Source organism: Puma concolor, chromosome B4 (assembly GCF_028749965.1).
Source record: "Puma concolor isolate L17-30 chromosome B4, mPumCon1.1.hap2, whole genome shotgun sequence".
Classification (NCBI taxonomy): Eukaryota; Metazoa; Chordata; class Mammalia; order Carnivora; family Felidae; genus Puma; species Puma concolor.
This window is the reverse complement of record NC_141673.1, coordinates 128307754-128379842: the sequence shown is the minus strand read 5'-3', so window position 1 is coordinate 128379842 and position 72089 is coordinate 128307754. Positions and strand designations below refer to the sequence as shown.

General features: G+C 37.5%; 1 protein-coding gene across 1 annotated transcript; it reads left to right on the top strand.

Annotated features, from left to right (window-relative positions):
- Positions 1-50184: 50184 nt before the first annotated feature.
- On the top strand, positions 50185-50381 carry LOC147579498 (thymosin beta-4-like). The gene has a single exon (XM_086715146.1). The coding sequence runs from the start codon at positions 50185-50187 to the stop codon at positions 50359-50361; it is 177 nt and encodes a 58-aa protein (XP_086571272.1). The 3' UTR covers positions 50362-50381.
- The last annotated feature ends 21708 nt before the right edge of the window (positions 50382-72089 follow it).

Sequence of the window (72089 nt, the reverse complement as noted above, 5' to 3'; positions counted from 1 at the left end):
TTATTTTACCAAACGGGAACATTCCTCTTAGAGTAGTTTTTAAAGGCAGGAGGGCAGAAGATTGCTAATAGCTGACTCAAGCATTATTGGCAATTGTTGAGGTTTTACGTCTCCAAGATGCAGAGACTTCCGCTTTTGAGCTGTTTGTGGCATTGCTTTTGGGGCAAACTATGTTGCATGGAGTCTGGGCATTTGAGAACTGGTATGTCATTTCACCACTTTAATGAGGGGCAAGAATTGTTCAATATAGATCATTATTTAAGCAGCATTCTCATTTTAATCAATTTATAAATTATGTACACGAATTTATATTCCTATAGAAGAATAGCATGTAGAGATTTGTTTTGTTGGTATGAAATCCTAGGGAATGGTGTGCTGCAGTAACATACCTGAAACCATTTTATGAGTTCCTATCCACCTGCTCCAGGAAGAAGCAATAGTTTTCATAATTAGACTTACAATCTTTGCTTCTCAAACCAGAAGTGCACTATTTTGCGGAGTGGGTTCATCAGTGGAAGGTACGTAACATCCATCTTGCAACTAACTTTAGTTAGAACCTTTAATTAATGGCCAAAGAATCTGCTTTACCTTTTAAAAGGATAGAATCTAATTGTGATTCAAATTAAACAGTCTAATGAAAGTGACCACAAAGCAATTGATCAAAACTAATGGGTGAGTAGTTTTGCCTTCATTAAATAAACCTCTTGTTTATTTAGCATAAATGCCTTAAGATACTTAACTCAGGTTATCGATCTATCAGAACCTCTAAAGGAACAATAGCCATTATTGTTGGGGCTATTTCTAAAAAAGAGAATTGAGCTAAAAAAAACTTTAAGGTCCATCTTCTCACTTTTCTATTCCACAAACGTTTATAACATTTCTTAAGTATAATATATGTTGGGGATAAAAATGAATAATGCAGCCCAGCACAATAGAAGGCAGAACAGTAAAAAGAACGGTGAATTTTGCCATCTTGAAATGATCATTTTCAATGGATCCTATTCTTCATGCTTTTCTTCCAAAATGTCCTTTCTAAATAATAACTTAATAAAAACTTCTCTTTTTTTTTGTATTATGGATGGTGTGTTGACTCTCATTATTATTGAAGCTGTAGATTATAATAAGCAGTATTATTTAGCTTACCCTAGTATTTAGCTCAAATAATGAGGAGGTTCATGGTAACTGGGATTTGAATCGGTGGGATAATTTTCAGTAGGCTCCCTCTCTCACTCATATATATAAGTTTATATATAACTTCTATATAAGTTTATATATAACTCATATATAAGTTTATATTCTCCATCTCATTTTCTCACTCCTCAACACAGGAATTGTAAGCAGCTAAAGTTATATGTAGTTATAGGCAGAGCCATTCAAAATTCACCCAAGCTTCAGTTCACAATTTGTTTGGGGGACTAAACAACAGATTAGACTCTTGAAAGACTCTTGAACACATTCTATGGAAATATGGGCGACTACCGAGAATATTTTTTTAATGACAATATATTTCTCTTCTTACTTTGCTTATCCCCTCTCCCAAAGTATCTAAACCGTCTCCTGGTAGAACAGATAAATTACCATATAAAAAAGCTGTATTTTATTTTAAGATAGAATTCAACATCTCCATGTCTTTCAATTGTAAGAAATATAAGATTATATAGATTATATCTGGGAGAAAAAATACTAACCAAAAATACAAGGGATAAAGTATAAAATTAAAAATGACAGACTGCTTACCACAAAACAAACCTTCAGAGAAAGAATTTATACTAGTTCTGGGTATTTTTTAATGAAAGAGATGGTTGGTCTTTTAAAATATTATTCGAACAAATCCTTATTTCAAAGTGTTTGCTTTTATGTTTACCTTTTTTCCTGAAAAATTATGAAAAATTCTATAAATTCTTAAATACAATTTTTTTTAAGTTTGTTTATTTATATTTGAGAGGGAGAGAGCACAAGCGGAGGAGGAGCAGAGAGGGAGAGACAGACAGACAGACAGACAGACACAGAATCCAAAGAAGGCTTCAGGCTCTGACCTGTCAGCACAGAGCCCAACGCAGAACTCAAACCCACCAACAGTGAGATCGTGACCTGAGCTGAAGTCTGACACTTAACCGACTGAGCTACCCAGGCACCCCTCTGTAAATTCTTTATAGAAGAAACAAAAATCTACTGAAAATATGGTAATTTGCTTTCCTTATTTATGTTTACCATAAGTACTTTTCTTAGTCTTTCCTTTAATATGTTTTCCTATGTCAAAGAGAAAGCAAAAATTTACAATAGACTTCCACAACCATAAATTGTTGCTCGATTATTCTCAATAAGTCCCAAGCCACCCTATATGTCAGGCATTGTTGTAGACAGTTGGGATTTGTGAGTGAGCAAGACAAGAATCCCTAACCTGTGGAGCTTGTGTTCCAGAAGGACAAAACAGATCATCCACAATATATGTGATAAGCTAATAACTTAGACCGAATGTTAGTAATTTTATGTATGTGTGTTTGTATGTATGTTTCAACACTAATGTTTTTTTTTAACTTACTTTTTCTTTCCAACTTTTTATTTAAATTCCAGTTAACGTACAGTGTAATATTGGTTTCAGGAGAATTCAGTGATTCATCACTTACATACAACACCTAGTGCTCATCCCAACAAGTGCCCTCCTTAATACTCATCACTTATTTAACCCAACCCTTCTCCACCTCCCCTCTAGTAACCCTGTTTGTCCTCTATAGTTACGAGTCTGTTTCCTGGTTTGCCTTTCTTTTTGTCTTCCATTACACTCTGTTCACATATTTTGTTTCTTAAACTCTACATATGAGTGAAGCTATATGGTATTTGTCTTTCTCTGACTAATTTATTTGGCCTAGCATAATACTCTCTATCCCTTCCATTTCATCGCAGATGGCAAGATTTCATTCTTTCTGAAGGATCAGTAATATATAACAGAATACACACACACACACACACACACACACACCCCACATCTTCTTTATCCATTCATCAGTTGATGGACATTTGGGCTCTTTCCATACTTTTTTTGTTTATTGTTGATAATGCTGCTATAGACATCAGGGTGCATGTGCCCCTTCAAATCAGTATTTCTGTATCCTTCAGGTAAATCCCTAGTGGTGCAATTGCTGGATCATAGGACAGTTCTATTTTTAACTTTTAGAGGAACCTGTACACTGTTTTCTGGAGTGGCTGCACCAGTTTGCATTCTCACCAACAGGGAAAGAGTGTTCTCCTTTCTTTGCATCCTTGCCGGCACCTGTTGTTTCCTGTGTTGTTAATTCTGACTGGTGTGAGGTGACACCTCACTGTGGTTTTGATTTGTATTTCTCTGACGGTGAGTGATGGTGCATGTCTCTTCATGTGTCCGTTGGCCTTGTGTATATCCTCTTTGGAAAAATGTCTATTCATGTCTCCTGCCCATTTTTTAACTGGATTATTTGATTTTGAGGCATTGAGTTTTATAAGTTCCTTATATATTTTGGAAATGAACCCTTTATCAGATAGGTTATTTGCAAATATCTTCTCCCATTCTATAGCAATGTGATAGGCCATGGGGGCAAAAAAGTTGAAGAGGTTTCAGGAAAGTCAAGAGTATGGAAAGGCAGGGTGAGTAGTGAATGTAAACTGGGGAATCCAAGTAGGCCCTATTGCAAGGGTGCTATTTGGGCAAAGACTTGAGGTCAGTGAGGGTCTAACCTGTGCAGCAGTCTGAAAGAAAAACTTGGCAGGTGAAGGGGCAGTGACTGCAAAGGTTCTTACTCAAAGGTGAGGTTTCCAAGGAACATGAAAGAGTCCAGGGTACCTGAAGCAGAGCAAACAAGAAGAATCCCAGGAGCAGAGCTGAGAGAGGCTGTGCACCAGGGGTGCTCAAAACTTTAGTGTGCATAACAATTACCACAGAGCCTGTTCAAGATCCCTAGGACTCCCTCCCAGAGGTTCCTATTGAGAAGGTCAGGCCTAGGGCTCTGAATTTTAACCAGCACAACTCACTCAACACTGAGGATTTGGATATCAGTGCTACTCAGTAAGTACTCTGAGAAGTACTTAAGGGCCATTGTAAAAACATTGGCTTTTATTAGGAGTAAAATCAGATTTATTGCATGGTTTTGAGCAGACAAGTGTCAGAGCCTGACTTAAATTTTAAACCAGTCATTTTGGTTGCTGTGTTGAGAGTAAGAAATAGAACAACGAAAAGATCCAATAGCAAATAAGCCACTTAAGAGCAATCCAGGTGAGAGATAATGGTGGTGTGGATGAGAATGACAGTAGAGGGGATGGTGAAAGTGCATTCTGGGTAATTTTCAAAGTAAAGCCAAAACATTTGGTAACAATTTGTACGTGGATAGTGGAAGCAGAACAGGCATCAAAAATGATCCCAAGTCTTTTGCTTTGTACAAGTCAAAGTTCGTCGATGTCAGTGGGAATGCAAACTGGTGCAGCCACTCTGGAAGACAGCATGGAGGTTCCTCAAAAAATTAAAAATAGAACTACCCTACGACTCAGCAATAGCACTGCTAGGAATTTATCCAAAGGATACAGGAGTGCTGATTCATTAGGGGCACATGTACCCCAATGTTTATAGCAGCACTTTCAACAACAGCCAAATTATGGAAAGAGCCTAAATGTCCATCATCTGATGAATGGATAAAGAAGATGTGGTTTATGTATACAAGGGAATACTACCTGGAAATGAGAAAGAATGAAATCCTTCCATTTGCAACAGTGTGGATGGAACTGGAGGGTATTATGCTTAGTAAAATAAGTCAGCCAGAGAAAGACAGATATCATCTGTTTTCACCCATGTGTGGAACTTGAGAAACTTAAGAGAAGACCATGGGGGAAGGGAAGGGGAAGACAGTTTCAAACAGAGAGGCAGGCAAACCATAAGAGACTCTAAATAACAGAGAACAAACTGAGGGTTGATGGGGGGGGCAGGGTAGAGGGGAAAATGGGTGATGGGCATTGAGGAGGACACTTGTTGGGATGAGCACTGGGTGTTGTATGTAAGCGATGAACCATGGGAGTCTACCCCAAAAACCCAGAGCACATCATATACACTGTATGTTAGCTGACTTGACAATAAATTATATTATTAAAAAAAAAGGCTGTAAACAGAAAAAAAAAAGATCCCAATTTTTTGCTCTGTACAAGTCAAAGTTTGTAATCAACAGAGATGTGAAAAGCCAAAAGAAAAGAAAATTTGAATGATAAGACCAGGGGTTCCATTTTGGAAATATAAACCTTGAGATGTCTATAGAACATTTAAGTGGGGAGTCAAGCTGACAGTTAGAAACACATCTGAAGTTTGTAAGAGAGGTCTGAATTTAAAAATACACTTTTGGGAGTCATTACTATGCAGATGAATGAGCTGAAACAAGGAAATAAATGGAGAGGAAGCCCCAAAACTAGTCTTGGGGCTCCTCCACATCTGTCAGAAAGGGAAGACTGGAAGGAAGGGAAGAAAGTTAAGAGAACCATAAGAGTACTCTAGGAGTCAAGCAAGAAAAGTTCATCAGGGAAAAGGGGTTCTCCCAAACACAGTGGGAGTCTAGGCTCTGAACTGGCATCGGTCCAGTTTTCAGTTTCCTCCTTTAAACCAGAGGAAGTAGACCAGACCTTATTTGCAAATTATTATGCATATCTGTTCTCACTTCTCTGCGGAATATGTGAAGGACTGACACAAGGCATTTTTCTAAGACAGAACTAAGACAGCAAAGTGGTGAGCCCTACTCATAAAAGCTAAAAGGTGACTGAAAACCCACAGACTCCTGTGACAAGAGATGAGGAGCAGAGACATAAACCTCTGAGGTCCAAAGGAGACATTTGGGTGAGACTCTTTGGGAAATTAGGACATTCAAAAACAGCCATATATATGGGCGAATTTAGAAAGCTATGCACAGCCCCGGCAGAACCCACACCAAACACATTATAATGAAACTTTCAAAAGTCAACGAGGATGAGAATTTTGAAAGTAGCCAGAAGCAATTCATCATGTACAAGGGATCCTCAGTAAGGTGATCAGCTGCGTTTCTCATTAGAAACCTTGGAGACGAGGTGGTCAGATAACATATGTAAGGTGGTGAATGAAAGAAAAAAATCCTATCATATGAGAATCTTATATCCATTAAAACTTTCCTTAGAAATGAAGGAGAGAGTACTAAGATCTCAGATAAACAAAAAATGAAAGAGTTACTTCTCACTAACCTTGACCTACAAGATAGGTTAACAGAGTATCTTCAGGTTGAAATAAATGGATCCTGCACTATAACTTACAGCCATATAAAGAAACAAAAACAAATGCAAATATGAAAGCAGTATTATTTTAATTTTGGTTTGTAATTACACTTTTTATTTTTGACACTATTTAAAAAAACACAAAAATAATGATAAATATGTGTTATTGGGTATAGTATAAAAAGATGTAATTTGTGAAACAACATAAAAGAGGATACAGCTATATAGCTTTTTTGTTTGTTATTATGTGATTGAAGTTAAGTTGGTATCCTTTCAAAATAGATTGTTATTAACTTTACGAGGTCATATGTAAATCTCATGGCAACCTCAGAGAAAATAGCTGTAGAATATATACAAAAAGAAATGAGAAGGGAATTAAAACGAGTCACTATAAAAAATCAAGTAGGCACCAGCCCTCTAGAGTCTCCAGTCTCCAGGGTAAGGTTCCCCTCCCCCACCATTCCTGCCGTGGGTTCTCCAGGTGTCCACAGTCCCCTCTGATCCACCTCCTGTCTTTCCCCATCCTCCACACCTGGCACTGGTCTTACACCCCACTTCCTGCCTTAGCCCTTCACCCTCCACGGCAAGGTGTCTTGGCCGCAGGTGCCAAGAATGACAGTGGAGGAAAACTTTGGGAGAAAGGCGGTTGGTGTCCAATAGCAGCAACAGGTCTGGGGTCGTGCCCGGGAAGCTTCCATCACAGGCAACAGTGTCCATACTTGCAACGCGTCGGTAGTCATGGTTGGTGTTGGCCTCAAGGCAGTGGCACTGTGGCCACCCTGTCATTCCCCCCTCCTCCCCACCCCCCATCCAGATACCCTTTCAGTCAAAGGTTTAAAGACCCTTGGGGGTGCCTGTCAGTCTCCAGTGGGGGTGGTTGGGCCATTGTGGAGACAGGAGACCAACCCCCAGGCCCTAGGTGTTGGCTAGGAACATGGTTCTTTGGTTCTTGGGGACCTCCAGAGGGTGCTACCTGGAGGGGAAAAAATCAACTAAATACAGAAGGCAGTAAGAGAGAAAACAAAGAACAAAAACTATAAGGCATATCAAATATTTAAATGGCAAAAATAAATCTCTCCTTGTTAGTAATCAATTTAAATGTAAATGGATTAAACTTAACAAAAAAAGACAAAGACAGGCAGAATAGACTTAAAAAAAACATGATCTAACTATAGTTTCTTAGTTTCTCTATCCCAAATCTTACCTTCCTTCATTCTGAGTATGGGTTGTATGGTTTATAGTGGTATATCAAAAGCTAAGGTCACTGGTAACCATCCAGCAGTTTAGAAGTCACACAATAGTGCTCTGAAGAGTAGCCTCAAACAATTACCACACAACATCCTTTCAGTTTCCTTTCTAAAGCATATACTTTAGTCAACCAAAACACAGGACAAACCCCACTGCAACAATTTAATAAAATTATAAGAGCAAAAAGTTATATTTTCAAAATACCGAAACCTAAAGGCAAATAGTTTGAAAGTGAATGTAACGAAAAATATATTCCATGTAAATAGTGACAAAAAGAATGGACTTTAAGTAACAATTTCTTACAAGAGAAAAACAAGGACATTATATATTGCTACAAAGTCACCTCATAATGAAAATGTAATAATCATAAACATTACATGCACCAATAAAACAGTAACCCCCAAAATACATAAAGAAAACACTGATATAATTTTAGGAAGAAATATACAGCTCTGCAATAATTGGAGACTTCAATACTCCACTTCCAATAATGGATATAAAAACCAGACAAGATTAATAAGGAGCTAGGGGACTTGAACAATACTACAAGCCAGCTGGACCTAAGTGATATTCACAGAATATTCTACCCACCAACAGCTGAATACACATTTTTCTCAAGTGCACATGGAGCATTCTCCATGAGAGACCATATGGTAGATCACAGAAAAGCCTTAATAAATTGTTAAAAATTGATGTTATACAAAGTATATTTTCAGATTAAAAAATAAAACTGAAAGTCAAAAACAGAGGGAAACTGGAGAATTCACAAACAGGTGGAAATCTACCAACACACTTTTAAGCAACAAATGAGTCAAGAAGAAATCACAGGAGAAACAGAATGACGTCTGGAAACAAACAAAACACAATATATCAACATTTGTGTAATGCAGCCAGTTGTAAGAGTAAAATTTTTTAATGTAAATGCATCCATTAAAAAAGAGGAAGAATCTCAAATCAGTACCCTAACTTTACACCATAACAAATGAGAAAAGGAAGGATAAACTAAACCCAAAGCTAGCACAAGGATGGGAATGCAGATGAAATGGGTAAATTTCTAGAAATATGCGATGTACCAAAACTTACTCCAAAAGAAAGTGAAAACTGGAATAGATCTATAACTAGTAAGAAGATTGTTCCCAACAACAACAAAAAGACCTGGACTATATGGCTTCACTGGTGAATTCAGCAAACATTTAAAGAAGAATTATCACCTATGCTTCTCAAACTCTTTCAAAAAATCAAAAAGGAGGGAGCACTTTCTAACTCATTCTATGAGGCTACCATTGCTACAATACCAAAGCCAAAGACACTGCAAGAAACCTACACACCAATATCCCTCATGATTACTGATACAGAAATCGTCAACAAGATTCTAGTGCAGAATACAGCAGCACGTTAGAAAAAATATATACCATGAACAAGTGGATTTATTATTGGAATGCAAAGATGGTTCAACATATAAAATATGTCATTATAATATAACACATTAATAGAATGAAGTCATAAAACTGCATAAATATCTCAATTTTTAAAACAAAAGCATTTCCAAAATTCTGACATCCTTTCATGATTAAAAATAAAAATAATAAACCAGAAATAGAAACATCCTCAACATAATAAAGGCCATTTTGAAAAATCCACAGCTAACATATTTAATGCTTTCCCTCTAAGATCAGGAACAAGACAAAAATGTCTTTACTTTTTTCTTTTAATGTTTGTTTGCTTATTTTGAGACAGAGTACATGAGAGTGCTGGAGGGGCAGAGAGAGGGAGAGAGAGAGAGAGAGAGAGAGAGAGAATCCCAAGCAAGCTCCATGCTCAGTGCAAAGCCTAACATGGGGCTCAATCTGTGAGATCTTGCCCTAAGCCAAAATCAAGAGTTGGATGCTTAACCCACTGAGCCACTCAGGCGCTCTAAGAATGTCTTTACTTTTGACACATTTATTCAGCATAGTGTGGCTCTGATCAGAGCAATTAGGCAGAAAATAATTAATCAAAAAGAAAAGAAAAAATACATAAAAGTAACCCACATTAGAAAGGAAGAAGTAAAATTACCTCTGTTAATAGATGACATGATCTTATATGTAAAGATTACATATAAGATTGCAGCAAAGTAGAACTCAAACAAATTCAGCAAAGTTGCAGAACAGAAAAACAAAAATCAGTTGTATTTCTATTCACTGGGAATGAACTATCTTAAAATGAAATTAAGAAAACAATTTCGGGAGTTGTAGGGAAGATGGCGGCGTAGGAGGACGCTGGGCTCACCGCGCGTCCTGCTGATCACTTAGATTCCACCTACACCTGCCTAAATAACCCAGAAAACCACCAGAGGATTAGCAGAACGGAGTCGCCAGAGCCAAGCGCAGACGAGAGGCCCACGGAAGAGGGTAGGAAGGGCGGCGAGGCGGTGCGCGCTCCACAGACTGGCGGGAGGGAGCCGGAGCAGAGGGGCGGCTCGCCGGCCAAGCAGAGCCCCCGAATCTGGCTTGCAAAAAGCGGAGGGGCCTGACGGACTGTGTTCCGACAGCAAGCGCGACTTAGCGTCTCAGAGGTCATAAGCTAACAGCTCTGCTCAGAAAGCGGGAAGGCTGGAGGACAAAGGGAAGGAGAGCTGCTGAGCCCCCGGACGACAGAGCTCAGTTTGGTGGGGAACAAAGGCGCTCGCCAGCGCCATCTCCCCCGCCCATCCCCCAGCCAAAATCCCAAAGAGAACCAGTTCCTGCCAGGGAACTTGCTCGCTCCGCGCAAACACCCAACTCTGCGCTTCTGCGGAGCCAAACCTCCGGCAGCGGATCTGACTCCCTCCTGCTGCCACAGGGCCCCTCCTGAAGTGGATCACCTAAGGAGAAGCAAGCTAAGCCTGCCCCTCCTGCCCCTGTGCACCTTGCCTACCCACCCCAGCTAAGACGCCAGATCGCCAGCATCACAAGCCTGGCAATGTGCAAGTAGCCCAGACAGACCACCCCACCCCACAGTGAATCCCACCCCTAGGAGAGGGGAAGAGAAGGCACGCACCAGTCTGACTGTGGCCCCAGCGGTGGGCTGGGGGCAGACATCAGGTCTGACTGCGGCTCCGCCCACCAACTCCAGTTATACACCACAGCACAGGGGAAGTGCCCTGCAGGTCCTCACCACGCCAGGGACTATCCAAAATGACCAAGCGGAAGAATTCCCCTCAGAAGAATCTCCAGGAAATAACAACAGCTAATGAGCTGATCAAAAAGGATTTAAATAATATAACAGAAAATGAATTTAGAATAATAGTCATAAAATTAATCGCTGGGCTTGAAAACAGTATAGCTGACAGCAGAGAATCTCTTGCTACAGAGATCAAGGGACTAAGGAACAGTCACGAGGAGCTGAAAAACGCTTTAAACGAAATGCATAACAAAATGGAAACCACCACGGCTCGGATTGAAGAGGCAGAGGAGAGAATAGGTGAACTAGAAGATAAAGTTATGGAAAAAGAGGAAGCTGAGAAAAAGAGAGATACAAAAATCCAGGAGTATGAGGGGAAAATTAGAGAACTAAGTGATACACTAAAAAGAAATAATATACGCATCATTGGTATCCCAGAGGAGGAAGAGAGAGGGAAAGGTGCTGAAGGGGTACTTGAAGAAATAATAGCTGAGAACTTCCCTGAACTGGGGAAGGAAAAAGGCATTGAAATCCAAGAGGCACAGAGAACTCCCTTCAGACGTAACTTGAATCGATCTTCGGCACGACATATCATAGTGAAACTGGCAAAATACAAGGATAAAGAGAAAATTCTGAAAGCAGCAAGGGGTAAACGTGCCCTCACATATAAAGGGAGACCTATAAGACTCGTGACTGATCTCTCTTTTGAAACATGGCAGGCCAGAAAGAATTGGCACGAGATTTTCAGTGTGCTAGACAGAAAAAATATGCAGCCGAGAATCCTTTATCCAGCAAGTCTGTCATTTAGAATAGAAGGAGAGATAAAGGTCTTCCCAAACAAACAAAAACTGAAGGAATTTGTCACCACTAAACCAGCCCTACAAGAGATCCTAAGGGGGACCCTGTGAGACAAAGTACCAGAGACATCACTACAAGCATAAAACATACAGACATCACAATGACTCTAAACCCATATCTTTCTATAATAACACTGAATGTAAATGGATTAAATGCACCAACCAAAAGACATAGGGTATCAGAATGGATAAAAAAACAAGACCCATCTATTTGCTGTCTACAAGAGACTCATTTTAGACCTGAGGACACCTTTAGATTGAGAGTGAGGGGATGGAGATCTATTTATCATGCTACTGGAAGCCAAAAGAAAGCTGGAGTAGCCATCCTTATATCAGACAAACTAGACTTTAAATTAAAGGCTGTAACAAGAGATGAAGAAGGACATTATATAATAGTGACAGGGTCTATCCATCAGGAAGAGCTAACAATTATAAATGTCTATGCGCCGAATACCGGAGCGCCCAAGTATATAAAACAATTACTCACAAACATAAGCAACCTTATTGATAAGAATGTGGTAATTGCAGGGGACTTTAACACCCCACTTACAGAAATGGATAGATCATCTAGACGCACGGTCAATAAAGAAACAAGGGCCCTGAATGAGACATTGGATCAGATGGACTTGACAGATATATTTAGAACTCTGCATCCCAAAGCAACAGAATATACTTTCTTCTCGAGTGCACATGGAACATTCTCCAAGATAGATCATATACTGGGTCACAAAACAGCCCTTCATAAGTATACAAGAATTGAAATCATACCATGCATACTTTCAGACCACAATGCTATGAAGCTTGAAATCAACCACAGAAAAAAGTCTGGAAAACCTCCAAAAGCATGGAGGTTAAAGAACACCCTACTAACGAATGAGTGGGTCAACCAGGCAATTAGAGAAGAAATTAAAAAATATATGGAAACAAACGAAAATGAAAATACAACAATCCAAACGCTTTGGGACGCAGCAAAGGCAGTCCTGAGAGGAAAATACATTGCAATCCAGGCCTATCTCAAGAAACAAGAAAAATCCCAAATACAAAATCTAACAGCACACCTAAAGGAAATAGAAGCAGAACAGCAAAGGCAGCCTAAACCCGCAGAAGAAGAGAAATAATAAAGATCAGAGCAGAAATAAACAATATAGAATCTAAAAAAACTGTAGAGCAGATCAACGAAACCAAGAGTTGGTTTTTTGAAAAAATAAACAAAATTGACAAACCTCTAGCCAGGCTTCTCAAAAAGAAAAGGGAGATGACCCAAATAGATAAAATCATGAATGAAAATGGAATGATTACAACCAATCCCTCAGAGATACAAACAATTATCAGGGAATACTATGAAAAATTATATGCCAACAAATTGGACAACCTGGAAGAAATGGACAAATTCCTGAACACCCACACTCTTCCAGAACTCAATCAGGAGGAAATAGAAAGCTTGAACAGACCCATAACCAGCGAAGAAATTGAATCGGTTATCAAAAATCTCCCAACAAATAAGAGTCCAGGACCAGATGGCTTCCCAGGGGAGTTCTAGCAGACGTTTAAAGCAGAGATAATACCTATCCTTCTCAAGCTATTCCAAGAAATAGAAAGGGAAGGAAAACTTCCAGACTCATTCTATGAAGCCAGTATTACTTTGATTCCTAAACCAGACAGAGACCCAGTAAAAAAAGAGAACTACAGGCCAATATCCCTGATGAATATGGATGCAAAAATTCTCAATAAGATACTAGCAAATCGAATTCAACGGCATATAAAAAGAATTATTCACCATGATCAAGTGGGATTCATTCCTGGGATGCAGGGCTGGTTCAACATTCGCAAATCAATCAACGTGATACATCACATTAACAAAAAAAAAGAGAAGAACCATATGATCCTGTCAATCGATGCAGAAAAGGCCTTTGATAAAATCCAGCACCCTTTCTTAATAAAAACTCTTGAGAAAGTCGGGATAGAAGGAACTTACTTAAAGATCATAAAAGCCATTTATGAAAAGCCCACAGCTAACATCATCCTCAACGGGGAAAAACTGAGAGCTTTTTCCCTGAGATCAGGAACACGACAGGGATGCCCACTCTCACCACTGTTGTTTAACATAGTGCTGGAAGTTCTAGCATCAGCAATCAGACAACAAAAGGAAATCAAAGGCGTCAAAATTGGCAAAGATGAAGTCAAGCTTTCGCTCTTTGCAGATGACATGATATTATACATGGAAAATCCGATAGACTCCACCAAAAGTCTGCTAGAACTGATACATGAATTCAGCAAAGTTGCAGGATACAAAATCAATGTACAGAAATCAGTTGCATTCTTATACACTAACAATGAAGCAACAGAAAGACAAATCAAGAAACTGATCCCATTCACAATTGCACCAAGAAGCATAAAATACCTAGGAATAAATCTAACCAAAGATGTAAAGGATCTGTATGCTGAAAACTATAGAAAGCTTATGAAGGTAATTGAAGAAGATTTAAAGAAATGGAAAGACATTCCCTGCTCATGGATTGGAAGAATAAATATTATCAAAATGTCAATACTACCCAAAGCTATCTACACATTCAATGCAATCCCAATCAAAATTGCACCAGCATTCTTCTCGAAACTAGAACAAGCAATCCTAAAATTCATATGGAACCACAAAAGGCCCCGAATAGCCAAAGTAATTTTGAAGAAGAAGACCAAAGCAGGAGGCATCACAATCCCAGACTTTAGCCTCTACTACAAAGCTGTCATCATCAAGACAGCATGGTATTGGCACAAAAACAGACACATAGACCAATGGAATAGAATAGAAACCCCAGAACTAGACCCACAAACGTATGGCCAACTCATCTTTGACAAAGCAGGAAAGAACATCCAATGGAAAAAAGACAGTCTCTTTAACAAATGGTGCTGGGAGAACTGGACAGCAACATGCAGAAGGTTGAAACTAGACCACTTTCTCACACCATTCACAAAAATAAACTCCAAATGGATAAAGGACCTGAATGTGAGACAGGAAACCATCAAAACCTTAGAGGAGAAAGCAGGAAAAGACCTCTCTGACCTCAGCCGTAGCAATCTCTTACTCGACACATCCCCAAAGGCAAGGGAATTAAAAGCAAAAGTGAATTCCTGGGACCTTATGAAGATAAAAAGCTTCTGCACAGCAAAGGAAACAACCAACAAAACTAAAAGGCAACCAACGGAATGGGAAAAGATATTTGCCAATGACATATTGGACAAAGGTCTAGTATCCAAAATCTATAAAGAGCTCACCAAACTCCACACCCGAAAAGCAAATAACCCAGTGAAGAAATGGGCAGAAAACATGAATAGACACTTCTCTAAAGAAGACATCCGGATGGCCAACAGGCACATGAAAAGATGTTCAGCGTCGCTCCTTATCAGGGAAATACAAATCAAAACCACACTCAGATATCACCTCACGCCAGTCAGAGTGGCCAAAATGAACAAATCAGGAGACTATAGATGCTGGAGAGGATGTGGAGAAACGGGAACCCTCTTGCACTGTTGGTGGGAATGCAAATTGGTGCAGCCGCTCTGGAAAGCAGTGTGGAGGTTCCTCAGAAAATTAAAAATAGACCTACCCTATGACCCAGCAATAGCACTGCTAGGAATTTATCCAAGGGACACAGGAGTACTGATGCATAGGGGCACTTGTACCCCAATGTTCATAGCAGCACTCTCAACAATAGCCAAATTATGGAAAGAGCCTAAATGTCCATCAACTGATGAATGGATAAAGAAATTGTGGTTTATATACACAATGGAGTACTACGTGGCAATGAGAAAAAATGAAATATGGCCTTTTGTAGCAACGTGGATGGAACTGGAGAGTGTGATGCTAAGTGAAATAAGCCATACAGAGAAAGACAGATACCATATGGTTTCACTCTTATGTGGATCCTGAGAAACTTAAGAGAAACCCATGGGGGAGGGGAACAAAAAAAAAAAAAAGAGGTTAGAGTGGGAGAGAGCCAAAGCATAAGAGACTGTTGAGAACTGAGAACAAACTAAGGGTTGAAGGGGGGTGGGAGGGAGGAGAGGGTGGGTGATGGGTACTGAGGAGGGCACGTTTTGGGATGAGCACTGGGTGTTGTATGGAAACCAATTTGACAATAAATTTCATATATAAATAAAAAAAAATAAAAAAAAATAAAAAAAAAAAAAAAAAGAAAACAATTTCAATTTACCATATCATTAAAAAGAATAACATACTTAGGAATAAATTCATCCAAGAAGGCAAAAAAAAAAAAAAAAACCTGGTACACTAAAAACTACAAAATTCCTGAAATAAACTAAAGAAGATGAAAATGAAATGAGATTTTCTCTGCTCATGGATCAAAAAACACAATGTTTTCAAAAAGTCTTCCTGTTCCTGTTCAACTTGAATTGTTACATTTCCACATTTTCATAATTTTATGAAATGCTGGTCAACATAGGACACAAGACTGAAAGTTTCAGCCAAGGCAGTTTGTCATGTTTATTTTTTATTTATTTATTTATTTTTTTAATTTTTTTTTTCAACGTTTATTTATTTTTGGGACAGAGAGAGACAGAGCATGAATGGGGGAGGGGCAGAGAGAGAGGGAGACACAGAATCGGAAACAGGCTCCAGGCTCTGAGCCATCAGCCCAGAGCCCGAGGCGGGGCTCGAACTCACGGACCGCGAGATCGTGACCTGGCTGAAGTCGGACGCTTAACCGACTGCGCCACCCAGGCGCCCCCAGTTTGTCATGTTTAAAATGTTATTTTTGTTTGGTTTGGGGGGGTCTTTGAGTATAGCTCACATTTCTTTCTAGTGCTATAGAGTAAATTATACAGGAAAAACTACGGTCAAAGGAATAGCAAAATTATCTTGGAAAATAAGAGTGGTGACGTATGTTTTTGGTTCTCACAAATACCATCTTAATAATACAGACTGCTAGATTGAACTGTATTGAATATTTTTCATTAAATGCATTAGGGGAATTTTTACTATTTCCTTTCAAGATGATGATAGTTTTCATTGAAGTTCTTGTTTTGAAATACATACATGTATATTTAATATCCAGTCTAAAGTTCCTGCATTATTGAAAAAAAAATGTCCATGGTTCTAATGCTAGCTCTAATGCTTTTTTAAAAAACTTAATCTTATGTGTAGGTTTTAATTTTGCAAAGCATCATGCAAGATACACAGAGTAAGTTTTTTAAATTTAGGTATACCCATTAGATCCTGTATGCTATTCAGCTTATCGTTATTTGAAAGAGTTTACTGGGAATCCTAAATTGTTCTACAAACTTGAGTGTGAAAAACTAATCGCATAGTCCAAAAGGTATTAGAGAATTTGCCAAAGATTATGAGATTTTTGCACACATTTCTCTTTCCCACTCCAATCTCAGCAAAAAGCAGGAGTTTAATGCACATAAACCACTGCCAAGTGACATTCTGTATCTGCTTTCCCAAGTACATTTCAATCTGCCATATGCCAAAGATATTTCTATGCATTAATCCCAATTATGTGATAATATCTATTTGTAGAGTTCAACAAACAGTTCTGTGGGATGAGTAGCCACATTTTGTAAGCAAATTGGCTGCAGAAACAACTACTCACATGAAAATAGTAACAAAATTAAAGCGTGCAGTAACTTTGTAAGTCAGGGAAACTTTAGCATTTTATTATGAGAATTGTGGCTTTCCCATAATATGGTTTCTATGGTTTTAATTTTCAAGGGTCTACACTTTGGAAGGTCATAAATAACAGTAACAAAAACAGAAGAGCACTGATTCATTCCACGATAGAGGAAAATGAATATCCAACCATGAACTTATCTTTCCTAATGAGGAATTAAGAAGGAACATGTAGATATTTTTAAGGTACATGCAATAAATGCCTTATTTATACATTTTTGAATAAAGCTCAGAGAGACAGTGGAAATCAAAAGGAGATGAATTTTCTTTTTTGCACACAATTTCAGTCCCTAAATTACGAGAAGCAAAAATAAAACCAATGAACCAGCCTTATAAGAAATGAAGTGGGAGTGGGAGGGACAATCCTTTCCTCAGTAAAAATGGTAAAATTTTGAAGAAGCACTAAATTGACATCCTGAGCCTCTTCTGGAAATATACCTGTCACGTTCATTTAATTTTAAGAAATTCCTGAAAGTGATGCTCATTTGTCTGTCTTGTTCTTAAGGTGTGGATCTGTTCTTAAGGTGCAGATAGCAATGAAGGTGCACAATCTTTGAGTAATATGTTTGCAAACTGATTCTTAGTTTCCAATGAAACTAAGGTTATTGTTGTCTTACTCTGCTGGACTACTTACTCTATCACCTCGATACTCAATATTCTCACTCCCATTTATTAAATTTCTTCTTAATTTTTTTCCTTCCTCTCCATAATGTCTCCATAATGTCTGCTCTTTGATATCAGATAATTCTTTTTCTTTCCCATCCAATTAAATTTTTTGCTTCCTTTCCCCCAATATACTTCCTTTTATGATACAGAACTGTCACATTATCCCATAGCATTTTAATGCGTTTGTTCTCTTCTTGTATATTTTTCATGTTTGTTTGCAACAAGAATGGGCATTTTAGCTTTCAATTTTCTAGAGACTGCTTGCCTAAGTAATGTCACAGGAGTTTTTTAAACAGCTTGATTCTGAATTCATACTCTTTTGGTGACTATGATTCTAAGAATACTGTGAAATTTGGGGCGATGTGAATTTTGGAATGACTTTTGATACAAAAGTAAGAGAAGATGAAAACTTAGGTTAAGAATTTACTTTAAAAATGTTTTTTTTCATGTCCCAAGGAAATTTAAATTCCATGAATGGGACTATCAGTTTAATTATATATTAGGGTTATAGCTGTAAATAACTGAAACCCCAACAGTCATTTAAATAAAGAGAGATATACAGTTAATTTCCTCATATAACAAAGAAGTCCAAAGATCAGCAATCAAGGATGATGCAACTGTTCAACAATGTCATTGATCCAAACTCTTTCCACCTTTTCACTCTTTGATGTGAAGGCCTTAATAATCCTAGATCATTAGCTATGGGCCTTACAGGTCATTTTCTAGACCAAACAAAAAGGGAAGAAGCAGAAGATCAAAGGGAGAAAAGAATTTTCTCCTTGAGGAACAGGGACTCAACTTGGCTAAGTCTCATGATCCAAAAATGTATCCCTCATCGTCTTCACCTGAATTTTGGCTGGAAGAAGTGAGTATTTTAACTTTCCAGACTCCTCAGTTAATAAAGACAATAAACAAGTGACTTGCTCATGGTTTCTGAGTAGCCAATTCACAGTCCCCTTCTGTTAATGGCAGGTCCATCAAAAACTAATGCCTTCCTCCCATTGTAGGGCTATTGCAGAGAAATTGCTGCCTGGAGAGAAACTAAGTATCACTGTTTACCGTCACAATGCTCACTATATTCAGGAGGCGCCATGTATGGAATACAAGCAAAAGTGATGAATGTTACTTTGAGGCCAGCGTTTTGGGGGAATGCTAGATTTATTTTCCATACCCAAGGCTGTCGATTGACCATTTGGGTCCCCCTAGCCCCAAAGGATATGTGCTCTTTCTTCTAAAGGAAACCCCAGAGAGTAACTTGTCCCCACTTGGCATGTGAGGACACAGAGACCAGGTGACTGTCTCTAAATCAGGAAGCAGATTCTCACCGGACACTGAATCTGCTGGCACCCAGATCTCTTGTACTTTCCACCCTTCAAAACTGTGATCAATAAATTTCTGTTGTTTATAAGCCACCCGATATATAGTAATTTGTTACAGCAGTCCAAATGGACTAAGACACCTGTCCTTCAACTGCCAGGGGGAAAGGATTCCGTGATTTGCGGCAACAGTGGAGCCACAAGATGAAAGAACTGTTGGGTTCTAAATTTCCGTGTCTAGGAGAGTTACTATGGACAGTAACTCTTGCGTATGAATATTCTGGGGGTAAGAAATAGTCCTCTATTTCATTAATCCACTGAAAGTTAGGGGTTCTGACAGTTTCAACTGAACACCCCAGATATGTTCTTTTAGGTAGTGCGGAATGTTAATATTTAATATGGATTTTATAATCTTAGTAGGGTTTTGTCTTTCCAACGATACCCTCTACTAGCAAAGACTTCTATTCTTCCTTAGTGTTCTACTCATGCTTCATGGTTACCAAGCCAAGATAAGAAATTTCCTTCTTTTGTTTTCCTTGCACTATAACTGAGGAAACCTAATGACAGGTTGGGACTGCATATTTACAAATGGTTATCCTTAAGGTCTATATAATATTTATCAAAGAGTTGCAAATTGTATTATTCACCAATAATGTGGCCTTTTAAGGGGACAATACATACTGCTTTTGCTGTAACCATTCTATTACATACTTTTGTGTTCAAACACAGAGAAAAATGTATCAGTTCTGTATTTCACACACACACACACACACACACACACACACACACACACACACACACAGCTTAACTTGTAGGTGATGATGGATTGTGTGAAGAAAAATAGATGGAAAACATAAATGTGATATATCTCAGCAAAGATTTATCTTCTAATCTCTGTAATACTGAGCATTGGTTGACAACAGTATACAAGTCACTGGGTAAAACAAAAACTAAAACTACACAAGTCCAAGAAAATCACCAAACCTGGACTGAAAAAGCAACTATCAAAATGATACTAACATATTTAAAACAACAATAACATATGAATTTCTGGGTTAGCATGTGAATACACTTGGTGTCCTTACTGTTAACAACTAAATACCAGTGTCAAATCTGTAAAGATGGTCCAAAAGTTTTTTAAAAAATCCACTATTAACTGATATTAAAGATAAAAATACTAAAAAGTAAAAATATTACTGTGCCATAGAAATTAAAAGGATCTTAACAGATTACTATAAACAATTATTTACAGATGTGATATGATAAGAGAAATAAATTCTCAGAGTCATGCAATTTATCAAGACTAAAATATGAAGAAATAAAAAACCTTAACATCTATAACAAACAAGTAAAGATAATGAATGAGGAAGCAATAACTTGCAACAATAAAGTCAAAACCAGATGGCTTCAATGATAGATATTACTTCATCTTTAAAGACTAATGCCAATAATTCTCAAAATTTCCCTCAAAATTGAAGAGTAAGGAATACTTTCCAACTCATTTTATGAGACCAGAATTACTATACTATCAAACCCAAACAAAGACATTGTAAGGAAAGAAAACTACAGGCCACTATCTTTGAAGAACATAGATGCAAAAATCCTCAACAAAGTATAAGTAAATGGAAATCAACAACTTGTTAAAAGGATCATACACCATGACCATGTAGGAAGTATCCTTGAGATGCTGGTACAAAAATCAATTATGTGATACATATCATTAACATAACAAAGGACAAAAATCACATAATCATCTCAATAGATGCAGAAAAAGGATTTGAGGGGCGTCTGGGTGGCTTAGTGGGTTAAACAACCAACTTCAGCTCAGGTCATGATCCCACAGCTCATGAGTTCAAGCCCTGCATCAGTCTCTGTGCTGACAGCTCCGAGATTGGAGCCTGCTTCGGATTCTGTGTCTCCCTCTCTTTCTTGTCCCTTTCCCCTCTTGTGTTCTGTCTCTCAGAAACAAATAAACATTAAAAAAATTTTTTTTAAATTAAAAACAGAACCATGATATGACCCAGCAATCCCACTGGGAATAAATCTATATATTAAACCAAATAATTTAAATCAGCATCTCAAAAAGATATTAATACTCCCATATTCATTGCAGCATTATTCACAATAGTCATGACATTGAAACAACCTATATGTCCATTGACAAATGAATGGATAAAGAAAATGTGGTATGCAATGGAATATAATTCAACCTTAGAGGGAAATCCTGCAACATGGATAAGCCTGGAGGACATTATACTAAATGAAAAAATCCAGTAACAGAAGGACAAATCTTGCATTATTCTACATACAAGAATGATTTACAACAGTCAAAATGCTAGAAGCAGAGAGTGGAATGGTTATTACCAAGGTTGGGAGGAGGGGAAATGGGGAGTTTGGTTCATAAATTTTCATTTGTGCAAGATAAATAAAAGCTAAAATCTTCAGGAAGTGATTATGTCTATGGTTAACAATACTGTCTTGTACATTTAAAAATGTTAAAGGATAGCTCTCGCATTAAGTATTCTTATCACCATAAAAACAGTTATTTAGAAATCAAAAAATGTTATTTTACTGGGATACACAGGTGGCTCAGTTGGTTAAGCATCAGACTCTTGATTTCAGCTCAAGTCACGATCTCAGGGTTTGTGAGATTAAGCCACACTTAGGGCTCTGCCCTGACATGTGGAGCCTGCTTGGGATTCTCTCTCCCTCTGTCTCTACCCCTTCCCCCAGGTACATAGGCACACTCTCACAAAATAAATAAACATTAAAAAATGTTATTGTACCAAGCAACTGCAAATTAGTAATTTTATAATAATCACAAGCAGATTAAACAAAGGATTGGCAATGAGGAGAGCAGAAATTAGAAGCACTAAAAAAATACAAAGTTCATCGGAAGTTATTAATGTGCTTTTGAGTTTGATACTTAGAGAAAAACATGGTTGAGAAAAGTTACTAGTAGAAATAAAGGTAGGATTTTTTTTTCAAAGCAAACAGAACATAGCTTCGGTAGAAGGTAAAGAAAACAACTTGAAAATTAAAAAACAGAACTCCTAAGTTCATATAAACACAACTTGAGTTTGTGGAGTAGTACAAATTCTTTATCTTATTTATAGCATTGATTACATAACTGTATATGGTTTGCCAAATTGATCAATCTGGACACATGAGGATGAATTTAAATGTATGTAAATCATAGTTTAATAAAACTACTTAAAACATTTATAGAAAGCAAACTGACAGCAAATTAGGAGTAGAAGCAAAGATTTTCAATTTGGTAAAGTATTTCTATAAAAACCTATAACTAACATCAAACTTAATGATAGGAGACTGAAGGGCGCCTGGGTGGCTCAGTTGGTTAAGCATCTGACTTTGGCTCAGGTCATGATCTCAGGGTTCATGAGTTTCAGCCCTGCATCCTGCTCTGTGCTGACAGCTGGCGCCTGGAGCCTGAAGCCTGGTTTGGATTCTGTGTCTCCCTCTCCCTCTGCCCCTCCCCCGCTCATGCTCAGTCTCTCTCTGTCTCTCTCTCTTTCTCCCTCTCTCAAAACTAAACAAACATTTTAAAAAGTTATAAAAAATGATAGAAGACTGAATACTTTCCTCTTAAGTTTGGGAATAAACCAAGAACCTCCCTTTCATCATTTCTATCCAGTACTATAATGGAAATCTTTGCCAGTGAACAAAGGAATATAAAGAAATAAAAAGTGTAAGGATTGGGAGAAAAGAACAAAAGTATATTTACTCTGAAATGATGATAGGGTACCTAAAAAATTCTAATAAAACTACAAAAACACTTAAGGGATAATTTAGAAAGGTCGTACCAAAAAAAGTAAACGTTAAAAAAAAAAAGACTTATATGTAAATAAACTAGCAATGGGCAAAAGGGAAAAGTAATTTTAAAACTGTATTATTTACAATAGCATTTAAAAGTATAAAGTATTTAGAAATATATAAGTACAGCCTTGAATATTGAATACTTTAAAAATGTAGAGCTATGCCATATTGATGGATCAGAAAACTCAATCTTGTTAGGATTATAATTCACAAAAGATTAGCTAATTGCAAAATTTACATAGAAAATGAAAATGACTTAAAATAATGAAACCTATTGTAAGACAACAAAAAATTGGAGAACTTACACTAACAGATATTCAGAGAGTGTGTTATTAAGAATAAATGGAACGTAAAAAATGAAGTAGAAAGATACCCATTCATGTATAATCAATTTATTTTGAAAAGAAGTGTCATAGCAATTCAACAGGTAAGGGAAAACTTTTTCAACTACTTATTTTAGAGCAACTAGATATCAAACAGGAAAAAAGATGAATTTATACCTCTATTTCAAACTGTGCACAAAAGTTAATTTTAGATGTGTCATGGGTTAAATGAAAGCTTAAAAGTATCAGACTTCTGGAAGAAAATCATTGGAGGCTATTTCTATGATCTTAGGTTAAACAGAGAGATTTTCTTTTAGGTTAGATACAAAAAACACAAACTTAAAAAATAGAATTTGGTAAGTTGATAATTGGTAAATTTAACACCAACAAAATTAAAACTTGTGCTTCCCAAAAGATACCACTAAGAAAATGAATGGGAGAGCTACATATTGGGAAATACTATCCTCAAAACATCTATCAGGCAAAGGTGTTGTATATAGGATATATACACACATCTTACAAGTCAAAAATGGAAAAAAGGCATATAAATTTTTAAATGAGTAAAAGATTTGATAAGGTAACTTTGCAAAGGAAGGTATGTAAATAGCCACTAAGCAGAAAAATAAGCACTCAAGATTATTCAACATCAGGAAAGTACAAATTACAACCAAAATGAGATAATCACTCCTCACTCATTAGTATGAGTAGGGAACAACCCACCTGTCCCTCAACAGAAAAATAGATAAAAAGATTTTAGTGTTCATACAATGGAATACTACTCAGGAGTAAAAATGAATGATCAGTCACTACCTGGTAACTCCAAGTATTAATGCATCTTAAAAATATTGCCCACTCTCTCTCTGACCCTCCCCCGTTCATGCTCTCTCTCTGTCCCAAAAATAAATAAACGTTGAAAAAAAAAATTAAAAAAAAAAAAAAAAGGGGGCGCCTGGGTGGCGCAGTCGGTTAAGCGTCCAACTTCAGCCAGGTCATGATCTTGCGGCCGTGAGTTCCAGCCCCGCGTCGGGCTCTGGGCTGATGGCTCAGAGCCTGGAGCCTGTTTCCGATTCTGTGTCTCCCTCTCTCTCTCTGCTCCTCCCCCGTTCATGCTCTGTCTCTCTCTGTCCCAAAAATAAATGAACGTTGAAAAAAAAATTAAAAAAAAAAATCCTAAGTCTAGGGGCGCCTGGGTGGCTTAGTCGGTTAAGTGTCCGACTTTGGCTCAGGTCGTGATCTTGCAGTTCTTGAGTTGGAGCCCCGTGTTGGGCTCTATGCTGACAGCTTGGAGTCTGGAGCCTGCTTCTGATTCTGTGTCTCGCTATCTCTCTGCCCCTCCCCCGTTCATGCTCTGTCTCTCTCTGTCCCAAAAATAAATAAACGTTGAAAAAAAAAAATATATTGCCCAGAGTGAAAGAAGCAAAGGAATTCATATGGTATGTTTCACTTATATAAAGTTCTAGAATAGGCAAACCTAACCTATGGTGGTCAGAGTAAGAAAGGCAGTTGCTTAGAAGTGGGGAATTGAGGAAAGGGGAGTGAGAGAGCTTTCTAATATAACAAAAATATTCTTTCTCTTGAAAGTATGGTGGGTTATACAAGCTCATATATTTGTACTTATGTTTCATTTATTTAATGACACATAATTAAACTTTACTGATGACAGAGATGAAAATCTACAAGGAAAATATCTTTACCCAATGAGATGGACAAAAATCCACAAGTGTGGCAATATACTCTTTAGTTAAAGTTGTGGGGAATAGGTACTTTGATACATTGGCACTGAGATGATAGACGCAAATTGTTGTAATTCTTTATGATGGGTAATTTGAAACTATCTGGAAAGCATTCACACGTATTAACCCTTTGATACAGCATCCCTACCTCTTAGATTCTATTCCAAAGATACATTTCCAAAATACAATATGCCTGATGAATGTGTTTATTCATTGTGTATTATTTTTGACAAAAAAAATTAGAAAGAGCTTAAAGCCCCACTCACCAACTTTTGTAAATTACAATAGATTTACACAGGATATACTATGAAAATTCTCTTAACCTATCCTTAAAAAGAATAGAGAGCCATTAACCTGAATAATAGTACAAAGGGAAGGGAAATAACCAAATTTGGGGATGGCTGGGAAAAGATTAAGGAATGCTTGCACTAGGCAAACATTGTATGTTCACACACAATAAAAACTTCTTTCAAAAACATTATAGAATGTTTCCAAACCATATTAAAGAAAATTATAAATTTAAAGTTTTAATTATTTAACATAAATGAACTAAAAGGGCAAGTCTAAATCTAAGGAAGAAGACAATGGCTACCATTAATATTGTAAGAAAAAATACATATTAAACGTAATTGCACAATTACAGAAAACAGTCATTTTGAATGAACAAATCAGGAGACTATAGATGCTGGAGAGGATGTGGAGAAACGGGAACCCTCTTGCACTGTTGGTGGGAATGCAAGTTGGTGCAGCCGCTCTGGAAAGCAGTGTGGAGGTTCCTCAAAAAATTAAAAATAGACCTACCCTATGATCCAGCAATAGCACTGCTAGGAATTTACCCAAGGGATACAGGAGTACTGATGCATAGGGGCACTTGTACCCCAATGTTCATAGCAGCACTCTCAACAATAGCCAAATTATGGAAAGAGCCTAAATGTCCATCAACTGATGAATGGATAAAGAAATTGTGGTTTGTATACACAATGGAATACTACATGGCAATGAGAAAGAATGAAATATGGCCCTTTGTAGCAACGTGGACGGAACTGGAGAGTGTGATGCTGAGTGAAATAAGTCATACAGAGAAAGTCAGATACCATATGTTTTCACTCTTATGTGGATCCTGAGAAACTTAACAGAAACCCATGGGGGGGGGGGAAGGAAAAAAAGAAAAAGAGGTTAGAGTGGGAGACAGCCAAAGCATAAGAGACTCTTAAAAACTGAGAACAAACTGAGGGTTGATGGGGGTTGGGAGAGAGGAGAGGGTGGGTGATGGGTATTGAAGAGGGCACATTTTGGGATGAGCACCGGGTGTTGTATGGAAACCAATTTGACAATAAACTTCATATATTGAAAAAAAATAAAAAGAATTATATATACATCTATTACACATCTAAAGAAGAGAAAATGCAAACAGACCAGGAGAACAAATACAGGGGGTATTAAAATCATAAGAGAATAACAATCATGAGCATGGCTGATGTATTTGAAAATCTTAATAAATATTTGGATTTCAAGTAAAAAAAAATGATGACCAAATTTTTAATCAAGAAATTAGAAGTGAACGGATTTTAAAATGTGTCAAAGAACGTCCTCTAAAAGAGTCTCAGCATAATGAATGATTTCTTTCAAATTAAACCTGTAGTTTTAAGGAACATTATACAATGATTCAGTTGCAGCTTGTCATACCCTAACCTAGCACCGGAAAGAAACCATACTAATCTATGAAAGTGGCTGTTACAGTCCTAAATAACACAAAAAGCTGAAATCCAAACCATTATGTTGCAGGATTCTTTACTTCAATGCCCAGAGTTCCTTGTCTCACCACTTCGAAGAATGAAGAGGTGGACACAGAATAAAATGAGCAGCAGACAAAAGTTTAATAGAATATGAGGTTAGAAATAAGAGTATGAAAAAATAAGAGTATGAAAGCTCTCTTTGCAGAGAGGGGGCATTTGAAAGGGAATGCCCACAACTATAGGCAAGGGACTTTGTTTTTTTATAGGATACTGGTCTGGCCCCCTTCACTTCCTCTTTGTTCCTTCTCAGGTCCTACCTTAACCATCTTGATAGCTCTAGGTGCTGGGTTGTCCATTCCTGATTGGCTCCATTCCGCTGTGTGAAGAGTCAGACTATGGTCATACTATCCGTCCTATAGCATTAGTTTTATGGCTTACTTATTTTAGTTAGGTATTGTGATTGTCAAATTCCTAAGGAAAACCTGAGAGGGAATAGGCAGTGTCAGTTACATTCTTAAGAGGAACTTTATGCTTGAGGGAGTTTGCTGGAACCAGCCCTTCCCAGAAGAAATGTTTTAAAATAGGTATTTTCCCCTACCCAGGGAACTTCAAGCCTGAACCTCTCTCTCCCTTTCTGCCTTCTGAATCCTATCTTTCCCTATCATAATAATGTATATTAAAGAATAATCCAACATGATCAAATAGGGTTTATCCTGGAGTTGCAAGTGTAACTTTTCTTTCTCCATTTTTCTCCTCTCCTTCTCAAGATATCCTGGCAGAATATATTGGCAAGTGAAGCACTAGAATTTTAAAAAAATCACTCTACAAGCAGGTCTCTGTAGGCCATGAATTCTGATAGAAAGGATTGCACTTGAAATGGATTGGATAGGAGATCTTTGGAGCAGCTCAGCCTAGAGGCATACCCTGAACATGGATGCAAAGTGGGTTTGGACAAATCAATAGGCAATAGAACAGTTATAGTCATAATATCCTTAAAAAGTATTCAAACTGTAGCTACCTCTAGTTATGGATAAAAAAATCACAGGGTCCACAGAATAAGGGACTCACTAAGGAGTTATATGATATTTAACAAAATTTCTGGAAGATGTTTTGATCAGAGACCTAACTTGAACTATTTGTCTCATCAGAATCCTTTAGCGTATCCCTAGGCTCAGTTCAGTTTACAAATGCACTGCTTCTTGAAAAGCAAGAAGTTCACTATACCTTATTAAAGATTATACAGAACAAGAATATATTAGGAAAATCCTGCTAGCCTTTCTTAGAGGAATGTGGAGCTATTAAATGTCACACTAGTAGCAGGGGAAAAGAAATAACCGAACATTGCCAACCAGTGAGGGGAAATGAGTGGATGCTTCCATTAATGTAGTCGATACTATTTCCTTTGGATTCATAAGTGCATGACAGTCAAGTCCCTCACTCTGGACTACCAGAATAGGAATAGAGTTTTTTGTGATAAATGGAGTTTTGACTAAGACTATTTTTTAGGAGGCCTAATGTACTCCAAGTTATAGAATGAATATTATCCAAAATCTTGCATAAGTACATGGGATAGATGCCCTGAACAACTGAAAGAATCCCTACACTACCTGCCTCATTCATGGCATAATCCTTAACAGTCTCATAATTTTATCTGTAAGTAGGATTCAGTGTAGTTCAGCAGGCCAGCACTAAGCAATTACAAGATGGGTATATATATTTTTAGATGATAAGTGTAAGGATGTTGTAGAAGTCACAAGAATTTGGTTAACTAAAATTCCACAAAGAAAGAGCTCTTCTTGTCTGGGCTGATAACTCCTAGCCATTTCCTGCCATTAGAATTTACTGATTCTAAGGGCAGGTGAGAATCTTCTTGACCTAGGAAAGGCACCCTGATTGGGAAAAGAGAAAGCAGCAGAGTTTTGACAATGCGATGGACTAGAAGAAAGAAGACTCCCAAACAAGTGACAGTTTTCATCATGAGATGTTAGCTAAGTTCTAGGATTTGCAAGACACTGAAGAACAGCCAAGAAATATCATACACAGAGCAAAATCTCCCATAGTGCACAAGAAACAAGTCTTGCTATAGTAGGAAGTCTGACACAAATACACAGTGCTTCTCAAGACATTTGTCAGATCTTGAAGCTGGGTGGGATCAAGTTGAAGCACTAAGCTCAAAATCTCCAAAGAACAGAACTGATTCTTATGTAAATTTTAGGGCAAAGGACATGAGACTAACCACAACTCAATCTAAAGCCAAGGTGGGCCAAACCTGGGGAACAAGAATGGACCAGAGTTGAACTCAATTTTAGTAAATACAACAGAAGACGGGATGAGTGAACCTGAAGATAATCTAATTGAGAATGTCTAAACCATAAGAAAGAAAAAATAAAGAAAATATCCAAAACACACACACATACACAAATAGAAAAAACAAAACAGAAATTAACAGGTAGCTGAATTACCAGAAAGAAAATAAAGAATGAGACAGAAGCAATACTAGAAGAAAATTATTTTAACTCCAATACTGATAAATGATATCAACTCACAAATTCAAAAAGCTAAGGGAATCAACAGAAGGATCTATACAAAGAAAAACACCATGGCCAAGCTAATGAAGACCAAGACCAAATGGAAAGTGTGAAACAGCCAGAGGATAAAAGACCCATCTTCACAGGAGTAGCACCTAGGTATTCGACTGCTTTCACAACAGAGCTATGGAAGCCAGAAGACACTATAACAAACAATATCTTTAAAGTAGTGAAAAAAATGCTGACCTAGAATTCTGTATCCACTGATACATGCTTCCAAAATGCAATTGAAACAAAGATGTGTTCCAAGACAATCAAGAGTGGAGAAACTTTATTTTTAGCAACTGTCAGTGTAAGAAATACTTTAAGAAATTCTTGAAATTAAAATAGTCCCAAATGGTAGCATCAGCTGCAGAATTTAAAGAGGTGAGTGCAATGTTTGGTCTTCCTTTTTCATGTAAAAGATTTGCTGGTTTAAAAGCAGTAGCTAAGAGGGGCACCTGGGTGGCTCAGTCGGTTGAGCAGCCTACTTCAGCTCAGGTCATGATCTCGCTGTCTGTGACTTCGAGCCCCGTGTTGGGCTCTGTGCTGACAGCTCAGAGCCTGGAGCCTGTTTCAGATTCTGTGTCTCCCCCTCTCTCTGCTCCTCCCCCACCACTCGTGCTCTGTCTCTCTCTCTCTCTCTCTCTCTCTCTCTCTCTCTCTCTCTCTCAATAATAAATAAACAATAAAAAATTAAAAAAAAAAATAAAAGCAGTAGCTAAGAGGCTGAAAAGCTTAGAAAGCAGTGCCTGAATTGCATACCAATGGCTATAAGGAGTACTGGTCATGGTAAAAGCTTCAGGCATTCAACTGGGGTCATGAAAAGACAATACCTAAGTATAAAGATGAACTTGAAATAGATTTACTCCCAGAAAGACAGAAAACCAACCTTAGTAATCAAGGAATCCCCATTTGCTTTAAAGTGAACTGCTTATACTCTAAATGCCTAGAAACAAAACTAAGTTGTCTCTGAGGAAAGACAGCATTATTCAAAATCTCAAATTATGTCATTAATTATCCCTCAATTTCAGCAAAAGACAAATAGGCAAGGAAGATGAAGTGATGAAGAACTGCGTAAAAAAATAGTGAAGTGAAATAGATTCAGAGAAAATCTAAATATTGGAGTAATCAAGCAAAGTTTTTGAAATAGCTATGAATTTTTTCAGGATTGAAAACTCTAAAAAAGAACGTGATGGCAATCCTGAAACAGAACAATGTAACAAATTATGAGCTAAATTGGTGGATTTAACGGCAGATTAGACATGGCCGACACAAATTTGGTGAACTGTATTACAGATATGAAGAAAACATTCAAACTGAAGCAGAGACAAAAGAATAAAAATACAAGAAAGAACATAGGAGTTATGTGGCATATACTTAAAATGTCTTAACAGACACGAAATAGAAGTCCTAGGCAGGAGGAGAGAGGGAATAGGGCAGAATCAATACATAAAGAGATAATGGCCTAGAATCCTACCAAACTGACAAAAGATAACCACAGGTTCGAGGACCACTATCAACCACAAGTGGAATCAATAAGAAAAATCATATTTATGCTTATCACATTAAAGTGTTGAAAATAAAAGACATAAAACTTAAAAAGTGCCAGGAGAAAAATATGCAATATGTGCAAAGGATTAAGAGCGAGACAACTGTCTTCTCAATAAAAGTGGTAGAAGACTGTATCAGTCTGCTAGGGCTGCATAACAAAACATCACAGACTGGGTGGCTTAAACAGAAACTTATTTTCTCACAGTTTTGAAGGCTAGAAGCCCAAGATTAACATGTCAGCCAGGGTTGGCTCCTTCTGAAGCTTCTCTTGTTGGCTTATAGGTGGTGATCTCTGTGTCTTCAGATAGTCTTCCTTTTGTTTCTATGTCCAAATTTCTTCTTCTTATAAAGACACCGGTCATATAGGATTAGGGCCCATCCCAGTGACCTCATTTGAACTTAATTACTCCTTTAAATACTGTAGCTCCAAATACAGTCACATTCTGTGACTAGGTACTAGGAGTTAGAGCTTCTACCTATGAATTCAGGGGTGAAAATAATTCAGCCCTTAATAAGGAAAGAAGACAAAGCTATGAAAGAAAAATAACTTCCCATTTAGGATTACAATCCTCCCCCTGCCAAGATATCCATCAAAATGAAGGCAAAAATGAAGAACTTTCCAGACAAAAATTGAAAAGATTAATCAGCAGCAGACCTATGATAATAATAAAATTCTAAAGGAGATCTTCAGACAACAGCATTTACTTTTAAGGTACAGAGAAACAGGGAGAAAGGAAGAGTAAAAGAAAGGATCAACCAGTGGAAAATCAAATAAATATTGACTGTAAAAAAGAATAATCTTAGCTTCCAGCATTCAAAATTTATACAGAATTAAAATATGTGATAACAAGAGCACAAAAATTAAGCATAGTGAATAGAGTTCAAATGTTCTAAGCTCCCTCAATTACAAAAGAAGGGATAAAGTATAAATTCATATTATAACTTAATCAGATAAGCATGTTGCAATATTTAGAACTAAGACATGGCAGCTAAGATATATCCATGTTTATAAAATATGTGTCAAGGGACTTTGTATATTCAAATAACAAATTAAAAATGAAATTTTCAAAGGTACCATTCATAATAGCATCAAACATCATCAAATTTCTAAAAATATAGTAAAATGTGCTAGATCTCTCCACAGAAAACTAAAAATATTATTGAGAGAAATTAATGACCTAAATGAATGGAAGGATATACTGTGTTCAGAGATCAGATTACAAAAACTTGCCTTTTCTCCAAACTAATCTATAGATTCAGTATAATTCTAATCAAGATCCGGTAGGTTTTGTGTTGTGAAAGTTGACAAGAAAATCCTCAAATGTGTATAGAAATGCAAAGAGTCAAGAATAGCTGAGACATCTCAGAATATACAGAATAAAATTGAAGGGCTTACTCTGTTGGATAACAAGAGTTATTATAAAAATACAGTAACGAATATAGTTTAGAATTAGTGTAAAGCCCGACAAATAATCATAACACAATACAGGGTCCAGAAATATACTTACATATACCTACACCTATATAGTTACCCGACTTATAGCATGGTTACACAATTATGTAGTAGATGAAGAATGACCATTTTAATGAATCATGCTGGAGCATCAGGTTGTTTATATGGAAGAAAATGAACTTTGATCTTTACCTTATTCATTACAAAAATCACGTCCAAATAGCTTATAAATCTGAAGAGCAAAGATACAATAAGAAAGCTTCTGGAAAGTAACATGGGAAGCTGTTTTCCTGATTTTGGAGTAGGGAAAAATTTCCTATATACACATACCCTATCCAAAAGGAAAAATTAATGCTTAGAGTTAATTAAACGCAAGAGCTTTTCTTCATCAAAAGACTCCATTAAGGGGGTGAAAGGGCAAGCCACTGAGTATTAGGAGATATTTACAAGATGGATACTTGACAAACAACACATATTCAGAATTTATTTTAAAATATTCCTTCAAATCACTAATAAAAAGTTAGTCAATCTAATAGGAAATTAGCAAAGATCCAGTAGCCACTCCCCAATAGTGGATACACAAGTGGTCATTAAATATATGAACAGGTGCTCAGTCTTATGAGACAACAGAGAAATGCAAAACCCAGAAACCTAACCTATGGCACTGCTAATTGGCACAATGGATTACCTCTGAAAAGGGGGAGCATGCTGATTATGACCGGGATGTGGAGGGTATCTGGGGTGCTGAGAAACCTCTGTATTATTTGTGTGTTGGCTATCTGACTGTATTCACTTTGTGATAATTCACTGAGCTAAACACTTACAATTTGTGCACTTCTGTATTATATTCCCAGGATAAGTTTATTTTCAAATTGTGAAAATGAAGGAATGAGAACCACATTCAGCAACATGAATAAATCTTAGTAATGTAACTAAGTGACAAAAGCAAGTCTCAGAGAAGTATTTGGAGTATGATATTCTCTTTAAATATTCAAAAATGAGAAACACTGCATTACTTAGGCCTCTGTATATGTGGGTATTTAAACAACAAATAACTAAGCAAGGAAATGAAAAGTACAAAAAAAAAAAAACAAACAAAACCAATCAGAAAAATGGCCAGCTTTGGGGGATAAGTAGATCATGGAATAAGGGAGTTTACATAGTTTAGATGTAAGTTATTGATAACATTTTAGATCCTGAAATGTGTGGTGGGTATATGGATGTTTGTTATTAAAATGGATAAAATAAAAATATGTGAGAAACGAAGGCAATGACTAGAGATGATGGTGTCATGAAATAAGGATTAATGAGTAAATTTTATGCATTTGTGAGCCAAACGGTAAGAGAATTAAAAACTAAATGCAGTTCAACTAATTCTGAAACTAATTCTCACTTGGAGAGCAAAAGTAGGCATGACTATAGTGAGAAAACCATCTTGCTGAAACCTTTTCAATAACATGTAAAAGAGAAAATGCATATGCCCAAGGTATATCTCAGGAATTCAACAGCACATTTATTAAAGGAGAAAAATTATATAATTATTAAACTCAAAGTAGAAAAAGTATTTGGCAAAACTCAATACCTCTGCAGTATTTTTATGATTATCTCAAAGATAATCTTCATACAAATTATTAAAACTTCTGGGAAGATGATTCAACAGTTGAAAATAAGATCAGTATTCAGAAACTTTATAAGCAACAGTCAGAAAATGTGAATTAAAAAACCTGACACAATTACAATAAAAAATAAATTAGGAGTATATCTCGCAAGAGATAGCAGCTTTTTGAAGAAATTATAAAACTTTATTAATGGACTGTAATAATTTTTTTATTACTGCATAACATTACCACAATTTTAGCATCTTAAAACATCAGTCATGTGTTATCACACGGTTCTGTATGTAAAAACTAGAGGCAGGCTAAACTGAATTTTCTGCTTAGGGACTCACATGGCCAAAGTCAAGGTATCAGTCAGGGTTGGCTTTTATCTGAGTTCCTAGGAAAAAAAAATTTACTTCCAAGCTTTTTTTAGGTTTATGGTAGAAATGAGCTCCGTGCATTTGAAGGCTAAGCTCTCTATTTGCTTACTGACTGTTGTCTGCCAGGATGGCTCTAGCAACTAGAGTCTGCATTTTAGGTCCTTGCTCTGTGGTTCCCTCAATATCAGTAATGAACCTTCCTTACAATGAATCCTGGAATGCCTTCAATTTTTGCATTCCTTTTGTGCTACCAGCCAAAGAAAATGCTCTATTTTTTTTTTTTGCTTTGGAATCTTTATTGATTTTGAGAGAGAGAAATTGAGAGCAAGCAGGGGAGGGGCAGAGAGAGAGGGAGACAGAGAATGCCAAACAGGCTCCATGTGCCTGATGTGGGGCTCAATCCTACTTACTATGAGATCACGACCTAAGCCAAAACCAAGAGTTGGACGTTTAACTGATTGGGCCACCCAGGCGCCCCAGAAAATTCTCTACTCTTTAAAAAAAAAATTTAAGTTTATTTATCTAGAGAGAGAGAGAGAGGAGGAAGAGAGAGAGAAAGCACACAAGGGGGCAGAGATAAGGGGAGATAGAATCCCAAGCAGGCTCCACACCATCAGCGCAGAGCCCAGTGGAGGGCTCGAACTCATGAAAGATCAGATTGTGACCTGAGCTGACATCATGACCTGAGCCAAGATCAAGAGCTGGACGCTTAACCACCCAGACACACAGAAAACTCTCTACTCATATGATTAAGTAAGGGACAACCAAGTATTTTCTCTATATTAAGGTAAACTGATTAGCAACCTGATTTATTATTATTATTATGGCTATTATTATTGTGTGTAAAAAAACATACTTATGGGGTTAAAGTCACTGGAGCCATCTTAAATTTCTGCCTCCTATGGGGACATTAAAGCAGAAAAATCAATGGACAGATATACCATGTTTATGAACAAGACAACTCAATATTAAAATGATTTTGTATTTGTGATTTGGTCAAGCTATAAATAACAGAAAATTTGGAAATAGCAGAAAGTCACAGAAAAATAAATTATATTTCTTCTGTTTTAATCATATATATCTATCTTTATTTCAATACCATGCTGTATTGATTGGTGTAGTTTTACAAGTCTTGATATTAGATAGTATGAACCCTCAAACTTTATTCATTTCAAAATTGTTTTGGCTATTCTAGAACAATCTTATGGGAATCTAGATTTTTTTTAAAATTTCTTTTTATTTCTCTACTCCAGGAGCTAGGACTTCCAGTAAATTTCAAACAGATGTAGTGAGAGTAGAAACTGTTGTCATATTCAAAATCTTAAGAAAATGCTAATATTTCACCATTAAGCAGGATGTTAGCTGCAGGTATCATATATTTTCACTATTTGATGAATTCCCTTCTATTCCAAGAGTCTTATTATGAACGAGTGTTGAATTTTATGCAGTGCTTTTAATGTTTATTGAGAAGTGCATATGTATTTTTCACTTTATTTTGCTAATGTGGTCAATTACACGGATTGATTTCTTGACTGTTCGTTCACCTTAATTTCTGGCATAAACCTCATCTGTTCAGGGTATATTATCTATGTATTGCTGCATTCAATTTGCCAATTTTAAAGGATTTTATGTCTATTATTATGATATATAGTGACCTGTAATCTTCTTGTTATATTGCCATATTTTGTCATGGGAATTATGGTGACCTCATAAAACATATTGGGAGGCATTCTTCTCTTTCTGAAAGCATTTGTATAAGATGGGTATAATTTCTTAAATGCTTGATGAAATTTATCAGTGATGTCATCTTTTGTGTTTTAAACTGCCATACCAGGCTGTGGGTAGCTGTTAAAAATCTAGCTGGCTTTTCCTTGTCTCAACACAGTTCTGCTTACGGCAGGCATACTTCCTTCTCTGCTCATGCCCTGAGATTTTGCAAATATCCCAGCAATGGAAGTGGTCACTGGTCCCTGCTTACCAACAAAAGACTTCTCCCACTCCAGAATTTTGTTAATTTAGACTTTTGTGCATCCATAACTTTTGATGCCTCTAAAGAAAAAAACATGATTTTTTTTTTTTAGTTGATCTGGTGTTTTCCTTTTGATGCAACATTAATGAGAACCTTTTGTGACCACGTGTAACTTCTGAAGCACAACTCTCTATTTTGTCTTTTTAGTTTTAACTTCAAGAATTCGATTGCCCAAAATTCTCTGGGCAATCAGATTTTAAGATTCAAGAACTCCTGAGCAGCAGTCTCTCTTTGCTGTTCTAGAACAAGTTCCAAAAAAGGGCACGTATAGGCAGACTAACGCAACACTTATAAGTTCAGCTTCTAGAGTCCAACTACCCAGGTCCAAATTCAAGATCTGTCACTTACTAGCTTGGGGCAAGGTACTTAAATTTCCCAAGCTTCATTTTTCTTGTTTGTAGGACAAAGATAGTAATACTATATTGCATGTAGTAAAAAAAACATACTCAAAAAGACTAGGAACAGAAAAAGAGTCATAAATATAAACCAAATAATGAAAGACATTTGGTTAGACCTAAGATTGGATCTGCCTAGGAGTGGTCCTGACTAACTCTTAATTTTCTATGACTTATCATTTTTTAATCTGTGCATTCAATACTTTCTTTAATTTTTAATTGCTATTAAATATAGGATTCAGTTGGAAGATCATCTCTACCTACCCACCAACCTCATTTGGCCCTTTTAGCATGAGTCTCTGTTAAGAATGGGCTTTAGAATGATGTAAAATTCAGTACCTATGTGAATAGCAGTACCTTGTAGCGATGTTCTAGGACTGACGTTTGGAGTGAGATGGCAGATTACTGCTGGTTGGACAGCCACCTACACTATTGCAAGCATCATAAGATTTCAAAGTAATTTTGGTTGCAGGTATTTATTCTGAATTTACTACATGGCTAATGATGAGGATATTACATTTATTATTATTTTTTAACTGATAGCTATTCCTTCAAGTGATCAATGTCAAACAAATCACTTGGTTGGCTCAAAGGATATTGTTTATACGAGGCTTTTCGCTACCTGAGGCAGAAGAGAAAAGAATAGGATTAGGATCTAAAAGAGATTTGATGGCTATCATTTCCACAATAGCAATGTTGACAGGGGGAATAAATAACTTGTGGAGAGCAACTTGTTAAACTGGGTTAAAAGAAGGTCTGTACCGGCATGGCCGAGTTTGATGCCGCCTCCCAATCCGATTATATTTTATTACTCAGCTGAACTGTATTCCATGATTCAGTTTGTGGTTATCTAAAGGGGTCACAAGCTGCAGTAGCTCATATTTCCTGAACATATTTTGGCAGAAATTGTAGATTGTTTTAAGAGAATGCCAACTAGCGTGAGAGATAAAGACAAAGCGCTTCTTCCTAGTTAACATTATCAAACCACAAACCAAGAAAAGGCAGGTAGCTTCCTTTGTGGGATTCCAGGGTACATTCAGGCACATCAGAAACAAAGAATGTCCTCTGTACCAGAAAACCACACTTTACATCCACACGACTTATGTTTGTATACCAGGAAGCCCTCGTCTTAGAATCCAGTTTCTCTGGGTAACTCCATGTTGGATAATTTTGAGATCTCCATCCTAATTCAGTTTCAAGAGCCTCCCCTGGGTCTTGTCATCTTTCACTTTTTGTATATTCCTAAAATTATTAAATCAGATCTTTTATTTTTTTCCCCAGGTACCTTATTCCCTTTCTGATCTTTACTGTTTTCCAATTCTTCGACTTTTGTTTTCTGTGCCTAAGCAATAGAAGTCTCTTCCTGGGTTCACATACTTACCTATCTAGTCTAGATCTTATAGTTAACCAATTTATTCACCTCCTTACTAGCACTATCCATCATTTTTCTCTCTTAGCCTTTGGCAAAAATTGTCCTATCTTGGGTCAATCTAACTATTCTCCTCGTCTTTCCAATACTGAGGCTGCTCATGAAGCTGAGAAGATTGGAGATACTGGAAACACACAAGTACTGGTACCCAAAGCCTCATGCAGATCCCATGATCGTTATTCTAAACCTTTACCAATTTTTCTCAAGTTCTTCAATACTATATACTATATATTCAATACTATATATATATATATATATACACACACACGCACACACACACACACATATATACCCTCCCATATATATATATATATATATATATATATATATACACATATATATGTATATGTATATGTATATATGTATACACACACACACACACACACACACTTTCAAAAATGATCTCTTTCTTCCCAGGGAAATTAAAGATGATCAGGATTTAATGCTTTCAACTTAGAAACTGCCTCCACTGACGTATGCATATGAGAGGTAATTTAGCAGTGTGATTTCGACCTGGGTCACAGTAGCAGCCAAGCCTGTTCATACTACTGTTTATGTGTGTGACCTTTGGCAATTATGTCACCCTCTGATCTGTGGTTTCCTCAGATATAAATGGATGAAAATAAAGGTACTTACTTTCAAGTATGAGAGCCCTTAGTTACTGCTTACCAGTTAGTGAGTACTCAGGAAATGTTCACTGTAAAAATAATTTGTCACATGTATATTCATCTGTGCATCTCGAAGATGCTGTTCTTTGTTATGCCCAAGACTAATTTCTCCATATTCTCATGTTTCACTGATACCACATTCCATCAGCTCTGCCTCTCTTACCCTGTATTTTTCAGTCTCCCAGCAGATAAATTCATACACACAGACACATACACACATGAACATACACATACTCCCTGCAATCCTATATCTTCCTATGCAATCCTAGCTCTGATGTCTTTTCTTTACACAATATACTTCTATAAAAATAGTTATAACTCATTAATTTGGCTTATTCAACTCCTGCTCCACAAAAAAATTCACATTTGACAAAATAATCAATAACTTGCACATTGTTAAATCCACAGATATCTAATGCCACTTTCAGATCACCATGTATTGAATATATGTGCTTAACACTGTGTGGTGCAGTTTTGTGTCTATTTGTACATTTAATTCTTGCAACAACGCTAAAAGGTGTCAGTTTGCTTATATTATATAGGATGAAAGAGAAGCTAAGGGCTGTCACCCTTTTGGTTACCTATATTCCCTGTGTGCACACTATTAAATAATCAATGTTCCTGCTTTCCATGGAGCTTACAGTTTAGAGAGCGAGCCAGATTATAAACTGGTTAACAAACAGGTCAACTACACCAACTGAGATGAATGCTGTAAAGAAAAATGGAGTTATGCGACTGACAACAACCAGGGGAAACCTGTTGGAAGAGTCAGGAAAACCTCTCTGAGGAGATGCAGTTAACCTGTTACCTGAAGACTAGAACATGTCTGCCATGCAAGGAGGAGTGAATGAGAGGTCCAGGAAAAGGAGATGCTATGATTGAATCTAATGGCATGGTTGGACAAGAGCTTTGGGAGATGACAAATAATAAAGAAATGTTTATCGAACTAACTAGTGACAATTTACTCGAACAGGCATTACCACCTATTTTTGGGAAGGAGACTGAAAGCTTAGTCATTTCAAGCAGGGTCTTCATATCCTGTGTGGCCACTGTGTGCTCCTCAGTGCTCTGTTACCTGATCGGTCCAATGAGGTATTCGACTGCTATTATCTAGGTGATTCAGGAAGCTTAGAGACTGAGACCTGTGGGCTATCTCAGTATGGTTTGAATATTTCCCCGTTACGACAACCATTGGATTTTTATATCAAATGGCACCAATTAGCATCAAAGTTGGGCTGATGAAAATATTGAGAAATGCTAGATATTTTTTTGGGAGACTTATGAATATGCATGTTAGAAGCTGCTCTTCCTTCACTGGAGCCTCTTGGAGAGAATACTAAACTGGAAGGTCAAAGCCCTGAGTTTTCTTCTTGGCTTTGCCACTCACTCCCTCAGTGACCTTGGACAAGGTGCTTAGCCACTCTGCAGGCAACTGTTTCCTTGTTGATAAAGATGTGAGTAATGATAGCTGAAACTGCCTTCCATATAGGGAGGTTGTGAAGATTAATGAGATACTGTTTATAAAGCACTCTGAACTCTCTGGAAGAAAGGTGCTGTATAAATACAGAGTGTTGCTCTTGATATTCCACAGCATCTTTGTTGCAAATTCTCTCTGTATTTCTTAAAACCTGGGAAGTGTGGTAAAGTCAGAGTGTATGAATTACTTCATCTGGCCTGTGCTTGTTTCCACTTCGGGTAAATGGTCCATTGAGTTTGCCTCTATCCTATTTCCTGTTTACAAAAACATTTCCTTGAAATTAAAAATAAAATAAAATAAAATAAAATAAAAGTTTTAAAAATTCTAATGGTTTTAGAGGAAATTATATTAGATGTCTGTTTGTGGACCATTTTAAGGAACCATTTAAGAGTGAAAGCCTAAGAACCAAATTTTTTATGGTAAATTACTCAAGGGACAAGATATGGGTAATATTTCCTGATTAATTATTATTTCAACCTGGCCCTGCGTCCACATTTCCCAAACCAGTAATTGAACAAGGAAGTGGAAAACAAATTGCCTACTCTTATTTTCTTTCTTTTCCCTGAGCTTAAGGGTCCTTTAGTGGAAGGGACAGCAGAAAAGGAAGGGGAAAGCAAGGGAGACAAAGATCATACTAACATTCAATGATTAGACTGAATAACCAAGAATTGACTCTTTTGGTCATACATACTAAAAAAAGTAAGACTGGCTGCCTTTCCTTTCGTTTGTATCCATTATACCTCAAATACTGTGGTATTCAGAACTAGCTACTGTATTAAATGCGATACCTTAATATTCAGAATGTGTGGAATGTGGGAAAATTGATGTTCCTCTGAGAATCTCAATCTTGCATTAGCAGACTCTTTTGCATTTAATTTTGTCCCTTGTTTATATTAAAGGCAGAAGAGGTTTCTTTTGACATGAGAAATTTTAAAATGTATGTAGGTAAAGACCTTTGGAGAATTCTATTTTTCATCTGCTTATTAGGACCGATGGGAACAGCTCTTTCTCTGATTTTAAAGTTCCAGATGATCCAGGTTGTTAGAAGTGCCTTGGCCTTATGGCGTATTTGTTTCCAGAAAAGAATTGGAACAAGTAATCTGGTAAATGCATACAGTTGGAGTTATTGTATAAGCTTTTGAAAACTACTGATTATCCCCTAAGACATGTTAAAATTTAAGAAAGAATATGTTCAACTGTCAAAAATTTTTTTGAGGAATTGTTTGAGGAATCCAGCCAGAATTTGATAAAAAGAAAGCTAGAAAATAATGCCATGTAATAAATTAAGGGAAAGAGAAAAAGAGTAATGTTTCTGATTCTTTAATAACCATGGGAGACTTAGAACTAGGGCTCAAAGTTTATAGTTCATCATTCCATTTAATCTTTCCAACACCCTGAAGTCCACTGTTTCTAGTAGGATCAGATCTAATGTTGAAAGAAAGAGGGAGGGAGAGGGAAAGGAGGGAGCATATGAAGGAAAGGAGGAGAGAAAGAAGTAAAGTAAGGAGAGAAAGAGGAAGAGAAAGAAAGAAAAATAGGTTAGGCTATTTTATTCTACCAGTTTTGTCATCAACATTAGAAAGGAGAAACCCTTGGGGCACCTGGGTGGCTCAGTTGGTTAAGCATCCGACTTTTGATTTTGGCTCAAGTCATGATCTCACTGCACTTGGAATTGAGCCCTGAGTCAGACTCTATACTGACATCACTGACAGAGCCTGCTTGGGATTCTCCCCCCAGCCCCCGCCTCTCTCTGCCCTTTCCTTGCTTGCATGCTCGTTCTCTCTCTCTCTCAAAATAAATAAATAAGTAACTTAAAAAAAAAAAGGAGAAACCATTTGCTGTAGGCTGAAAATAGTTCCCCAATAATGTCCATATCCTAATCCTTAGGACCTATGAATATGTTGCCTTATATGGTAAAAGGAAGTTGTTAACAGTGATTCAGTTAAGGATCTTGAGATGGAGATGTTATTCCAGATTATCCTGAAGAGCACAATATAACCACATGGATCATTATAAAAAGGTGGCATTATAAGAGTCATGGAGAGAGAGAGAGAGAGAGAGAGAGAGAGAGAGAGGATATAAGGACAGAAACAGAGGTCAGAAAGGAGAGAATATACTCTATTACTGGCTTTGATGATAAATGAAGTGGCCATGAGCCAAGAAACTTGGGTGATCTCTAGAAACTTGAAAAGGCAAAAAATAAATAAACAAATAACAAAAAAACCCAACAACGACAACAACAACAACAACAAAAACCAGAACCAGAACTCTCTGCTGGCCTCTCCAGAAGGAACGAAAGTTTACTGACATCTTCATTTTAGCCCAGTGAAAATGATTTTGGATTTCTGACCTCTAGAACTGTAAAATAAAAAATCTGTGTTCTTGTAAGCCACTAAGTTTGTGACAATCTGTTATAGTGACAATAGGAAACTAATACATCATCTTAAGGTGATCTAGCCGGTGTCGTTCCTGCCTGAAAGTGAGTTAGGGAGCAGTGTTTCAAGTGAACTGTGAACAGAGGGCAGTAATGTATCCTTGATCCTCATACTTTAGAGGGAGGAAGGAAGCAGTGCCCTAAAACCAATGGCCCAATGGCTAGATTTCTGAGAGCTGGCAACAGGCCCTCGGGAAGAAGCCCATCATGCCAGGAAATTACAAGGCACTCAGGAAACACAAGACCATGTTCCTTTATTGCCCCAAATTTCTCAGATTTACATAAACCAAAAAGCACAATACTGCTCATCTTGGGATTTTAAAGGCAACTGACATGATGGTAGAATCCTAGAAAAGAGCTCAATAGAAAGCAAAGATATTTAATACAAAGACATAATACAGTATGAGTAAACTGTGTGGGAGAATACATGTGATGGGGCGAGAGAAGCAGATGCTAAGGAAAAATACCTCCCATGAAAACAAGACGTATATGTATAAAAAAGCACACGTACAAATTCTAAAATATTTACTAAAGGACTCACCAAAACCAGTTTTTAATGATTCCCAAAGTATTCAGGTGGAACTTACAAAATATATGTGGCATATATAATTATATGTTATAACATATATTATATATATACTATAATGCTTTATAATTTTAGTCAATTTCCACTGAAAATAATATCTTAAATTGCTGAATTGAATTTTACATTCGTTCCCTGAAAACTTTGTGAAGGTATTTCATTAATACTGTTTACAACCAGAAGGAATTAAGCATGGTACGGAAGAAAGAGCACAAGATTTAGAAGCAGGAGGATTCCAGTTAAAAAAAAAAATAGCACTTAGAAAAATTCAACAATATTGTTGTGCCCTGGTTCCATGTCTTTGAACAAGCTTAAAATTTTCTGAGCCTTGGTTTACTCATCTCTAAATTGAGGGCAGCAATATATCTCCTCCATAGGATGTTAAAATGATTAGAGTAATAAATATTCATCATCTACCTTGTTTATTTTTATTTTATTTTACTTTTTTAGTAGGCTCTACACCCAACATGGGGCTTGAACTCATGACTCTGAAATCAAGAGTCGCATGTTCTACTGACTAAGCCAGTCAGATGCCCCAATCTACCTTTTAAAGTCTGACCCAGAGGCCACTTAATTTTCCTTTTCAAAAACTTCAGAAGTCAAGAGAGAAAATTTCACTAAATCACAATAAAATAAGCCACATAGGCAGGAGCAAGGATTTGGAATTATACTAATTAGACTAATTCACTGAATCAAGATAAGGAGAGCCAGGGAGAAGTAACCTGGTTGCAAATGCCCAAGGCATCTTTACCATCTTAAATGTTAAACATTGCTTCCAGAGGGTCTCAACATTATGCCCAGTTTCAGTCCAGGCAGGCAACATGGAACCCAAGCTGATATAACAAGCTTTGAAGTGTCCACAGAAAGGAAGAGAACAATGTAGAGCTGATACATATCAGGACAGGGGGACAGTCAGGACATGAGGCAAAAACCAGGCAGTTTCCCAGAAAGAAAAATTGAGAAACACCGACCAAGCTCAAATCTGTCTTATAAAAACAGGACATCTCAAGGGGAATGAGGGTCAGGTTGGAGCTTAGCAACCAGATGGAAGTTTGTTTATATCAGAGTGAGAACAGCAACAAGGGGCTCTTACACCAGGTAAAATCCCTCCTGCCCCTGGCCAGGATTAGTCTAAACAACAGAGAAAAGAATCTGGTCTACAGGGGGTATCAAAGAAAAATTGCCCTGGACAGAATTTAAAAAGCAATACTTTATTCCAGACTACTGCAATAGGGGAGAGAAAATACACAGAATTCCACTCAACCAAAGATGGAAGATCTTTAAGCACTGGGATAAGCTAGGGAAAAAATACCAGAGAATGTTAGCGGAGAGATTAGGCCACCAGGATTTGCTAATTGGTGCTTATGGACATCAGATGCTGAAACATGGGGTGCCATCATTCTTGAGGATTCCATCTCAAAAGGATGGCTCTCAGGTCTTTGAGAAAGATGTTCCTGGATTAAAAGTTGCTAGAGGTCGAGAGATTTATACCTCAAAGGGGTAGATAAAGAATTTACAATTGTAATGTTTCTAAAGTAAATGCCAAAGTAAAGGGAGGTCAGGGGCTTATAGTCAGGAAGAAAGCTGTCCCAAGTTTAGTCAAGCTGAGGGGAAGGTTAGGCCTCTTTCTAAACAGTAGAGAATAAATAGCTATAGCTATAGGACTTTAAAAGATGGTTCCTGAATAATACCCAATTATAACATTCTAACATGGTGAATCGAAAAACAGAGTGGCCTTTCCAGTGTCTGGTAGTTAGAAGCATAACAAAGACTAAATATAGAAATCGTGGCTCTCCTTTGTTTTTTATAAAGGACTACTCTACTGTCTCTTGAAGATTTTTGTTTGTTTTAATTTCCAGGTCACAGCATTCTAAGTATAAAATGGGGCCACTTCATAGTATTTCCTGGGCATTATTTCCCCAACAATGAAACTTCTGGAACATGTTTTATTCTCTTCCAAGTCTCCACTTTCTTCCCCTGGCGATTTGTAGGAACCCCAAGGGATCTGTTATTGCGTCCTCACAAACAAATCCCTTGAGCAAGGGAGAGGCACCTCCCACTCTCTTTTCCTCCTCGGATCCTCTTTGGGGATCTGGCAGCTGAGTCCTTGTTCCTGCTCTTGCGGAAGGTCCCTGCCGAAGAAAGTCTGAGACTATGTCATCCCTTGTTCCAGCATCCAACACCACCAGGCACTGCCTCTGGCTGCGGCTGAGGCTATGGGTGATGGATAGTGTCAAAAACCACAACAAACAAGCAAACATCAAAAACAGCACAGACCCCAACTCTCATTGAAACTGGAGTCATGGCTGGAATCATGAGCTGGAGCCCAGTGTCTGTCAAATACCCAATGCCCAAAGGAACAGAAAGCCTCACTTTCATTGTCATCCAAGATGCTTTGGATTTCCAATGACTGCAACAAGCTTGTGAGAAAATGGCTTATTCAGTTTATTCTATTAGTGCTCCCCTTCCAAGTCTCATGGACATGCAGGTGGGTGAATTGGCTTGGGAAAATACCGGTGACAAACAATGTACTCTATTAAGAGTTACCCTGCTCTCCAATGGCTGAGACGCTTTACGGAGCTAAACTTAATATGCAGGGATCACTCCACCATTAAGATGGGATCTCTCCCAAGAGGGTACTCAATTCTTATACAAATAAACATTTCCAGGTCCTGACATGCCTGCCTTCCTTGTTACCCAAACAAGTGGTGTTCTTAGTCTGCCAGTGGTGTTCTTAGTCTACACCAGTGATGAGCCACTAGAGTTCTCAGGATAAATACAGCTGGCCCAGAAGGAAGACTAGAAAGAGGACTGTCTTGTGCCATGATTATTGACTATGTGTTTAATTTTAATGCCTAGAATTAAGGGTGAAGTTTCATTTTGGCATTGTTCTACGCAGTTAAGCCAATCATTTTACCTGGAGGCATATACCTTACTGTACCATGGTACTCAAAGATACCTATTATCATTTTGAATTCAAGGAGAAAAATAATGTGTCCCATTGACAGTTTCCTCTGAGGTTATTTTGCAGTAAGTTTGCCTACCATTCATTTAGAACCAAGCATCCTCTGCTCACACCTTTGTATTTTCTTAGCAGATTGGTTCTCAATCAATTTGGGGAGAAGGAGAGAAACTTTCAAGAGAAACAGAGCTGACTGAAGAGTCTGGTGCCTTTCAGAGAGAAGTGTTAAGTAGTTCATGGACAGCAAATGTTCCTCTTCAGATCTACTAGAATTTCTTTCCTTTGGACAGTTCAACTAGATTCTCCCCGCCGCCTCCCCCCCACCCCCCGCCCTTTTAAAGTTCAGATCATCAGCCTGGGTAAAAGAGTCACAGAATGGGATTGTTTTTCATTATATAGAGGAAAATATATCCTAAAAGTAATATACTCTTATCTTTAATTACGCACTCTTTTATTAAGTTGTTGTTAAGAATGAAACAATTGCCTGAGGGTAAGTTAATTTCTAAAGTTACTTTTCTATAGAAGTTGAAAAGGTTGCTGGAAATAACCAATGGGTGATATGCTTACTCATCAGGTATCCCCTCATGGCTATGGTAGTACGTAGGACATAGTAGGTTCTCAAAAAATAATCAATAAAAGCATAGCTAAGTGAATGTCATAGATTAGGATCTACAATGAGATGTAACCGTTTTAATTTAATAAGATTCATAGCCTAGGGTCAGCTCTGAATTCATCTGGGGCTTACATGGGTCTTTCTCAGTTTGCTCATATAAAGTGCAAGTTTCGGACAAGAAAGCTCTAGGACTCCCTCAAGCTCTATAAGGCTAAAATTTCCAGTCTCGAGGCTTAGAGGTACTAATGACCAGAAATGAGCAAATCTGTGCTACTTGAATCTCTCCTTTAAATCAATCAATCAAGCAAGCAAGCAAGCAAGCAAGCAAGCAGGTTGCAAATGGCTTCAGGTCCACCAGGGGGCAAGTGCTGGGACACATCTGTGGTTAAGAAGGACTAGAAACACAAAACAGTACCAGGTGAGTTACTGTGGCACAGATACGCGAGCTGCGTAACACTTCACACTTGAACATCACAAAAAATTTCACAAGGAAAAAATATTGATCCTCTTTGGCCGGTAACAGAGACCGTGGTGTACTCTGAGCAAACGACTTGCTCCAAAGCACAGACACTTCACCCCAAGTATGGTCTCAGAGTCCAACATCCTGTCTCCTGGCTTTGAACACGGACCATCACCCAGTTGAATTACCGAGCGACAGAACCTTAAAGTTGTCGGCAAACCTAGACATTGTTTCACCCAACAGGTACCATAGTCTAAGCAACTACCTCATTCATTTTACATCCTACAACACAGTCAGCCACAGACCAGACCGAGGAGCCAAGCTGGAGGTGACCTTCAGGGCGGTTTCCTTTTGAAGCACTCAGAAAGAATTTTTAAAATCAAAGAAGAAAACATCTTGACAAAATTGGCTGCGGGTGGAACTGTCTCTTCCAAGTTGACATCATCAATCAACCAACAGTGTAGGAGAGCTGTCAAATCCCAGCAGCACGAGGGACAAGAGAAATCATCAGACACCTGAAAAATGGAGAGCTGCTTCACAGCACAGCTGGAGCTGTGGGGCTGTTATTTGGGGGGGGGGGGGGAGAAAATTGAATGGGGTGGGGGGGAGCAGGTAAGGAGAGGGTGTTCAGGGGAAAAAAATGCCATCAATTAAAATAGACCTGATTCATAATTTTCTGTATTTCTCAGCAGAATAACTTTCTGCCCCACTTTCTGCATTGTGCACAGCTTCCCCAGAATTCATTTTTCAGCTGTTATTCATACTTCAGTTGGGTGTTTCTGAATGTATTCTTTCTCACAGTAACTGTTGACAGGTCCAGCCCTGTAACCATCTGGCTCCTGAAGTAATGAGACCAAATGAAATGGAGCTTGAAGAAATTAACATTCTTTCCTTAATCTATTAATAACTGAAAAGTGTTGATTTTGGTGACAGCTAGATACTTTATTATGAGGCATATTGGTTAATTAAGAGCATCATAATGAAGGTTATAGGAATGCATATCCCTCCAGAAATACACATATTTTTAATAAGCATAATTTGATTCTCCTCACAGGCTCAAATAAAGTCAGTGAAAATGTTATGCGCAAAGAAAACCTCAACAAAGAATAAACAGACAATTTTGTATGTTATTGTTATTTTATTAAGTGCGCCTGTGTGTATCAATACAGCTGCTGTATACCAATAGAAGTTGCAAAGAATTACAGGTCTTCCAATGCCATCGACCTACGATCCCTTGATTCTTCTCTCTCCATCTATTTACTCTCAGATGATGTTTGCATCTTTCTTGGATCCTTGCCGGGGCAAAGGTATCCTCCGATTGGCCAAAATGGAAAATGCTTAGATTTCTAATATTTGGATCACGGATGATGAGAGTTCCTTGCTGTTTCATGTTTGCCAAGACTTCTTACTCCCATAAAATTTTTACAAAAACAGTACCTTGCACACAGAACTGTCATGAATCACAGATTGGGCGTTTCCTCTTTTTTCCCTCACCTTTCCCTCACATCAAGCACAGAGAAGTTGTGGGTTCCCCCTGGTTGCCCTGTTGATGGGCGCCACAGTTAGGTCTAAGAAGTCGCCCCCACGTCTCATCGAAAGACTATTTTTTCCTGTGTCTACAGCTTTGATTCAAGTTTAGCTAATCTCTGTATGCACTTGTGGGGGAAGTTGGGTATCATTTTTATTCCTGACTGGTATCCCATTAGAAAAAAACGCGCACAAGTAAATTCCCAAGGTTTTCTCTACTGAGTATTAAATCATTTGTGCGTTGTTTTCATGGCACAAGTTTGCTGGGCTCCTTCCTTCAGGTCCTCCCTTTCATTTTGCCATTGTCTTTGCACTAGCTGGGTAAGAAGTCCCCGCGAAACGGTGGATATTTCTCTCTTGCTATTTCTCTCCCAGAACATACCGCACAAGACTTTGTGGAAAAGTAAAGGTCCAGATAATTCAGGCAAAAGGGGGTAATGGCAACCAGGGGTGTGTTTTTCTACTTGAGGTCTACTTGACCCACTTTGGTCATCAAAGTCGAAAAATTACTGAACCAGGACCAGACCTTTAGTATAAATAGTGCCTTTCTGAACAGAGAGAAAGGACTTCCTCCTGGTTTTCCCAGTCTCTTTCTTGGGTTCAGTCTCCATTTAAGTACTTCTTTCTTATTATCCTTTCTGACACCTCCTGTCCCTCTTTGCCTCCATCCTTTGTATTGTTGATAACGTGTGTGTACATCTTTGTAGCACTGCGCTCTCAGCATTAGACTCAGGAGGCACAAGGCGGAGGTACTTCCTGGTCCTGTGATAAGCATTTCAATTATTCTCTGATGGGTACTTATTCCTGTTTGCTTGGAGGAGTAATTCTATTTTCCAAAATACAGTTAAATTACATTATTAAGCAGAACAGTACAGTCAACTTTACATAGGCTATAGAGCACTTTGGCCAGCCTTCCAGAATCCCCAGCCAGAGTCCTGCATATCAGGATCAGCAGGCTGAGGAACTGGAAACAGATTCAAGGCCACTGTGAGGTCTGGCAATCCTTATCTGCTATGGCCACAGTCAAGTGTGATTCCAAAACAAAGGCCGAGAATTCTCCATCTCACAGTCTCAGTTGGGGGCCAGAAGACTCATAAGGCAAAGTCAAGAACCATGCTGCCCAGGTCAGGGTCATGCTTAGTATATTTCACACCCAAAATTGGAATAACAGCGCTCAATAATTCTTTCCAAAGATTGGGGATAAGGAAAAAGTAAATAAAAACTTGGTTGGAAACACTCGGCAGTGGCCACGGCGCAGAGGGGATGTCGCTCTCTCCCATGCCTCGGTCCGCTTCCTCTGCAACCACGTCTGACAAACCCAGGAGGGCTGAGATTGAGAAGTTCAGTAAATCGACATTGAAGAAGACAGAAATGCAAGAGAAAAATCCACTGCCTTCCAAAGAGATGACTGAACAGGAGAAGCAAGCAGGTGGATTATAATGAGGTGTCCGCTGCTAATATGCACTATCCATCCCACAACCATTGCCTTCTTGTTTTACTTTGTAAGATGCCAAGAGCCTGGACCCAGTTTCAATGACTGTGTTAGCCCCTTTGCGCCTCAAAGAATCCAGAACCACTGACAAGAAAGGCCATGCCTGCCTCTCCCTTCTACCTGTCTGGCTGGCAGGGAAGGAAAAGAACTTTCATGTGGTGAAGGAAGAAGCTGGGCTAGAGGACAGCGAAATCAAGACTAAAAACCAAGCTGGTCCAAGGTGTCCTGCAGGCTGTAAAATGCAGTTTAATTAGAGCCCCATTCTTTCATTCAAAGGATCTTAATTACTGGAATGCACAATTGTTTTTAATCTTTTTTTTTTTGAAAGTTTATTTGAGAGAGACCATGGGCACATGCAAGCAAGGGAGGGGCAGAGAGCGAGCAAGACAGAATCCCAAGCAGGCTCTACACCATCAGCAAGGCGGCTGATGCAGGACTTGTACCCATGAACCATGAGATAGTGACCTGAACCCCCACTAGGGGTTGGGTACTTAACCTCCTGAGCCACCCAGGCATCTCCACAATTTTTAAATTATGCAAATAAAAAGTTTTAAAACCTGGGGAGGAAGGAAAACCGTGTTGGAGAAAGTTCTATCTAAATAAATGACCCATCAATCAATCACAGAGAGTGGATTCAGAATAATCAAAAGCTATGCTCAGCTTTATTTTAGTTGTGCTTTTATTTATTTTTTTTTCCAACTTTTTTTTTATTTTTATTTTTGGGACAGAGAGAGACAGAGCATGAACGGGGGAGGGGCAGAGAGAGAGGGAGACACAGAATCGGAAACAGGCTCCAGGCTCTGAGCCATCAGCCCAGAGCCCGACGCGGGGCTCGAACTCACGGACCGCGAGATCGTGACCTGGCTGAAGTCGGACGCTTAACCGACTGCGCCACCCAGGCGCCCCTAGTTGTGCTTTTAAATGGGTCCATCCCTCTCTCACACAAAACGTATAGAAGTTCAGCATCAGGCACAACTCTCTGTCTCTGGGATTCTTTCAGGCTTTTCCACCTTATTTTTTTTTTTTTTTTTTTTTTTTTTTTTTACTACCATCAGACAATACCTATTTTACCCTCTTGGAGCTCCTACCTCTTAGCTTCCGTCCCTGCTCCCAGTTTTCACTTTCTGTCTTCAGTTCTCTGTCCTGACAACCCATTTAGACATCCTTCTCTGGCGTGAACCCTCAGTGCTACCTTTCAGTCAGTATTTTATTATTTCCTTGTAGTACCATAAGCACTTACAGCTAAGGGTAAGGAATGGTTCTGTTATTAAATAAAACTTGAGATTTATCTCTACCCCACATGGTAGTAGAATCAGATAGCATTCTCTCTCTATCTCTTTAATTCCAGACTTAAAAGACTACTGTACGGTTTGTTTAGATCTTCAAAAATAAAAAGAACCATGTAGCAAACATAAGGCTTTTATATGAGTTGCAGATACTTGGGACGGATGAGTGCTGGGACACATGGTAAAACACCGATGTATTCCTGTAAATGTTTTCCTGATTCCTAGGGTGAGGTGGCAACATTGGGTCACTTCATTTTGTGACAGGTAAAATCCTGTAAATGGAAGTGTGCTGATACTAAGGTAGAAACTTAGAGCCTTGTAGGATGTGAAAATAGAATTATGATAAAGTCTGTAAAATTTGCCAAATTCGGGCTAAGAAATGTGAGACCAAAGAATTTAGAACAAATTTAAGACTATGCAACCATAGGGGTTTATTATCACTAGAGCCATATAATTATTTGAGAATTAGAACAACACACCTTAGACATGTAAAACAACCAATGCTACCTAAATGAGGGCCTAAAAATAACTGTTAGAACTATTTAGAACTTAGATAAGTTTAATTTCTGTTCCACATTGCAACTTCTATTTTTCTCAAAGCATTTTCTCTAATTATAAAACAAAGAATATATTCCAATACTATAAATGTATAATTCGAGTTATAAAAAGCATAACCTAGCAGGTATCTGGGTGGATCAGTCTGTTAAGTATCTGGCTCTTGGTTTTGGCTCAGGTCATGATATCAAAGTTCATGAGTTTGAGCCCTGTATCAGTCTGTGTGCTGACAGTGCAGAGCCTGCTTGGAATTCTCTCTCTCTCCCCACTCTGTCTCTCCCTCTTTCTCTCTCTCCCTTTCTGTCAAAATAATAAACTTTAAAAAAAGCATAATATAGCTTGGGCAGAATACCAGTTTACTCAATGGCCAGAATACGTTTTCTTATTTTCCTCTTTTTACAAAATAGAAGATGTAATATGTTCATTAATTAAAATATGGGAGAGACTAACAAGATTAGGGAATGTATTTTAAGTGACAATGTATCACCTTTAAGTACTTGCTATAAGTTGCATTATCTAAATAAGTAACATTAAGGTGAAATTACTATTTTTTCATGCTAAAGATATGTCTATATATTAGGAATAATGTAAGTAGAGAAAATTATTTTTCCTTCCAGGAGACTATTCTAAGATCTTGTTTGACTATAAATTTACATGGTGTGCCCCTCTTTCACAGAGTTACCCTTTGGCTCAATTACTTCAACGTCAAATGAATGCAGCAGCATTATTTGCAGAGTCAATCAGATTTGGCTGTTACAAAAACCTTATGAGGCACCGGAACCATTTATCTTCTTTTCCGAAAGAATGCCAGGGGTCTCACATTTTATATGAATATATATAGGCCACATGTGCCAAGATTCAATCAGGGAAGCCAAGCTCCTAGCAGTGTCATAGAATAAGAGATCTGTTTTATGAATAAGGCTAGACACAAATGTGGAGAAGCTGGGTGACCAGGAGGCCACTGTGGATTGACTCTGAAATGCTGGTGCAAGGAGGCCATTGGAGGTTTTCCAAGAAATCTGGGAAGGCAAAAAGGTCCAGATTCTAGGGTGGGGCCATCAGGGAGGCTTGTGGGGAGGTCTATTTCCACATACAGAGGAAGCCTGTTGCTTCTGCATCGGGTGGCAAATGTGGGGGTCACTGCATGTTCAGGGGGAGAGTGAGGATAAGCTGGAATCCCCAGAGCTGTCTGTCTGTCAGGCTCTCAGACGACCTCACAGTATAACCTATAGAAGGAGGTGACCACTGCTTTCCTTCCACCTTCCAAATTTAATGTGAATTTCTCTTTTGTATCTTTAACTTGGAAACATGATGAGGAGGATTCTGGGAAATGTAGTTCAGCTTAGCTTTGTTGCTAACAATACAAACCACGGGTCATATAACTCCATTTGGTTTAGTGAACATTGTGTTAAGGGGTGCACTATTATGCAGCATGCAAAAACGTCCAGCATATATAGCTCGTGTTTAGGAGCAGGACATCATCTCGAAGGAGACACAACGTGGCCCACTCAACAGTGCAAGGTGCCATTCCACAAAGTGTCAGAATGAATGCTACACACAAAAATTGAAAATGCTGAAAAATGTTGTCTTAAAAAGAATCATTTTCCATACCAGTTTCGATTCCTACTCCCTACTTCCATTCTCTTAATAGCTTAAAAAATTCTACGTAGGAGAAAAAGAAAAGGGCTACACTATGCACAGAGAGATCTGAATAGCTTGTGTGATTTTATTCATTAGAACTAAAGAATTCATAAACTTTTATGGTTTCAGAAAAACCTTCACTGTATCACATTTGCAGAACATACGCTCTGTGAGTAAATGTGAACCCATTTTGTTGAAAGAATAATGTCTTTTCTGAGTTTGAAACCTTTTCATTGGTATCCCAGAGAAACAGACTAAGAATCTCAGAGTAAACTGCATTGAAATCTGTTCTATTTACCAGATGGGCAATTTCCAAAGCTCTCCCTTCTTATAAGTACCTCAAGGGAGAGGCACATCCTTTGAGAGGGAAGCAGGAGAGAAGAGATCAGCTTGAATGATAATGAGGCCTGCCAGGAGAGACCTTTACCTTTTTTCAATGGGACAGACAGGTTTTTTGATGTCAGTTTAGAACTCCCATTAGCTATGATGCGAATTACAGGTTTATCAAGAGAAGAATATACCCCTATGGATTAGGTAGCAAAGGTCTCCCTCTTTGAGCTTCATTATTAGTACAAAAGCCTCATTCATACAAGGCTAATGGGAGGTAGACACATACTTCAGAGAATAGATCTCATGGGATGAAGTACCAACCAGACTACTTTCTAATTCATGCACATATGGAAAGAGAAAAATTGTTGCTGTGTTTTCATGTAAATTGGTCCCCTTTCTACTATTCATCACTACCCTGTCTCCTCCTATCCTCCCCCACCCGGGAAGAGCACACTGAAGTTGGCCACTCTACTAGAAAAGCCTCCCAGACTCACTAGGTATAGCACGTTGGTCCAGGGTGCTATGGATTATTCTCTGTTCCTAAGAAAATCAGCCCCAAAGATGTATTTGTAGATCAGGCCCTTGGAGCAGAATGACCTCCTGGCTGTTTCAATGTTTGGACAACTCTTTGACAGAGCCAATAAGTCTTAGTATTATACTTTATTTGGATTGGGGAATTGGTTGACATTATTTATCACAACGTGGAAAGAAGTTTGGGAGCGTTTCCAAATGACACTCAGGAGAATCACAATGACTTCTTCTCTTTTGGGGCCTGCAGGGAGAGTTCAAAGTTACCACCTCTTATGTAACCACAGTCCAGGCACCTTGTGGGAAGTGAAGGTGGTGAAATATTTAGTACATAGAAAACTTTAAGACGGGAAGTTTCTACCTTCTAGAATTGTTTTACTGAACAAAATTATCAACCCCCCTCCGCCAAATCTCAAAGTAAATGTCTCTGGTTTAAGTGACGTACAGTAAGAGCGAAGAGGGATTATCCTGAGAGTGCCTATCAGAGAGACAGAACTCGCAGAAATAATTGGAAGCACAGAGGCCTGAAACACCTGTACATAAAAACAAATATATGATTATTGATGCAAAGATGCTAGCCTGTCTGACACAAGGTTTTACTAACTGGTCTATTAACTGTTGCGTCTGGCTGTGCATTGTGCTCTGTTCTCAGTGGTTTTTTTTAAACCCACTTTATATTTCTGAGTCTGTTCTTTATAAGCCTTTCAAAATAAAGGCACCTGATTTTAAAAGATGCTAGCCAGAGCTCAGATTTGGGGGAAATCTCTTGGGTTCTCTCTAAGCGTGCACTCTCTGTCAAGAAAAAGCTATTTTCAAAGGTCAGAAAGGAGATACGTAGTTACATTACATGCATTCATGTGTGTCTGTAACTGTATAAATACTACAAATCTATTTTCCAGGAAGACAAGGATCATTTTCTACTTAGCATTTCCCAGAGAGGTGACCAACAGTTGTAGGATGAAAGAAATACTAAAAGATCAATTGACATGGAAGTTTTATCTGAGATTTTTAGGTTTACTCTATGGTTAACCACTACGATCACTTAAATTATTGTTGAGCAAATATACATCCCAACCTTTTCCTATTGTGGGTAGAATGTATGTCTCTGGCCATTCAGTTTGCTTTGACAATGAAATATTGGCAGGCATGACTCAAGTATAGGTTTGAAACATGTTCATGGAGAGGCGCTTAGCTTCTCCTATTTCAGACGTTGCCATGAGAAGAACATGTTGGTCCAAAGAGCATAAGAGACACGGAGAGCAGACCTGGGCTCAATGTCCATCTTGGAGCCAAGGCCATCTATTTGAGCCAATGTGGATCAACCAAATCCCAACCGATCCCTATGTCCATAAGAATTACATAAATGATGATTATGTGCTACTGAATTTGAGGGAACTTTTTTTGGCAGGTGGTAATTAACTGATACAGATATCAGTATCCTCAAATGGGGTCCTTCTGTAAAAAAATAATCCTAAAATATGTGACATAGGATTAGGGTTTAGACAGTGGGGGATGGAGAAATTTCCATGAAAGACCAGGTGAAATGTGATAAAATCTAGAGGAATCTGAGAAAATGGTTATCTATATCATACAGCAGCACAACTTTGGTTAAAGTCACTGGCAGTAACCTAGAAAATAGAAATTATGCAGAAAAGCTCTTCTAATTACGTCAGATTTTCAGGTAATGATTTTTGGTGCAGTTTGTTAACAGAAATAGCTGAGTAGATACACTATCTAGTAAATAATATAGAGCCCCTTATTTTGGTGGGCAAAATCATTTTTTCTCCTATAGTGTTATAAGGTGGTCTTCTCTTTCTGTGTATTGATATGTTTCATCAAATACAAAGAGAAATGAAAAGTGTGACCTTTCCTCCAACTCCAATTACATGTTAATATTTCTTCTAAGAATTTAAAACATCTGCAAATCAAACTCAAGATGAGGAGAAGAGGTCGAACTCCAGAGCCATATAAAATATTATGAGCATAAAAATTTACAACAGAATGTATACAAAGTACTTTGGTTGCACTCTATACAGTAGAAATAAGGTTCTAGACACCATTTCAATGTTTTCTGGAAAGAGCCAATAGTTACATGAGTTATACTTTAACACAGAGTCAGTGTTGGTGCTTTTGAGGGATAAATGAAAGGTTGCCATAAATCTTGAAGCAAAACTTTCAAACTGTGAAGGGTAACAAATACTATTAAGAGGGAATTTGAAATTAAAATAGCATAGAAGAGTAATTCTAAGGGAGTTTTCATAGCCATACAACTCAAACCCCAAGACACGAAAAGGGCCTATAAATGTGACTGCAGAATTACCATTCACTGTCTAAAGTCCAAGAGATGTCATAATGTCTTTTGAGAGAGGGTTCAGCCAAAAATAAGAAGGTTACCACAGTTCTAGGAGAAAGTTTTAAAACATGGGGAAATAATGCAGAAACTATAAACAGGAAAGAATAATAGTGGACTCCTACAAAACTGAACTATTTAACAGATGGTATGTGAGAGCTTGAAAGAGAAAACAATCCTTACCAGGGCAGAAACTCTGATGACAGAAATCATTTTATGCTTTTAAGGATATCATCTTTCATAAATTGGAAGAAATCATTGATCATGAGGAACATCATGAGTTTTTATGACATTAAGAAAGAAAAGCATTACCACTTTAGCAATGACATGCCATCTATTCCAAGATTCATGTCCATTTCAGGTATGTATAAATGTGACATAAATGTACATCCCAGAGTGGGAGAAATGTAATGTTACTGTTTCTTTTCCAGATGACCATTCCTTGGGGGCTGCCGGAGGAACAAAGGCAGGCTAGAAGAGGGACAAGAGAATCTCTCCTTATTTTGCTTCTCATTTCCTATTCTTTTCATCATCATTCCAGCAAAATTATTTCTTTATTCTGGATCGGCATTTTGTTTCAGTAATTCCAACTCTTTACAGGTGTACAGCATTCTGATAATCAGCACCACTGGCCTCTGTCAGAGCCATCAGCACCAGCCACATGACACTCCCTTCCCAGAGGTCAACTCCATGGGGCTTCTATCTAGGATGTCTGTTTACAGTAATTTCAACTGAATCTATTTTTCTCTCCTAGCCCCACAGCTCCTACTTAGTGAGAAGTGGTCAATATTTGCCTTTTCCATTCTCCAGTACCTAGTTAATGATAATATATATTAAATGATATGCAAAGATAACCCATATTGTTTCTGTCTCCTGCTTATACTCTGATTGATACAACATGGGTGCACACACATGCATGACAGAGGCAGAGAAAGAGGAGTGAGAGAAATAAATGGGTACATTGTTGACCTGGATAGAGGATCCTGGTAGTTTGTGGGGAAAGAGCCTTATATACTGAGTTAGTCTACATGTCACCAGACCGAACCAAATTATAACACTAGACCAGCAATGAAAGCAGCCTCTGCTGGCCCATAACTGGGTGACTGAGTAATATAAATAACTATCCATGGATAATAATTCGAGTGTAATTATGCCCACATTATATTAAATGTCTACTACAAGGTGGCTAGTCAGAAAAAAAAAATCATCACAGCAAAAGCTATATGTGTATGTGCCTGCTTTGTTACTCTCATACTACTGTGTGACTATGAGGAAAATCACTATTATTCCAAGACAGACCCCACTTGGATGAATCTCTTATATAGCATTCAATAAAACATTAGTAGTTAGGAGACTGATGTAATACTAAAAAAACTAAGAGAAAAAATAGACAAAGAAGAAACCCATAGGTGATGGGAAATATACTTTAAAATACAACTATGATTAAAATATTCGGGTACATAAAAGAAAAGATGGAGAGGGGAGCCTGGGGGGCTCAGTCAGTGAAGCGCCCAACTTCGGCTCAGGTCATGATCTCGTGGTTTGTGAGTTCGAGCCCTGTATCAGACTCTGTGCTGACAGCTCGGAGCCTGGAGCTTGCTTCGGATTCTTTGTCTCCCTTTCTCTCTGCCCTTCCCCCACTCATGCTCTGTCTCCCTCTCTAAAAAATAAACATGGAAAAAAAATTTAAAAATATAGAGATTTTCAAAAGGGAAGTGAAATACATAAAAAGGAATGGTGTAGGAATCCTATACCTGAAAAACATGATTTATATCAAGAATCATATTTAGTGATTAGATTTAATAGCCTATAAGACAAAGAAGGGAAGGTTGGTGAACTGAAGATAGGTCAAAGAATCCAAATTGTAGCCCAGAAAGAACAGAGAAAGGAAATGTATAAAAGAAAAAAGAAGCACAAGTCACATATGAGATAATTATTTAATATGTGTTTAAATAGAATGTTAAAAAGAAAGAAATAAGGAATGGAACATAAGAAGTTCCAGAAGGAATACTGGCCAAAATTTTCTCAAATTCATGAAAACTATCATGTTACATAATCAAAAGTGTCTACAAAATCAAAACAAGTAAAAAAAAAGAAAAATGGAGATACATCTGGCCCAGATTGTATGCTCCACTGCTGAAAGGAAAAAAAAAAAAAAAAAAAAAAAAAAAAAAAAAAAAAAAAAAGGAGGGAGAGAGAGAAAGAAGAAGAAAGAGAATAGAACAGAAAAGAAAAATCTTGAAAAGAGCCAGAAGGTTTTGACAAAGGAGCAAAGGCAATAAAACTGAGAAAAGAAAGTCTTTTCCACAAACGATGATAGATGACTTGGGATATCCACATACAAAAGGAAAAAGAAACTAGACCCATTTCTTACACCCTTCACAAAAATTAACTTAGTGGGGCATCTGGGTGGCTCAGTCAGTTAGGCATCCAGCTCTAGATTTTGGCTCAGGTCATGACTCAAGGTTCGTGGGTTAAACCCCACACAGGGCTCTGCACTGGCAGTGTGGAGCCTGCATGGGATTCTCTCTCTCCTTCTCCCTTTGCCTCTCCCCCACTTGCATATGTGTGTGTGTCCCCCCCTCAAAATAGATAAATAAACTTAAAGAAATTAACTTAAAATGGCTCGTAGACCTAGGGTCATCAGGGTGACTCAGTCAGATAGCCTCCGACTGTTGGTTTTGGCTCAGGCCATGATCTCACAGTTTTATGACTATAAACCCTGAGTGGGGCTCAGCACTGACAGTGCAGAGCCTGTTTGAGATGCTCTCTCTCCACTTCTCACTGCCCTTCCCCTGCTCACATTCGCTCTGTCTCTCAGAATAAATAAATAAACTTAAAAAAATAAAAGGCTCATAGACCTAAATGTAAAAGGCAAAACTACACAACTCCTAAAAAATAACACAGGAGAAAATCTAGATGATTTTGGACAGGAGATGAGGTTGTAGAGGTAACACCAAAACACAACCCATGAAAGAAATAGACTGGACTTTAAAACGTGTGCTCTGCAAAAGACACTGTTAAGAGAGTGAGACAGTAAGACACAGGCTGAGAGAAAATATCTACAAAAGACACACCTGATAAAAGATGATTATCCAAAAAATATAAAGAACCATATATATATCCAAAAATATAAAGAAACATCTATATATAAAATATAAAGAACCATATATATATATATATATATATATATATATATATATACCCAAAAATATAAAGAAAACAGACAACCCAAATAAGAAATGTGCTGAAAGCCTGAACAGACACTTCACCAAAGCAGCAGCATATGAATAAGTGTATGAAAAAATGCTCTACATTACATGTCATCAGGGAATCGCAAATTCAAACAATGAGATACTACTATACACCTGTTAGAATGGCCAAAATCCAGAACACTGACATCACCAACAGCTGGTGAGGATGTGGAGGAACAGGACCTCTCATTCACCACTGAGGTACAGCCACTTGAGAAGATGGTTTGGCAATTTCTTATAAAATAAGCATGATAATTATTTGCCACAGCCTGTAAAAAACCACATGAATGTATCTCACAGACATGACAGAGAAAAATGAGACACAAAAGAGTAACTGCTGCATGATTCCATTTATATCAAGTTCAAAAACAGGAACACGATGGAAATAATAGTAGCACTTCCTTTGGGACTGTAATGACTGGGAGAAAACAGAGACACTCTGAAGGTGGTAATAATGTTCTCTATCTTGATCTGGATAGTGGTGCCATTTTGTAAAGTTGTATCTAGCTGCACACATGAGATCTGTACACTTTTATGTGCTTGTACTAGGGACACGTGGATGAAATACTACTGAAAGTGCCCAGTGCTATACGATGTGAGGTTTATATTAATATCATTTTATCTTCGCACACATCAAAGTAATTTTAACTTAAAAAAAATCAAAAAATTGCACAGGAAAGAGATGAATTGTGTAAGCTGTTAACATAGTCACAAGAACTTTTAAATAACATTAAATATGGATTTAAGCAAAATGGAAGTGTTTGTGTGACAGTCTAACGCACCTATCCATCTCCTTCCTTATAGTAGTGAAAGCTAGTGCTAGTTTGAAATCTACCTTGGACGATGAGGAAGCAAATGGCCAATGATGCTTGTTCCAATAAAATGATATTTTACAAAAACAGCTGCCAGAACGTACTTTGGTGACCCCTGGGAGAAGAGGACTAATTTTCATTATAGTCACAATATTATTATTTAACTTTTACGTTATGTGTTCCCTTGAAAATAAAAGCATTTTAAAGAAAAAAATCACGTTGTTAGCAAGTTCTTCATAGCACTTATAGCAGCAGTCTTCAAACATTTTTCATGTTTGGCCCTTAAAATTATCTTGAAACTTAAGTATCCTTTTTCAGTGATCATCTAAAAATCTTGACAGACCAAGACAAATGCTGCATAATCCCAGTTCTATGTGGAATCTAAAAAAGTTGACCTCCTAAAAGCAGGGAGTAGAATGAGGTCTGCAGGGGCTGGGAGGAGGGGGAAATGAGAGTTGAGAATTGAGTATAAAGTTCCAGTTAGGCAAGCTAATTTCTAGACATGCGCCGTTCACACACTTAAAAATCTGTTTAGAGGGTACCTATCATGTTAAGTGTTCTAACCATAATAAAAATAAATTACGTGTATCCAATAGACTCCAAGTGCCTTAAGAATTTAATACCCATAATTTCAATTAAAAAAATTCATGGCTCAAGGCACCTGGATGGCTCAGTTGGTTGAGCACCTGACTATTGATTTCAGCTCAGTTCATGATCCCAGGGTCATGGGATCGAGCCCCATATCAGGCTCTGTGCTGAACGTGGAGCCTGCTTAAGATTCTCTCTCCTTTTCTCTCTCTCTCTCTCCGCTCTCTCATATTCTCTCTCTGAAAAAAATTTAAAAGAAATTAAAGAAGAATTCATGGCTCTTCTTTATTAGGAAAACTATAGTATTAAATTTTCTCCCTCAAATTCTGTTTTATCTTACCTTCCCCACATTTTTATCCTCTTGTAATATATTTTTATTCTCAAGTCTTTTATTAGACAATATACATCTGCTACAAAAATATGTATACATTAAAATTTTATATTAAATTTTCTCTGACCATAAGGCTCTAAATGTTCAAAAATAATTTTTCTGGATTGAGTTATGAGTGCTATTAGTGATGTATTAATATAATTAACACAATAAATATATTGCAAACTTGGAAAGTGATTTAAATGAAGAGTAAAGTTTAATTTTTGAATCAATCTCATGAGATAAGTAGAGCTGTTTTTACTTCAATCAGTTCATGTATTCGTGAATATTATTTATGAATTATTATTTATGAATGAGATGGGCCAAAACACTGATGATATTGAACTCATTGTATTTATTGTTGAGAGGCCTTCACCTAAATAAGTAGACAAAGTCCTCATGAAGCCTTAACAATTATTAATTATGCCTGCATGAGGCACTTTGTATAACCCAAGAGATTCAGAAAGAGTTGGAAAAAATCTAAACATGGGTTAAGTGCTTTAATACATCTTTGCTATATTAATGTTTTTGATTAAATGTTTTTATTTTATCCTATGTTTAAATAACTTTTTCAATCCAAATTTTGTAACTGCAGACTGAGCTCCTTCAATTTGTGGAAAATTGGCCGGATACAATCTAATAGGCAAGTCTAGTTTCGTCAACAACTGGTCCGATCCAGCCTCCAGAAAAAGTCTGAATTGATTTTTCAATTCGGGTACATGGCTTACAGTTCATATCAAGGACTAAGAACAAAAGGTCATAAAAATTATAGTGATCTAATGTACTTATGTGCATCACACTCATTTATAAAAATAAGAATTTTTGTTTCTCATCCCTTAGCCTGTTATAATCCAATATATTGTCTAGTTAAGATTATAATTTATTTATGAAGTAACATATGGTGTGCCTTCAGTAAATGTGGTTTAGCATGTATGCTTAGCACGTGAGGATATTTAAGTAAAAATCACATTTTAAAGATGAGATAACAAAATCCATATCCCAAAACATCATAATTGTACTTTCCTTCTACATTTAATGAAGACAAAAAAACTATTGCTAAAAAAACCTGGTTGGGTAGTTAGACTATAACTGTACTTTTTCTAATGAAGTGGGTAAGATTAAACATTTTGTAAAATGAAATAAGTTGATAAAATGCACTTATATATGTGTGTGTGTGTGTGTGTGTGTGTGTGTATGATATTTTAAATGTTTACTTATTTTTGAGAGAGAGTGAGAGCAAGAGGTGGGGGGAAGAGAGAGATAAATAGAGAGAGAGAAAGAGAGGGAATCTCAGGCAGGCTCCACCCTGTCAACACAGAGGCGGACATGGGGTGTGGACCCACAAACCAGGAGATCATGATCTGAGCCAAAATCTGATCATGATGCTTAACCAACTGAGCCATCCAGGAGCCCAATGGCTTATATTTAAATATGAAAAAAACAAATAATTCGTAGGGTTCCTTATTTCTTACTGGTGATACTTAAAACACACTGTTTTTTTTTTTTGTTGTTGTTGTTGTTGTTTTTTTGTCTTTTGGCTTGGTGTTTGTTCCTCCCTTAAATAAAAAGGCAAATTTCCTGTGAAGGTACAGAAGAAGAAACATCAGGGATTTGCCCAGAGATCTTTCTAGACCAGGCCTAGGATGGGCCCAAGCTCTGTGTTCACGTGGTCCTTATACTCATAAAATGTGTGACAGTAAGGAGGATAGTCCTATCTGCCTCCTCTTTTCACTTAAACCTCCCTTCCTGCCTCATTCCCTCTGTGCTGGAGCGGCCTCAGGCTTTTTGGGACAAGTAACGAAAGGAAAGGAGAGTTGAGGATACATTTATTTTGGGTTTAATGGGATATTTTTATATTATTCACTTTCAGGTTAGTCACGACCATGTATACTTATTACCCTCACTGCTCTAATATAGGAACGTCTTTCAGGCATACTCCCCTCATTGTGAGATGATGTGAACTTAGAGTACCACGACAGGAACTTATCTGATGAAATTTGCTACCCCAAATTTGTGGATAGCGTGGGAGAAACAAGATAGTATTGGGAAATTCTTCCAGATCTTACAGCTCATATAGGCACCTTGTAACGATTGTTCCACATCTGACAATGATCCTGAATAGTCACCAGATATTACCAATAACAGGTTGCAAAGCTAACAGAAAATTTTGTGTGTTATCAATACTACGATCAAAACTTCCATCAATCACGATGGAGGAAAGAATGATTATCCTTCTAATGCAATATTACCAAATTTAACAATTGTTAAGTGAATAAATGCTCAAAATATATGCAAGCAAAAAATGGAGGGAAAAATATCAGAGATATTTTCGTTCAGGTGGTTAAGAAAATGTTATTTTTCTGACTTTTGTGGTATTTGTCACATTTGTCAAATTTGGCAAATATACTACATTGGATTTCTCATTCTTAATAGCCACTTTTGTACCCAATTTGGTAATAATAATTTTATATTTTTTCACAATGAGCCTTGTCAAGTTTTATAAACCTCAAACCCCCAAATTTGGATGGTTCCTGTTCAAAGAACAGGGCATCCTTTTCCAATAGTTGGGGAATGGATGAGGTGAGATCATTAAGCAAAAATTGCCATTATTACCAGTATTCTCATACTACAAAGTATTTCATTTCAGAACATCCAAAGAATGATGGAATACTCCATTTCTAATATATATATTTTTTAACAGATATATGTTTGAGACAAGGGGGAGACCGGAAAGCTTATGATTTTGTGGTGACTTGACTGACCATTAAAAGCAGATTCTCCAACACAGTATCTCGAATTTTCTTATTATTTGGCCCCTGGTTTGTTAACAACCCCCAGGAAACGAGTTTAGGAGGGGGAAGGGACAAGCTCTCTTTTATAAATTTGGAGAAGCATCACTGTGAAAAGCAATACAGAAAAGGAGGAAAGGGAACCCTATGTGACATTAATCAGGAAGGAGCCTGAGTGGGGGCTGAATGACTGGGGAAAAGTCACCTCAACCAGTGAATCCCTTGGAATTCCCATGAATACCTTCCAGGACAGGTGTGCTCCAGTCCCAACTCTTTTATACTAGCTAGACGGGGGCTTTAGACAAATGGCGATCACATTCATAAAGCTATGTGCTAGACCCCACGGTGACACCCAGGTGGCACTACATCTGTCCCTGGTTCCCCTTTCTGCCTGCCTCTAATTCATGTTTTCTTTCACATACACTCTTTCCTCTCTGGCTTTCCCTTTTGTTCCCCACTGTCTGTCCTACTGTTCAACCCTTTGGTTAAGAAGTCCCTCCATCAGCTTCAAAACCTGCTTGCCTCTTCCTTTCACCCTACCAGTCCTACGCTTCCTTTCTACCTCCCAGCTTCCCCTTGCATTCTTCCTCTTTTAACGTTTTTTAAGTGAATGCAATGTTTTTAGAGAAGTTTAAGGTTTAGAGAAAGATTGTGCAGCGAGTTCCCATAAACTACGCCTCCAGCCCAACGCACACAATTTCTCCCAGGAATAATACCTTGCAGGAGGACATTTGTTACAATTTGTATACAATATGGATACCTCATTAACTCAAGTTCACAGTTGACATTAGGGTTCACTCCTAATGTTGTATAGGTCTGTAAGTTTTAACAAATATCACAAATCTACCATTACAGTATCATGCACGATAGTTTCACCATTCTAAAATCTCTTGTATTCTACCTACTCATTACTCCCTCCTCTGCCCTGAAATTACTTTTCCTTAAAAACATTACAACCCAAACCAAAATTGCCCTATGTGGCCATTAATAGAAAAGAAAATTTATTCATTCAATGCCAAGCACTTTTGTCAATGTTTAATAATTAATAGACACCATTTATGATTTCATTTGATTATCACAATAAGTATAATTATCTCTACCTTAGGGAGAAATAGATTGAGTCTCAGAAAGTCCAAATGACTTTCTCAAAGCTATATGGCTAACTGAAGATAGATGTGCGTGGAGCCAATATCCATATTTGCTGTTGGTTGACCAATGGTGTCTTTACTTCACCACCTCTTAAAAATTCCTGAGCTTTATCAGAGATAATAAATTTGTATTAAGGGGATGCCAGATTGTGACTACTAACTTTTGAGGATTCTATCAGTCCCTATCCATGACTTCTTTATTAGAAGGTAGAACTTGAGTGGCGCCTGGGTGGCTCAGTCCTTTAAGTGTCCAACTTCGGCTCAGGTCATGATCTCACAGTTCATGAGTTGGAGCCCCCCACGGGCCTCTGCACTGACAGCTTAGAGCCTGGAGCCTGCTTTGGATTCTGTGTCTTCCTCTCTCTCTGCCTATCCCCTGCTTGCACTCTGGTCATTCTCTCTCAAAAATAAATAAACATTAAAAAATTTTTTTAATAATAAAGAAAAGTAGGTAGAACTTGAGGGCCCATAGAGATTTCAGTGATGCACAGAGTATTTAATGTCTATCTCCAAAAGCCCACTCTGAGTGAACTTTTCAATATTTTACTATTTTATCACCTATAGACTAATTTCTTTTATGCCCAACCTTCCCACCCAGTATTTAGGGGTATATTACGCTTAGTAAAGTGTTAGTATGATACATCTTAAAATCAACTTAATTTCAGCTAGAAAACATCTCAGGATTTTTTTGTTGTTGTGGTTTCCATTGCAGTCCTTCAGCTGTGTATTTTTATTTCAAGTTTTTCCAACATTTTGCACCCTGCTGATTCTTTACACAGCTGATAACTTTTTAAACCTGTGTGGAGACAGACATGCTTGTGTTTTAGTTTTTACAAATACACTCTATGTGATGCAGAGAGCACAGTTTTGTTTATGCTGACAGCTGTGTGTGAATATTTTTACTATTTTGAGAAGTGAACAGGTTGACTTTTTGGGTGTACAGGCAAGTTGGTACATTGTTATTGGCACAGTAGCACTTCCTTGCAGATTAATAATAGCTTTTCTTCTTAATTCTAACTTTTCTTCAGTGATACTAGCAGATCACGAAACGTATGATAATGTGTAAGTTCCAAAAATTTTTCACTAAATGCAATCAGGAAAATTTTCCTAAATCTTAATTAGTTAAGTGATTAGTCAAATTGGCAGACAGCATTAAGGGTGGGATGATGCAGGAAATAATATTTGAGCCAAAGTCTTATTCCCAACTCGCTTTTTGTTGTAAGCCAGACATCTTGAGGGGTTGCTGTTAATTTTTTCAAGTGATTACTACATCAAAAGGACAGCTAACATGTTGTTTACTGAATGCTATCAATTGGTTATTGTATCTTGAATTTCAGAGTTATACCATGAAAACAATTCAGCGCGTTCTACTAGTCATGGAGCTAATTTCTTTTAATTACCATGTCCCCTGTGATTAGTATTGTGCATTAGCGTAGTGCATTGGTTACAAGTGATAAACCAAATGTGACACATTATTAGTTGAAATTAGGGTTCACTCTTTGTGTTGGACCGTCCTTTGGGTCTTGATGGATGCGTATCATGCATCTATCCTTACAGTATCATAAAGAATACTGCCACTGCCCTAAAAATACCCTGTACTCCCCCTATTCATGAACATTCTCTGTCCCTGAATGCCTGGCAACCTCCCACCTTTTTACCTTCTCTCCAGTCTTGCATTTTCCCGAACGTCCTACAGGTGGTTATTCTGAATGTAGCCTTTTCAGGCCAGTGTCTTTCACTTAGCAACATACGTTTAAATTTCCTTCAAGTCTTTTTTACCTTAAAAGTTAACTTGTTTTCATTGCTGGGGAGTATTCCATTGTAGGAATATACCAAAGATTGTCTATCCATTCACCTACTGAAGGACATTTTGCTTGATTCTATTTTTTGGTAATTATCCGCATAGCTGCACTAAGTATTTTGGGGGAAGATATTTATTACAGCGTAAGTTTTCAGCTCGTTTGGATAAATGCCCTGAAGTGCAATTGCTGGTTCCAGTTAAGACTAGGCTTAGATTTTCAAGAAACTTCTCAACTGTCTTCCAAAATGGCCATTTTACATTTCCGCCAGCAATGAATGAGTGTCCCTCCTCTCACATCCTCCCCAGCATGTAGTATTGTCAGTCTTTGGATTCTAACCATTTCAATGATAACAATCCTATCTCATGGTCGCTTTGATTTTTATTTCCCTAATGACATATGATGTTAAGCACCTTTTCTCACACTTATCTGCCATTGGCACAACTTCTTTGGTAAAGTGTCTGTTTTAACCTTTTGCCTGTTTTTTAATTGGCTATTTTTCTTATTGAGTTTTTAGAGTTTGTATATTTTGAATAACCGTCTTTTAACACATACGTTTTTGGCAATTACTTTCTCCCTGTCTGACTTGTCTTTCATTCTCTTAACAGTGGCTTTCACAGAGAAGTTTTAATTTTAATCAAGTACAACATCAATTTTTTTCTTTCAAGGTTCATGCTTTGGAAATTTGGTCTAAGATCTCATTGCCAAACCCAAGGTCACCTCTTTTTCTTTTTCTTTTTCTTTTTTACTTTATCTTCTCGAAGTTCTATAATTTTGCATTTTACATTTAGGGATGATCGATTTTGAGTTCATTTTTGTGAAAGGTATAAGGTCTGTGTATACATTTTTTTTTTTTTTTGCGTGTGAATATTCAGTGGTTACAGCATTATTTTTTGGAAGGATTATCATTTTCTTCCTGAATTGCTTTTGCTCCTTTGTGAAAGAGAAGTCGATATGTTTTTTGGGTCCATTTCTGGGTTCTCTATTCTGTTCCACGGATGTCTTTGTCTGTTTTTTCACCAGTACGGTACAGCCTTGATTACCAAAGCTTTATAATAAATCCTGAAGTTGAGTACTGTCAGACATGTTGGCTGTATTAGTTCTTTTGCCTTTTCATACACACTTGAGAATCAGTTTGTTATTAACCACAAAATAAGTTTCTGGGATTTTGATCGGAATTGCTTGAATCTACAGATCAAACTGGGATTTTTTTTTCCCTCTGGTCATACTGGATTTAATTTGCTCTTCTTTTTTAGTTTCCTCAAATAGAAACTCAGATTCTTGACTGTAGTTATTTTTTATTTTCTAATACATCCCTTTAATGCTATATGTTTCCCTCTAAGCACTACTATGCTGTATCCGTAAATTTTGATGAATTGCATTTTCATTTCATTTAAAATATTTCTAATTGATTTTCAGACTTCTTTGATCCACGTGTCATTTACAGGTGTGATGTTTAATCTCCAAATATCTGGAGACTCTCTAGATATTTCTTTTATTGACTTCTAGTTTAATTTCATTGTGGTCTAAAAGCATAGTTTGTATGATTTCTATTCTTTCAGGTTTGTTAAGATGAGTTTTTTGGCCCAAACTGTGATTTTTCTTGGTCAGTGTCCAAATGAGCCTGAAGAGAATATATATTCTGCTCTCGTAGGATAATCTATAAATATCATATCCAAATGACTGATGGTACTCTCAGTTCAATGTGTCATCATTTTCTGTCTGCTGGCTTTGTTAATTACTGATAGTAGGGTACTGCTATCTCCAACAACAATAGTGTATTTATCTATTTTCCTTTCAGTTCTATAGATTTTTGCCTCATTTATTCATCTATTTGTTATTTTAATTCCAGTTGTTAACACACAGTGTTATGTATTTGTTTCAGTTGTACAATATAGTGACTCAAATCTTTCATATGTCGTCCTGTGCTCATCATGACAAGTGCACTCCTTAATCCCCATCACCTGTTTAACCCATCCCTCCATTTACCTCCCCTCTGGTAACCATCAGTCTGTTCTCTATAATTAAGAATCTGTTTTTTTGGGGGGTGCCTGGGTGGCTTAGTTAAGTGTCTGACTCTAGGTTTCAGCTCAGATCATGATCTCCCAGCTGGTGAGATCTAGACCCTCATCCAGCTCTGTGCTGGCAGTGCGGACTCTGCTTGGTTTTCTCTCTCTCGCTCCTCCCCAAATAGTGTGCACTCTCTCCCTCTCAACAAACATTTTTTAGAAAGTTTATTCGTTGATTTGTCTTTTTTTCCTTTGCTTGTTTCTTAAATTCTACATATGAGTCAAATCATATAGTATTTGACTTTAACCAGCTTACTTTGCTTAGCATTAAGCCATCCATATCATGGCAAATGGGAAGATTTTATTCTTTTTTATGGATGAATAATATTCGTGTGTGTGTGTGTGTGTATACCACATCTTTTTTATCCATTCATCAATCAATAGACACTTGTTGCCTCATTTAATTCTCCATTGTCAGGCACAACAGATTTAGGGTTTCATATCTTCTTGGAGAACTGACTCTTTTCTCATTATGAATACTCCTCCTTAACACTAATAGTGTTCCTTGTTCTGGTGTCTGCTTTGTCTGAAATTAATATAAGTCCATCTTTTTTAAAATTTAGTTTTAATATGGTGTATCTTTATTCAAACCTTTACTTTTCATCTATTTGTTTCTTTATAGCTAAATGGGTTTCTTGCAGACAACATGCAGTTTGCTGCTATACATTATTCATTCTGAAAGTCTGTCTCTAAAGGTGTGTATCTAGATCACTCATATTTAAAGTGATTATTGGTGCAGTTGAATTCATATCTTTCTACTTAATTCACAGCTTTTTGGTTCATTGCTTATATTTTTGTCTTCCATACTTTTTTCCGCCTTCTCTGATTTTAACTGGGCATTTTATGATTCCATTTTCTCTCTTAGCATATCAACTATATTTCCTTTGAAAATTTTCTACTGGTTGTCCTAAAGTTTGCAATATACGCTTACAACTAATTTAAGTACACTTTCAAATAACACTGTATAATTCATGTGTGGTTCGGGTAACTTAGAGTATTTTTAATTCCTCTCTTCTGTCCCTCCTTGCATTGCTGCCATTTATTTTACTTATGCACAAGTTATAATCATTCAATCCATCATCAATATTATTTTTAAACAAACTTATTTGTGGGCCACCTGGGTGGCTCAGTTGGTTAGGCATCTGACTTCACCTCAGGTCACGATCTCACGGTTTTTGAGTTCGAGCCCTGAATCAGGCTCTGTGCTGACAGCTCAGAGCCTGGAGCCTGCTTGGGATTCTGTGTTTCCCCCTCTCTCTGCCCCTCCCTCACTCACACTGTATCTCTGTCTCTCTCAAAAATAAATAAAAACATTTAAAAAACAAACAAACTCATTTGTAAGATCAATTAAGAATGAGAAAAATAAAGTATTTTATGTTCATTTATTCTTTCTCTAATGCTCTTTCCTTTATGTATACTTGAGTTTCTAATTTCTCTTCTCATTGAAAAATTTCTTGCAAAACAAGTCTACTTTTGATGAATTCTGTATCCAGTCAAGGTATCCTTCAAAGTGTAGGCGACAAAAGTCTTTTTTTCAAACAAATAAAAAATTGAGGGGATTCTAGTTTAATGGTTTTTTTCTTTCAACATTTAACTCCACTATTTATTACTTGCTAGGTTTCTGAAGAAAACTCTGATGTAAATCTTATTGTTTCTCTATAGGTAAGCTCTCCCCCTTCTCTCTTTTCTCTTTTACTTTGATTATCTGACGTTTTAATTTATTACATTAAGGTGTAGACTGGATATTTATCCTACTGGATGTTTGAGCTTCCTATATCTGTGGTTTAGTGATATCTCTCATTAATTTGGGGAAATTACCAGTTATTATTACCTCAATGATTTCTTTTGTTCCTTTTTTATTATGGTATTACCTTTATGCTTATATTTTTCTTCCATAATTGCTTTATAGCTCTTGAATATCCTGTTCCATTATTTTAGTCTTTACTTTTCAGTCTGGGGAATTTCTAGTGACGTGTCTGCAGGTTCCCTGTTCTTTCTTCACCCATGTCCAGTCTCCTAATGAGCTCATCAAAGGCATTCTTTATTTCTGTTACTGTGTTTTCAATATCTAGCATTTCCTTTTGATTCTTTTTTAGAGTTTCTATATCTCCACACTCACTTCAGCTATTCCTTCTTGCAAGTTCCCCACTCTTTCCA

Coding starts and splice junctions, on each gene's coding strand:
- LOC147579498 (XM_086715146.1), top strand. CDS start 50,185: ATGTCGCTCTCTCCCATGCCTCGGTCCGCTTCCTCTGCAACCACGTCT.